The sequence below is a fragment of the Helianthus annuus genome, chromosome 16 (genome assembly GCF_002127325.2).
Source record: "Helianthus annuus cultivar XRQ/B chromosome 16, HanXRQr2.0-SUNRISE, whole genome shotgun sequence".
Classification (NCBI taxonomy): Eukaryota; Viridiplantae; Streptophyta; class Magnoliopsida; order Asterales; family Asteraceae; genus Helianthus; species Helianthus annuus.
Window position 1 is genome coordinate 132,535,725 of NC_035448.2, and position 71,765 is coordinate 132,607,489.

The window sequence follows — 71,765 nt, forward strand, 5'->3', positions numbered from 1 at the left end:
TTTTGATCTGGGCAAGTGGAACGGCCGTGCGACCTAATGCACGACCGTGCATCTCCGACAAATGTAGGCCATCCCAACAGTGAACGAGGGTGCGACTCGGCGTTCAAGCTTATCCCGGTGATGCACGGGCGTGGATTGCACCCCGTGCGGATCCGATGTCCAGCCAAACCCCGGAACTGCACCTCCAGTGCAGTCGTCCATGCAACATGATTCCGGAAGTGAACGGTCGTGCGTCCTAAGGAACGGTCGTGCGACCTCGAAGACCAGTCAACTCTGCTGATGTCACAAAAGTATGGTGCAACGTAATTTAAAAGTGAACAGTCGTGCACTTTATTGGCACGACCGTGCGATCGCAAAATGTTATAAAAAACAGACAGTAACTGTAGCATCCGCAAAAAAAAAAAAAAAATTGATCCTAGAAAATCTGACCCTTTTTTTTATCCAATTTAAAATTCCCAACAATGTTTTATTTTTATTACTTTTATATATATCCTAAAATGATGTTTCAGTTATCAAGAGATACCGGATGAGTTATTAATAAACTATTAATAAAATGTTTTATAAGAACGTAATATATTACTAATAATAACCATTATAGTGATAATAGTTCTTGGGATCATTTTATTTATCATCTACATATAAAAGTACATTATAAATCATGATTTTATGTATGGTAATTTTTATTTAACTAAGGCGTTAGTAATAGAAAGTATAATGTTACATGATGAACGATATGCAATATATTGTTGAAGGTTAAAAAAACGAACTCAATTAATTAGAGATCTAAGTTTTCGTAACAATTAATAATTAGAAATTTAAGTACTTTTAGTGGTTTAGAAAGAACTAAATCATTGTAAATTGAATGAATAACACAGTGCTGATATAATTTATTTATCAATTAGTGGTGATGTAAATTATTTAACAATTAGTAGTAAATTAAGTAACGTAAGTGGTGTAGTAAATGTGGTGAAAATTATGAGGGAGCGGAAACGGTCACCGGCCTCAACAGACGAAACCGTCGCCAAGTATTATGAAAGCTTCAATGTCCATGATTTGATATACCAATACCAATTAAATAGTCCTCAAACACTTGAACCGGCTAATGAACTCTGATATATCGCTACTTCATTCCTTCCACTCGTTAAATTATGTCTGTCTTTGTTAACTAATGTCACGCTATGCCACCAAGCAATCACTGCCAACGCCGTCTGTAATATCGAACCGGTGCCATAGACCACTTTCCACTCTTCGTTCTTGTCTCCGGACGCACGGCGTAAAACGACAACACCGCCTTGTATTTGATCTCTAATCTTGAAGCCAAGGTAAATCTTTAGTCCTTATCATGTATTTTTTTTAGCATTAGTGGATCCATCGAAGATCACCTGCAACTATGTTTTTACATAAGGAAGAAGATGACCATTTTTTTTTAAATATATATGACAACATGAATTTGTTGTGAGACACGTTTTCCTTTGCTTTGAAAATATGTGAAAGTAAGGTTGTCAAGTAAATAATCTCGATAACTTGGTGTAGTGAAGATTTAGGACTCTACAAATCTTCATATTTACAAAAGAATAATTCTTTAAATGTGCAAAGTTTGGTAAACTGGCGAACTTATATTTCAACATGATAGATTTGTTTTAGTTGTATAAATGATACAACTATAACTAATTTGTTTTAATTACACATTCACTTGATTCAAATCGAATTATTGAACATATAATTAACATGTAAACCTTAAGGTACACTCGACACTTGTTAAATCACCAACACCATTCGCAATGCGTATCGTTATATCAAAACTAGTCCTTACACGTGACATCTATATTGTAGCTATCGCGTTAGACACCCTTTGCTCTTGTTTGTGAACTTGTGGGAAATCTCTAACAACGCAAACTGTGAGTAAACTCTCTCCCCTTTTTATCACCAACTTTTAGGGGTGTATCAATGTGTCTCGCTCAATTATTTTAATCTAAATTCAAGTATGCAATATCTGATGTGTCGTATATGCATTTATTGGATGTTGTTGTTGTTGTTGTGTTGGTCATGATAGTCGATAGTCAATAGTCAATAGTCACTAGTCATTCATTCAGTGGATCCACGGCTGACCTTTCCTCATAACCTGGAGATGTCGGTATCGCCCCATTAGTCTTGGGCTGACCTTTCCTCTTAACTATGGGACGTTGGTATCGCCACAGTCACACCCTTTATGGGTGTGGGACGCAAGGAGTCGGTTTTGGTTTTGGTGTCGGTCTTGGTCTTAGTCATTACTCGGTTACCATTCTATGATCATATTACTTGTGCATTGCTTCCACATGATTAATTGCATGCTTAATTTTCAAATTAATATTTGGAATTAAAAAGGTAAACATATTACTTTTATTTCTAAATTTTAAAATGGTAAACATGTTTTACTTAACCAAAGTTTACTCGCCAGCTCTTGTAGCTGACCCAAAAATACTATTTTACACATGATACAGGTGTAGAGGATTGAAGACTGGACTGGACCAGGATCACATAGGAACTTTGCCTTAGTAATTAAGAAGACAAGTTTGATGTATTATTTGAATATTTGAAACTTATATGAAAAGTGTGACATTTAATCATGTATTGTTTAATTATGAAATTTTATTAGTGCCATAAGCTTTGGGCATTCATCATGCCCCGTACCATTCCGCTGCGGGTCGGGGTGTGACAGATTGGTATCAGAGCCAATGGTTATAGGGAATTAGGATAGGTTATTAGACCCTTAGACCTAGACTATAGCCTAATATGGTTTTTATGTGCTTTATGTGCTAAATTGTTGTCTTAGCTTATGTTGTTAAATTCCATAAGTTTAATAGTTCTTAATGTCACACACTAAATGTATGTGAGCACTTTTAAATCTTATATGCTAAATGTTATGTGCCTTGCATAATAATACGTGATTTAATTCTATGTTATAGTTTATCATTTCAATGCTACACTTCACACACTATGCAATATAAACATTAAGTTTCTAACTATTCCATTCATATCTTTATTCATACAAAGTCTAAGTCAATTCAATATTCAATTCATGTCAATTATACTTGATTCTATTTTTATTTCATTTTGATATTTCAAATTTCATTAAATTTTTCAATCTCGTCAAAGTGAGTTCTTGTGACGGGCATGTAGTAACTGGAAGGGTTAAGTACCGGTAGTCGGGACGTCCTGTCTAGGCTGGCAATCGTATAAATCCAATAAGGACCAGTTTGCCTACCTGGGGACTAACGATGAGAGTACCGATACCTATTAGGCCAAAGCATGTCACACCAAGCGTCAAGGAAACTAACAACACTTTGATAAGTCAACGTGTCTATGTTAACTCATTGACATCCGCCAATATCTTTTCACATCACGCCAACTTGAGTCATTTAATATTTCACTATTTCTCTTTGAGTTAAGTGTACGTTGACGGGTCGACATATGCGAACCATGCGAAGGCTCGGTAATTACGGGGGCCCAAGTGATTACGAAAGTGACGCATGGAAGGCATACCACGCCTTACGATGTGCCAAACCTACAAATTTTCAATATTTCATTTTTTTGTAATATTATTTTATCCTAAGTTTTATGTTTTTGAGAAGGTTTTTATTCCATTTTTCATTCGATTGTTAATCTTTAAATTCTCAATCTGTATGCAATAATTCTTATAGATGTCTTCTAAACGTCTTCGTATTGGAAAACGTGCTGGGAACTCCAGCCGACGCATGGCAGCCCATATCGCCGAAGAGATGGCCGCCGTTCTTCCCAACATCGTCGTACAAGTTCAACAAGCTCTCAATAACCCAGAGACCCACGATGGAGATAATAGCTTGAGGTGCACCTACAAACACTTCAAATCATGTGATCCCCCTACGTACGAAGGCACCACCGGTGCAACCGTTCTTTTCCGTTGGTATGAGGAGATGGAGAGTACGTTCCTTAATTGCGAATGTCCTGACAATCGCAAGGTTCGTTATGCTTCTGGCCGCTTATTAGGAAACACACTCACTTGATGGGATGCTGAAAAGAATACACGTGGTGCTGAAGCCGCAGTGGCTTTGACATGGGAACAACTTAAGGAACTAATGACTGAAAAGTTTTGTCCTCGGCACGAGATTAAGAAACTTGAGGATGAATTTTGGGTTTTGGAACAAGATAGTGGAGATAACGTGGCATACAATAAGCGGTTTCATGAGTTGAGTAAGATGTGCCCGTACTTATTCACACCACTCACCCGTCTCATAGAGCAGTACATTAAAGGTTTGCCGCCTGTTATAAAGGACACTGTGGAAGGTAGTAAACCTGAAACCCTAGAGGCAGCTATGCGACTCGCTGGTCAACTTATTGAGAACCGTATTAAATCAAAGCATCTGAACCGTAACGGGGTCAAGGGGTCAACTAGTGAAGCTCCTGCTGAGGAGCCGAAAGAGGCAAGAGAAACTAGGATTGAATCTCCCTCCCGTTCCAATAAAAAGAAGCACAGGGACAACGGGAAGAACTATGCAGTAACCACACCAAATAAGAAACCATATACTGGTTCATTTCCCAAGTGCAATTATTGTCAATACCACCACCCACCCAACTTCCCATGTCGACAATGCACTGGTTGTGGACGTTTTGGCCACTTAGTGGATGCATGTCGCAACCTCCAGAACCAAACCACCAACCAACCACGAAACCCACATAATGCACAAGTCCTGACTCAACCTTTCCCTCAGCCCAATCTGGTAATGGTTCCATATCAAGCTCAGAATGTAACTCAACCCTATTATCAACACAACTATCCTATGATGCCACATGCAAGGGCATGCTTTAACTGTGGGGATCCCACCCATTTTAGAAACAGCTGCCCTAGATTGGTTAACATCATTAATGCCCAAGCCCAGGCTAACCCGATTAACCAAGCAAACCAGGCAGCAGGGGGTAGAGCCTTCAACGTTAATGTGAATCAAGCTGGCGCTAACAACGACGCGGGAAACGTATAACTTAAGTCTGAATGGACAAAACCTTTTGACTTTTTCAATCTCAAGGCAATTAAAAAGTTTTGGTGTTATTATCGTTGTTTCCTTTTGTGCTCAGACAATTACGTTAACGTTATGTTGACTGAGGCATTTTATGCTAAAGTCATTTAATATCTTTATTGTTCCGTTGTTTTTTCATAATTTTGTTATCTTGTGTTATAATCAATTCATGTAGTCGCTATTCCGTTATTTATTATCATTACTATTTCATGTCAAACAGTTACCCGACCTAGCCCGCAAGGGACAAGGACGCGGTTACAACTTAACTTGCAAAAGTTAAGGACACATGCAATATTCTGTTAAGCTATGGTTGTTTATGTTTTTGGTTGTATTTGTTTAGTGCGTGAGTTGATAGTGTCGTCACATAGAACCAATCGTGAGTGGATAACGAAGCCGATGAAAATTTGATAAGGACATGGTGGATACGCTGCTGGTACTTCCTATATATAAGTGTTCTTATCAAACTATCAAAAGCCTCGTTAGACTGGTCATGGGAAGTTCTATGTAAGTGTTGTCTTGTCAATCATGATTCGAATAACGATGTGGACGAAAATTTGGTAGAGATCATGAGATAGTTTGTTTTGGTTTGGTTGTGTAATCCAATTCTATGACTTTGTGAGTTCAACCTTATCATTTGTGGGAATTTAAGGAGAAGTTTCTTTTCCAAAAATCCTAAGTTGTGACACAGAATGCAGATTAAGCATCATAAGCTTGCTAACTCCCTCATGTTCCCAGTTAACTACGGGACGTAATTTCTCTTAAGTCGCACTCTAATTCCAATACGCTATTCTTAGGTTTCACGATGTTATATCACTTACCCTTTTCGTTATGTATCTCTGGCACTGAAAATGATTCCTTACCTGGGTGTTTAACCCTTACCTGGAACGTTACCGCCTCAATCAGATCTAAACGTAACCACTATCGTATCGTAGTTTGGGTGTACCCTTAGTATCCTCACGAGTGGTGTTTAACATTCACTACCAGGCATATCTAAGAAATAATCTGATTCTAAGTGCATCGTGCCATTCTCAAATTTACTTGACACCTTTTTACGTCCATGAGAAACCTTATACATCGTCCTACACTAATAGTTAACTCATAATTTCGGGACAAAATTCCTAAAAGTAGGGGATACTGTAGCATCCGCAAAAAAAAAAAAAAAAAAAAAAAAAATTGATCCTAGAAAATCTGACCCTTTTTTTTATCCAATTTAAAATTCCCAACAATGTTTTATTTTTATTACTTTTATATATATCCTAAAATGATGTTTCAGTTATCAAGAGATACCGGATGAGTTATTAATAAACTATTAATAAAATGTTTTATAAGAACGTAATATATTACTAATAATAACCATTATAGTGATAATAGTTCTTGGGATCATTTTATTTATCATCTACATATAAAAGTACATTATAAATCATGATTTTATGTATGGTAATTTTTATTTAACTAAGGCGTTAGTAATAGAAAGTATAATGTTACATGATGAACGATATGCAATATATTGTTGAAGGTTAAAAAAACGAACTCAATTAATTAGAGATCTAAGTTTTCGTAACAATTAATAATTAGAAATTTAAGTACTTTTAGTGGTTTAGAAAGAACTAAATCATTGTAAATTGAATGAATAACACAGTGCTGATATAATTTATTTATCAATTAGTGGTGATGTAAATTATTTAACAATTAGTAGTAAATTAAGTAACGTAAGTGGTGTAGTAAATGTGGTGAAAATTATGAGGGAGCGGAAACGGTCACCGGCCTCAACAGACGAAACCGTCGCCAAGTATTATGAAAGCTTCAATGTCCATGATTTGATATACCAATACCAATTAAATAGTCCTCAAACACTTGAACCGGCTAATGAACTCTGATATATCGCTACTTCATTCCTTCCACTCGTTAAATTATGTCTGTCTTTGTTAACTAATGTCACGCTATGCCACCAAGCAATCACTGCCAACGCCGTCTGTAATATCGAACCGGTGCCATAGACCACTTTCCACTCTTCGTTCTTGTCTCCGGACGCACGGCGTAAAACGACAACACCGCCTTGTATTTGATCTCTAATCTTGAAGCCAAGGTAAATCTTTAGTCCTTATCATGTATTTTTTTTAGCATTAGTGGATCCATCGAAGATCACCTGCAACTATGTTTTTACATAAGGAAGAAGATGACCATTTTTTTTTAAATATATATGACAACATGAATTTGTTGTGAGACACGTTTTCCTTTGCTTTGAAAATATGTGAAAGTAAGGTTGTCAAGTAAATAATCTCGATAACTTGGTGTAGTGAAGATTTAGGACTCTACAAATCTTCATATTTACAAAAGAATAATTCTTTAAATGTGCAAAGTTTGGTAAACTGGCGAACTTATATTTCAACATGATAGATTTGTTTTAGTTGTATAAATGATACAACTATAACTAATTTGTTTTAATTACACATTCACTTGATTCAAATCGAATTATTGAACATATAATTAACATGTAAACCTTAAGGTACACTCGACACTTGTTAAATCACCAACACCATTCGCAATGCGTATCGTTATATCAAAACTAGTCCTTACACGTGACATCTATATTGTAGCTATCGCGTTAGACACCCTTTGCTCTTGTTTGTGAACTTGTGGGAAATCTCTAACAACGCAAACTGTGAGTAAACTCTCTCCCCTTTTTATCACCAACTTTTAGGGGTGTATCAATGTGTCTCGCTCAATTATTTTAATCTAAATTCAAGTATGCAATATCTGACGTGTCGTATATGCATTTATTGGATGTTGTTGTTGTTGTTGTTGTGTTGGTCATGATAGTCGATAGTCAATAGTCAATAGTCACTAGTCATTCATTCAGTGGATCCACGGCTGACCTTTCCTCATAACCTGGAGATGTCGGTATCGCCCCATTAGTCTTGGGCTGACCTTTCCTCTTAACTATGGGACGTTGGTATCGCCACAGTCACACCCTTTATGGGTGTGGGACGCAAGGAGTCGGTTTTGGTTTTGGTGTCGGTCTTGGTCTTAGTCATTACTCGGTTACCATTCTATGATCATATTACTTGTGCATTGCTTCCACATGATTAATTGCATGCTTAATTTTCAAATTAATATTTGGAATTAAAAAGGTAAACATATTACTTTTATTTCTAAATTTTAAAATGGTAAACCTGTTTTACTTAACCAAAGTTTACTCGCCAGCTCTTGTAGCTGACCCAAAAATACTATTTTACACATGATACAGGTGTAGAGGATTGAAGACTGGACTGGACCAGGATCACATAGGAACTTTGCCTTAGTAATTAAAAAGACAAGTTTGATGTATTATTTGAATATTTGAAACATATATGAAAAGTGTGACATTTAATCATGTATTGTTTAATTATGAAATTTTATTAGTGCCATAAGCTTTGGGCAATCATCATGCCCCGTACCATTCCGCTGCGGGTCGGGGTGTGACAGTAGCATTCTGTTCGTAACTCTGGAATTTTGGAGAGCAATTCAGGCGATTTTCAGGCTCCGGAGGCTTCTGCTTTCACCCAGATTCAAGCCACATTGTCTCGTTTAGCTCGATTATATCCGGATTCTCATTCTTATGCTTGTGTATGGTTTGAATTCTTAAGTCTTTCCATAATTTTGTTATGTTTCAAGCATTGAGATTGATTATTATGTATTAATGTAAGCTTTTGGGCAAAAACACTATATCCCTTGCTTCATTATAACCATTAGTATGTTGATTATGTTTGTAATGACACTTTGAAGCATTTTCTATGTTAATCTTTGATGATTAGTTTGCAACCTTGTTTATTGATGTTGATTTCTTGATTATAAGTAATTATGTTGGATGATTAGTATTTGGTTAGTTGAGATAGTTGAAAGATGAAGCTAAATTAATCATATGCTAGTAGACATTAAACTTGCTAAACTAGTTTAACTTGTTTAAATGTGTGCACCATGATACTAGAAATGGTTAGTGGTTTAATAAAATGTAACTATTGTTAATCAAGAAAGCTATGGCGGAATCATTTAGGTGGTTAAAGTGTGTTTATCGTTTTTGTCACACCCCAACCGATGGCGGAATCATCGGGGCGCGGCACTGAGCGAAACAGATTGTCCAGAAGTTTCCACAACAACTATTACTACAAATTCAGTTAAGTGATACGTCCCATACCGTATCCCAAATAAATAAACAAGTTATCATAGAATACAACTAAACAAATAGTACTGTTTCGACAACTCAGATTTAATTTATTACAAACCAAATGTTCAAAAGTACTGCCCAGAGTCATTAAGGCTCATCCGGACAAGATCTACAGACAACTAATGCCATAGATGCTTGATCGAACAACTCCAACGGCTCCATGGCTATAGTTTATTCGCTTCTAGAGACCCCTAGGTAGGCTACGACCTACAACTGCTAGATGGGCTCTAAAGCTTTATTATTGCCTCGCTTTCCTAGCAAGCTAACACCTTAAGCACCTGTCACATACGTTAAAATAAAGTCAATACATAAAATGTAAAGGTGAGCACACAAGTTTAGTAATAGCATATAGAGTTCGAATAGTTTACGCATAACCAGGCACATACATAGAGGAAAACGATGCATGTTAATTATCGACATGGGTCCATCGATACCAACGACTGCGGGTTGACCGTCCGAGACGGTTCGCAATACATGATTACCACCGTAATCCATGCAAGTATTTGTCCTTAACAACCCCCGTGTGAACGGGTGCTGAGTCCAAACTATAGTACTATGTTGCTAAGGCAGGTAGATAGCATTCCACGTGTAAACGTAATGAACAGCATTCATTTAGTCAAATAGCACATGCATTCGGTTAGCGTTCAAATAGTTTGTGTTTGATTGTGATTTGATAGGTAACGTATGTAACACCCAAAAGTGCTAAAAGCAAAAAGGGATCGAGTATACTCACAGTGATTGATTGTGGATTGAAGGGAGCGCTGAGAGTAAGATTAGCCTGAATAGTTCGATAGCATAACGATAAGTAACGCGGAAAAGTAAACAAGTAAGGATGGATCGAATGGGCTGGTCGATCGAACGGCAGGTTCGATCGGACGGCCTGTTCGATCGGCTGGTATATCCGATTGGACAGTCCTGTTCGATCGGCCGGTTGGCTCGATCGGCTGGACCATTCGAGTGGATTGTTTCTTCCTCTGGTGTGTTTGTGTTTGAGGAATTGAACTTTTGAAGTTTTCGTTGCAGCATTTGAGAACACTGAAGTGTTCCTACCTTTCAAGTCGGTCGATCGAGCGGTTCGCTCGATCGGCTAGCTCACTCGATCGGCTAGCTTACTCGATCGGCTAGGAACTCCAGGAGTGGTCCTCCACTGAATGTCACTCGATCGAACAGTCTGTTCGATCGGCTGACATTCCTTACTACGAACGAGTTGTGAAAACGATTAAGTGTTGTAGCATAGTATCTCATGATCCGAACAGTAATGTTTACCAATCGAGTGACCCATTCGATTGAACATACTTCGTCAATACTATACTTCAAAAGTTTGGATGGGTGGGATGCCATTTGTTAGCCGATCGGCTGGCCCGGTCGATCGGCTGGTGTGTCCGATCGGCTGGGCTGTTCGAACAGCCTAGCCGTTCGGCCAACATTTCTGACCTGGTCGGCCTTTCGTCTAACACTTGGCTGTTTGTTTATTTGTCATTCTTTCAAGGTATCTTGACAACGTGTTGAACTATGATAACCTCCGTTCCTACTTGTTTCCTTAGCTCGAACAGGAATCACCCAAGTCCGGCCGGTGGATGGTTCGGAATGTCGGTTTAGAGTTTAACCCGAAATCGGTGAACCTTGTTTATAGAACCCGAATCTTGAACCTTTAACTATTTGATTGATTAGTTAGCCGGTGCAAGCTCCGTTTCTATCGGTTTGAAAGCATTGAGTGTAAAAGAGTTGAAAGAAAGTTGGAAATCCTTCTTTCAATCCTTCACATCATGAAAATGTTTAGATCTTTGATGGATCTTAACTTGTTTATGTGGAAATCGGTTAGATCTAAGCTATTCATGGTTGAATGATGCCAAAGTTTGAAGTTCTTCAAGAACACCATGATGACATCACCCAAGAACACTTAGATCTTGGTGATTTCACGGTTAGAATTCAAGTTTTGAAAGATAGAAAGGTGTAGAATTAAGTAATGATCAAGAACGTACAAGGATTAGAGTGAAAACTTACCGGGATTGAGAGAAATCTGAGAAAAAGGTGAAGAAGATAGCTGGTTCGGTCAGAGCTTTCCAAAAATGGAAAGTATGATAATTACAGCCCTATTTATAGGCTTCCAAAAGAGGAAAGTGGCAGCCGATCGGCTGGGAGCTCCAATCGAGTGGGCTGCTCGATCGGCTGGCAAGATGCTAGCCGATCGGCTGGCCTGTTCGATCAGGATGCTTCCTGTTCGATCCGCCACGCACTTCGAGTATTTTGCGACGATTTTCGACGTTTCGATTTCGATGGACGATGAAACGGATATGATAGAGTTCCTAGTCAAATTACTTTTAATCCCAACCACTATATCTAACATACAATCTTCTATAAGTCACGTTTCGATGTCGGTTTCGATTGTGTTCGATTGCTTTTCGAGTTTCGATTTGATTTTCGATTGATTTGCTTGAATACCACACCAAACAATAAGTAAGCACGCACAAGTAACACATAAGGCACACACACACGTATAATAATACTACAATTCGCATAATTCGAGTCTCGAGTTCGATTGATTGTTAGATCGGTTTGATTACGGATTGGTTATCTTTATCGCATTGTTACTTCCTATCATTCACAGTCGTAGATCGGTTCGCATTAAAACACATTCGATTACTTCGGTTCTTGCTGATTACAACACTTACTCCACATAATACAACTAAAATACAAAATCGACTATCTACAGTCAAAGAAAGTCAAAGTTGACTTGGGCTTTGACTTTGACTTTGACATTCGAAAACACGGGGTGTTACAGTTTTAGCTTTCCGAATGATTGTCATGTTAGGATTCCAGAAAGGGATACTAATTTTCTTAAAAATGGAAAATTGACCGAATGTTTCTAGTGGCAAAACCGACATAGTTGACATGCTTTGGTTGTGTATAAAGCAAGGCTATGTACCTATTTTCTTATTTGGAGTCTATTATGTTGTTTTACATCTTTGTTTATACTTACTTTAGTTTTTAGAAAATCACACAACTTATGTTTTTACCGATAGTTTAGCGACAAAGGTCTAGTATTATTTCTCCGCCCATTTCCTTGGATCGATACTTGGTTCTTACCGATACTTTACTACATATATGATGGGGTACACTTGCCTCTTTCGTGTGTGTTTTGATATAAAAGTAATAATCACTTTTATAAATTAAAAACCAAATCGTGTGTAGATTCATTGTAAAAACATGTATATACGCGCACACGTCATGTAACCATTGATTATTTTCGCACTTTTGCACTTTTTAAGTGATTATCTTAGTTATTGTAGTAGGCCCCTCTTTTGAAGGCGACGTTCTCAACCCAGTAGTTTGAGTCAGCAAGGATACAATCCTAAAGGGTCGGATTATTGTAAGTTATTAATGCATAATGTGGTAGGCCCCTCTTTTGAAGGCGACGTTACCCTCGGCTAAGTAGTCTGAGTCAGCAAGGATACAGTCCTAAGTAGCCGGGTTAAAGTTTTAATAGTAGTTTAACTTATGAGGGGGTCAAAGAGTTTGGACCCCCTCCATCGAATACCGTTGGGCATTGAAGGAGTACCTACTAAATTTGACCCAGGTCCTTTGCAGGATCTATACACTGAACAATGGCAAGACTCTTACCAAACCGTTCCCTTAACCCCCGACCAGGTAGCCAACATACCTCCATATAGACCGTGGAGATATGAATGGTGAAAATCTTTTATTTTATATAGACAGTAAAATAATGCCAAGACACCACGGACAAACGATAAGGAAGAATCACCTTCAACATAAGCAACTAGTAATTAAAGTCATTAATACAAAACCAATTAAAAAGTGCAAAAGATTAAAAATAAAAAGTATTACACTAAACACTTGTCTTCACCAAGTGATGTAAGAGACTTAGGAAAACATGGCCTTTGATTGTCAAGAACTCTTACGATCAATCTTGGATCCCGAGACGACTCACACACTCTATGATGGACAATGGATGATGGTGTTGTGATGGTGGTGGGTGGTGGGTGAAGTGTGAGAGAGGTGGTGTGCCAAGGGATGAGTTGCAAGAGCTCCAAGCACTCCTATTTATAGGCTGAACAGAAGCTCGGGCACGGCCCCGTGTCCATTGGGCACGGCCCCGTGTCCATCCTCCTCTCTTTTTTCATTAAATGCAGTTTGTCTGCACACCCCCCCGTGTCCGCTGAGCATGACCCCGTGTACAGAAGCAAATCTGTACTATCAAGATTTGCCTGGATTTCGCGAATCTTATAGTTGACCATGGCCCCGTGTCCGATGAGCACGGCCCTATGGTGGGCGATGGAAGCTTCTACAACTTTGTCTTTTCTGCTGACACTTGGGCACGCCCCCGTGCTCACTGAGCACGGGGCGTGTTCAGTCTTCTGTCTTCTTATTTTGCTTGGGAAGATGCTGTCGGGAGGTCGGGCATGCCACGTTTGCTCCTTTTCTTGTATTTATGTTTGATTTAGCTGCCTTTTTGTTTCTTTTGTTCATTTGAGCTCATTTAATCCTGAAAATACAAAACGAAGACAAAATCACACTTTTTCCAACATTAGTACTAAAAAGGGTTAGTTTTATGCCACAATTGATGTAATTTATATGTTGCATTTTGTGCACATCAGGACTCGTTGACCCTCCGGCGTGAGAATAAGTCTCGGTTTTGGGAGAAAGAAAGTATGAATGTAGGGAGAGAGTAAGACGAGAGCAAAACGATCATACCTTAGATGTTTACCTCTATTTATAGTTTACCATAGGGTTTTTCCTAACTTAGGATGGGCTCCGATAAGTTAGGGATTTACATAATCTTCCCAAAAGAATGGAGATTTAGTTAGGTGATTTATCCATGCAGAACAGAACATTCTAGAATAAATGTTTATAATGAATAAAATAATAGGTGATGATCGGGTCGGTTTATCCAATCCGGGTCATACCTCGTCATACATGGAACCTTTCCAAGAGTGGGTTGGAAGCTTAAAGGTTGATTGTGGAAATAATCCACCTAAAACTATGAAGTTGATGGGGGAGTCTTATTGATATACCATTGGTAATGTCTATGGATACCTTGAGGCAGATTGCCAAATTTGACAGTAAACTAAGCAAGCAGTACAAGTATCTAGCAGAGGAAGACTTATATAGGAACCCCGTAAACGCCCAACTTGGCCAATGATGGTGCATGAGTTGTTTGAATGGGGTAAAGGAAACAAGATGTTGAGAAATGATTTGAAGCTGCCAGTGAGGTTAATGCTATTATTTTTGCAACAACTAGTGATGCCTAGAAGAGGAGACAAAGTCAACCTTTATTATCCTGAAATACCTGTGTTATATACTTTAATTACAGGAAGACCGATTATTTCTTATAGTTATTGGGTATACAAGTAAAATAACCGCTATCACAAACTTAAACACAACCATACCAGAAGAAAATGGAAAGGTTAAGCCTAGATACCTGGAGAATAGCACCGGGTGAAAAGGATGAGCCCGAGAGTGAGGACAAGGTAATGGGTAGAGTGATGAAGAAGATGAGGAAAAGGAAGGTGAAGTCAAGGTTGTTACAGGTACGAGTACAAGAGTGAATGTAGGACCTTGGAGGCCCATGGTTATGTAGGAACATGAGAGAGTACAAGATAATGAAGATATGGAAAAGACGATTCGGCAGACGCAGCCGATAAATTGGATTCAATGACTAACCTATGTAAAGGAGATGTTTTATCAGAATACTAGAAATACAGAGCTATAGTGAAGGAAGTTCTTTGGATGCTTATACTTTTTGAGGATTTATGGACACTATGAATTCCATCTTTGAGGACCCACATCCATGATACCATTGAACACGCATTGATCGGATGATCAGGTCAATGTGTTCTTCTCTGTCATATGCTTTTCTTATGTACTGTACTTATTTTTTTAGTGGAGGGGGGGGGGGTCATGTAGTATTTTGAACTATATGTTTTATCGCAATATCCCTAAATCTCCTAACTCTTATGATCACATATGGGCTCATCCATTTACTTTTCAGCTTGCCCATTAATAACTTCAAACGAGAATTGTACAATCATACCTTTTGGCTAACTTAAAATGTTTTCTTCCTCAACTTTGCATCATGTACTACTTTCATCCTATCCTTGCACGCAGATGCACAATTATACACTTCATTGCGTAATTCATCTGGTTCACATACTTGCAACTTCTTTTGCTTACCTGCATCATTATAATCCATGTTAACATTCTTAACTACCCACAATGCATAGTGAGCTATATCTATTGGTAAATGACACCCTTTACCATAAACTAATCTACGGGGTGTAGCGCCAATAGGCGCTTTAAAAGAAGTGTGATAAGCCCACAAGGGATCATCCAATTTAGTGGATCAGTCCTTGCGGCCAGATCAAACAATTTTCAACAAAATTTCTTTAAGTTTCCTATATGAATCTTCTACCTGCCCACTTGTCTATGGGTGGTATAGTGTTGCGATCCTATGGTTTATACCATACCGTTTGAGAAGTTTACCAAAATAACAGTTTCTAAAACATGATCACATGGGGAATATCAAACCTCGAATAAAGGTTTGCTTGAAAAAACTTACACCACGATATGGTCATTTGTTCTAGTGGCAATCGCTTCAACCCATTTAGACACATAATCGACAACCACAAGAATTTATAAATCACCAAAGGAAGTTGGAAATGGGCCTATGAAATCAATCCCCCACCCATCAAATCTGTTGACAACTAGGATTGGTTCCATTGACATCTCGTTTGATAAAAATCAATATTTTACCGAAGATGTTAAATCATTCAACTAAATCGAGTTTTTTTGGAAACTTATGGTGCCATTTCTAGGTGCACATGCCCATCAAGTACTTAGCATATGCGGAACCTGTTTTATTGTATCAATCAAGAGAAAATTAACTTTTACTTGTTTAAAAACTTCTTAGATTTCCTCTTGTTTAAGGGCCTCTTTTATTAATTTCTGCCTTTTTAACCGGATCGAATAAAGCTGATGGAAATGGAATCGGTTAAGGCCATATCCACAATTTTTTGGCACAGCAGTTTCATTTTATTTATAAGTAAAATGGACTTCTCTTGTGAAAATTGTGCGATACAAGAAACTCCTAGTATCTATTTTGATGAAAAATGGTGGTCGAACCATGCAGATGAGGTACTGGAGACGTGTACAACTTATGACTAAAGTTAATCTCATCATAATGCAAGTAGTTGACATGTGGATTTTTATTTTATAAATTACTGTGTTTATGACTAATATTTTCTTATTCATGTGTTCTGATTTTTATTTTTAAATACTATGTTTGTGACTGATATGTTCGTATTCATGTGTTTGTTATTATTTAATTGAGATCTGCAAGGCTCATGGCATATATAAACTAACCCAATGCTACGAATAAGAAAACTAACAAAGTACTATACAATATATCATGAGAGGATTAATAATTTATCTTAACTCAGTTGGAATCCTATCTGGTTATCTCCCGAACTTTTAGTTAATTCCTTTGTAAACTATATAAATTAAAAAAATTCCATCTCAAATAATAACTAATTATTAATTTTATATATACTTCAAAAATTTCTGGTGTTACATTTCAGTTTCACTATCAGGCCATAGACTTTTATAGATGTGGTGGACCGGGTATGTCGACCACTGATGGATAAGCTAGTGTTTATACTCATTTATGATATCCTAATATATTCGAGAAGTGAAGAAGACACTGAGAAGCACTTGAGGGAAGTCTTAAAGACCTTTTCAATGGAGAAGTTCTATGTAAACTATAGAGTTTTAAACTTTGGCTATGGGAGGTTCAGGTTTTAACATGTTGAAAGTGTTGAAGGGATTCAGAGTGGAGTAAAAATAAAATTAACAGGAGAATTCACAACTTAAAAGAATATTACCATGGAGTAAAAACTTGTTCGGGAGAGTCTAGGTCGTTCACATATGGATTTAAACAGTTGTTGCTAGATAATACACGTAGATTAGAATATTCTGTACACCGTATGTGAAAAAGATGTCCATATATCATAGAATGGACTATTGGTGGACATGCACAACAAATATATTGTTAAATAGAATGGATATTAACTAGCATATAGTTTGTTGCCAAAGTAATTACAACATCAAAGGAGGAGTTCTGATGCAATTTAGGTGCAGAGAGCATTCAATATAGATGGTGAGTGTACCAAATGGATAGTGTTTGAAATATTTATGATAGAATACTAATATTTGGTGGAACTTGATGCTCAACTAAAATTTGCTAGCTTATTCTCTATCCAAGTTATATTCATATTCTGATGTAAAAATGCAACTAACAAAAAATTATAATGCTAGAGGGAACCCGCGTGATGAGGCTGAGTGGTCAATTTTACTGCAATAATAAAATTTAAAAAGAGTTAAAATAAAAAATAAGATGAAGATGTCGGTTATTAGAAGGTTACATAGTTGCTATATTATAGGGAATGAGGTGATCGGTCTTTAGATTAGAATGTTAGAGAATTAAATTTCAAACTTTCACTTTATAACCAATATATCGTATTGGTCTTTAAGTTAGAATGAAAACTTTGTTCTTAATTATTTATAACAGAACATGTGTATACATCAAACATATGGTTTTCTCTAAAATATGTTATTCTAGTTTGCAGTGACACTAAAAATAATATAAACAACAATATTTTCCATTTAATATCATATACTATATTTAACGATGTGCCAATGAGGTAGTGGTGGAGTGGTTGGGGAAAGAATTAGTGTTTCTTGTGACCCAGGTTCGATTCTCACTCTTCTCATTATTTTCTGTGGCATCCGGGTGAAAAGTGAATACGGGTGGCGCCGGTTTGACTTGGATTGGAGATGGGGTTTTACCGATTATTCCACTATCGTGGCCTTGGCCGGGTGGAGGTCGGATTTCCGCGCAACTGGGGAGAGCCAAGGGGCTGACGGTGGTTGAGTAGTCGAACTTGGCCACAGCCATTGGCGAAGGATAAAAGGGGCGGGGAGGGGCGCCCGACCCCCGAACTTTTCGCTTAATAGTGTTATATATGTAGTTTTCGTATAGAATTTTTTGGGTATATATGTAGGTCCCTTTTCGCGGAGGATTACGAACCTAAACCTTGTTATACAAACCTACTAGCGAGTGCGGAATCCAAGCTAGCAAGCAAACCGAGTTAGTAGCAAGTAGAGAAACAAACACACAAAGATTCACCGATTAACACTAGTCGTATTAATGCAATGAGGGTTTCGGTTACAAGCTCAATGTTTACAGAAGTGTTCTATAAACTCTCTAAGTGTGTGAGTGAGTTCTGGGCAGAATGCTCTCTAAGCTTCTATCTCTCGGGTGTGTGGGAATGGCAGAACTCTCGAACTCTCAACACATGCATGGGTATATATACCCAGCTCAGCAGGTCTGCTCGAAGGATTCGACAGATGGTCCGAAGGATCATCTGTCGACCACATGTTACACGAAAGATCAGCGTGGACCTCGAAGGATCATCCTTCGAGGTCTAATGGTCGAACCATGGTCGAACCATATCTTTCGATCACCTCGAAGGATCAGGTGTATCCTTCGAGGCTATCCTTCGATCAGAACATCTTTCAACTGTTGTCCAAGTCAAACCGGAGGATGGTTGACTTGGTCAACTTACAATACAAATCAGGACATCGTTTATATCAGACCGAATACAGACAAAGTACAGACACAAGTGCACCAACAAACTCCCCCTTGGCTGTAGCTTTGTCTTTGATCTCTAAGCTTTGTCTTGTTCTTCTAAAAGTGTAGACTTGTCTGGAACTTCGACAGTCTTTGGTCTTCAGGTCTTCAAGACTCTGATGTCCTATCATGTCTTCAATGCCGGAGGATCTTCAAAGTCTTCACGTCTTGAAAGTAGAGAGTGTATCAACAAACTACCCGTATCATGTAGGAAGTGTGTTGACAAACTCCCCCTTAACATAAGCTCCCCCTTGAGTTATGCTCGTGAAAAGACTTTATCTTTATGAAGTGAGATCCTTGTGGTGTTGATGATGGCCAGCGGCAACTCGATCATCTTCATCTTTTGAGCGCCTTCTCGTCGTGTCTTCATTCCAAGGCTTGTCATCGACCATGTTCTCCTAGCCTTTAGAATCTGCACATGCAAGAAATCTAAACGCGTAATGAGAACAACTGCTTGGAATAGTATAAACAAATGACACACGAGTGACCATGTCAAAATCAAACACCGTCCGACAGTTTGAAAGTTTAATAAATTTATCAATTTTAAATTCTAACTTTCAAAATCTGCAAATTTTGACCGTTTATGAAGATTTAGTCAGTTCGGTTTTCAGTCAGGTTTCAGGTAACGAAGACTTGAGCTCCAACATCGTACGATCGAAAATAAAGCAGAAATAAAATCTTTTTGGCTTTTATAAAGTTTATATTAAAACACGCCTAAAATCTTTTTGGTATTTTTGAAATTAAAAGACAACAATTTAAAATCCTTTGAGTGTTATCAAACGACATCACCGCTAATGTCGTGCTGATATGCACCAAACGACGAAACTGTTTAAAAGAAATAATAAAAGTTAAACAGTAAATAAATAAATATATACAAACATTCTTTTTGCGAGTTTCGAGGGTAAGAGAATCATATCAGTGTACGGTCATGCCAAAACACTCTTGTTGTTCAGTTAGTTAACATTAAGATAAGCATCCTATAACAATTATCGGTATTGTTGTCCACTTAAGCTCAACTTATCAGATGTAATCATGGCGAGGGGATACGTTAAGGTATGATTTATACTTACCGACCGGTGTTCATCCACATCACGACACATTCCCGTATCAAGGTATGCACGAGTGTTCATCTTACCGGTGAGTATACCGATTATCATCTGTTTGACCGTATAAATTGTGAGATACTCACTTATTTTGATTTGAAAACAAGTCCTATGTGATATAATCACTTATTGATGAGGAACTTGATTTTCGTATGCATGAGGGCACAGGTGCAAGTCCGTGAACAGGTCAGTACTTCCGTACAGCAGAGAGACGAACTTGACACCCGGAAAAATGTGATATTTTATCACTTATTTGATTTGGACATGTGATTGTTTATCACTTATTGAGGTCGAATGCAATATGCAATATGTACACGTATGTATAGTATCATGGAAGATCTAGACTTGCGTCCCCGTTATTTTTCGGTAAAAGATACAACCATGATACCCAGATGATAAGCAGCATAAAGACCGAATATCTCAGAACCTCGGCAATCTATCAAACGAAATTTCGGTACTAAGACCATATGCCAATGAATGGTTCCCACCTGGTCTTCAGTCGATTAAGATTTATATCACCCTGCACACTTTAAAATGATTGTGAGCCTACCGATACATCTTATATAGAGCTGCTTATCGTTTTTCATTTAAGGTTTAAAGAGGTTTGGATAGACCACTGATGTACTATCATTTTCTCTTTTGCTCGCCAGGAAACTCATTTTTGTTTTTCTATTGTTTTTGTGTTTTTGAATTTTTCGATGTTTTTGGATTTTCCGATTTTTGGATTTACTCCCCCTAAAATCAACAAACTAAGATAAATATAAAAACACAAAGGTATTTACAAAAATGATTTTCCGATGTTGGTTTTACTCTTGCTTGACCTTAATGCCGTTTACCAATAATAAAAAGTCAAATCTTGATTTGTCAAATGCTTTGGTAAATAAGTCGGCACGTTGGTCATCGGTGTGGACCTTAACAACATCGATTAGCCTTTTCTCAAAGCAATCACGTATGAAGTGATATTTGATTTCGATGTGTTTGGTCTTTGAATGCTGCACAGGATTTCTAGTGATATCTAAAGCAGCAGAATTATCAACGTAAATAGGAGTAGTTAGGAATTCAAAACCGTAGTCCCGCATCTGTTGTTGGATCCAAAGAACTTGGGAGCAACAACTTGAGGCAGCAATGTATTCAGCTTCGCATGTTGATGTAGCTACACACGTCTGCTTCTTGCACTGCCATGTGACTAGGCGATTTCCTAAAAACTGACATCCAGCCGTTGTGGACTTGCCGTCGATTTTACATCCGCCAAAATCAGAATCACTGAAGGCTACCAATTCAAAGTTATTATCCCTAGGGTACCACAGACCGGTGTCAGGGTACGCCTTCAAATAACGAAAAATCCTTTTAACAGCAGCAAGATGTGAGGCCTTCGGGTTAACTTGATATCTAGCAAGCAGGCACGTTGGGTACATTATGTCTGGCCTTGATGCTGTGAGGTACATGAGAGATCCGATCATGGCGCGATAGATAGAAGGGCTAACAGCTTCTCCCTTCAAGTCTGGAGTAATTCCGTGATTAGTTGGCAATGGGGTACCAATGGGCGTTGCATCAGACATCTGGAACCGGCTCAAGATGTCACCAACATATTTAGTCTGATGGATGAATATCCCAGACTCCGTTTGTTGTACTTGTAGGCCCAAGAAGAAGGTCATTTCCCCCATAGCACTCATCTCGAATTTATCCTGCATAATGCGCTCGAATTCCCTACACAAGACATCATTAGTAGAACCAAAAATAATGTCATCAACGTATACCTGTACTAGAAGAAGATCTCCATCTTGTTCCTTGATGAAAAGAGTACAGTCGATAAGACCTCTACGAAAACCGTTCTCCAGCAGATAGTGAGATAAGGTTGCATACCAAGCTCGTGGTGCTTGATGAAGACCATAAAGAGCTTTGTTGAGCCACCAAACCCGATCGGGATGAATAGGATCTTCAAAACCTGGAGGCTGTTCGACGTACACCTCTTCTTCAACCACACCATGTAAAAATGCACTTTTCACGTCCATCTGATAAACCTTGAATCCTTTGAAGGACGCATAGGCTAGAAAGATTCGAATTGCTTCGAGACGTGCCACTGGTGCATAGACTTCGTTGTAGTCGATCCCTTCAATCTGACGAAAACCCTGAACGACTAAACGAGCTTTGTTTCGGATAACAACTCCGCGGTCATCCTTTTTGCATTTGAAAACCCAACGGGTACCAATCTTCTTGTATCCAGCAGGTTTCTCTACAAGTTTCCAGACACCCAGCTTCTGGAATTGTTGCAGTTCTTCCTGCATTGCTTCAACCCAGGCATTATCCTTCAAAGCTTCTTTCCACGTCCTTGGTTCTTCTTGTGAGACATAACACGCGAAGGACCAGTCGTTTTGTTGCCCGGATTCTCGAATAGCTGCATACAAGCCTGCATTGTTGTTGTTTCGCAACATGTTTCTTGTTTGTACGCCACTTTGCACATTTCCAATGATGTTTTGTTGAGGATGGGTATTATGAATCCTTGTTTCTGGATTGTCTGGAACTGGAACATTTATACCCAGGTTGTTAAGATTAAGATCAACAACCAATTCAAGACCCGGAATTGACGAAGAGGATGATGCAGTAGTCTCAGCTGTTCTATGTGTTTCCACTGGAGGAGTACCCTCTGAAGTACCATGAACTGCTGTTGTAGGAGCTTCTTGATCTGCATCTAGAAATTCATCATCCTCTGAAGATTCGTTCAATTCGTTAGCATCATGAAAATCCTCATTGTTGAGAGTATTGTTGTTCACCGAAGAGGATGGTTCTTGATTCACAAGAATTGGACGAACCACCGGTGAAACTGTTGCATTGTCACTCTCGAAAAACATCCTAGCCGCAGCATTTTCTTCAACGGCTTCAACATTGATCGAATTGAAGAAGTCATCATACTCAAACATCCAAGGTTGACCCGGATTTTTGACTGGCAAGGTGTGCCTTTGTACTCTGACCTCAGACCATTCCTCGACCCTTTTAGTCTCTAGATTCCAGACTCGTAAGTTAGGGGTGGCATACCCAAGAAAGTATCCATCAATTGCTCTTGCCCCAAACTTTCCATTAGGATCGATGATTGTGCATGGAGCTCCAAACGGTTCTAGATAAGACAAATCTGGTTTCCGTTTCTGAAGAAGCTCAAAGCAGGTCTTGTTGTGTCTTTTGACTGTAAGGACTCTGTTCAATGTGTAACATGCAGAGGCCACAGCTTCAGTCCAGAATGGAATGGGTAGCTGCGACTCTACCAACATTGTCCTAGCAGTCTCGATCAATGTGCGGTTCTTACGTTCAGCGACACCATTCTGTTGAGGAGTATAAGCTGCACTAAACTCATGAAGAATACCCTTTGAAGTGCAAAACTCCGCCATGGAATGATTCTTAAATTCAGTACCATTGTCGCTACGTATCCGCCTAACCTTCAACTTATACAAATTCTCAATCTGAATGATCAAGTTTTTGATAATGCCAAAGGTTTCACTCTTGTGTGCCATGAACGCAACCCAAGAAAATCTTGAATAATCATCAGTAACCACGAGGCAGTATTGATCACCCCGAATACTCTTGTGTTTGACAGGACCGAACAAATCCATGTGCAAACGTTCAAGAGGAACTGCCACTGTGTTGATCTTCTTTGTAGGATGCTTCTTCTTTGTTTGCTTTCCTTTCTGGCACGAAACACAGATATCTTGAAGATGGAAATTTTTGAGGGGAACACCATTCACCAATTCATTTGAAACCAAATGATTCATTTTTCGTAAGTGAATGTGACCCATTCGTCTGTGCCAAGAGATAGTGTCTTTTTCTGTGGCTTTTGAAACGAAACAAGTTGCTTGTGCAGACGTAGTAATAGCCTGGCTCATGTCAAGGACGTACAAATCATTTATCCTTGGAGCCGACAAGAGAATCCATTCTTTTGGAATTTTGAAGCCGGGTTTCAGCACATAACATCCATTAGCATCAAAGTGTACTGAAAATTTCTTGTCACAAATTTGAGAAACACTAAGAAGATTGTGATCAAGTTGTTGCACAAAATTGATCTTGTCAAAGCTGACAATCCCGTTAGATATCATTCCTTCACCCGTTATATATCCACCTTTATCTCCAGCAAAAGCAACATAACCTCCTCTAATAGATTTAACGTCGTAGAGAAGCCTCATGTCGCCGGTCATGTGCCTGGATGCCCCACTATCAACAATCCAATGACTACTGATAGTTCCTCCTGAAGCACCCTGCACATGAACTCAAATGAATTAGTTGGAGATGGGGACCCAAGCCATTGTGGTCTTGGGTCTTCCATTTTCATCAATGACAATAACTTCTTGTCTTTGATGGTTGGTGAATTGTGATGGTCCCCCTGATTCAACAACCGTTTTTGGTTTCCAAGTCTGTTTGGTTTCACCAGTGTTTTTCTTTAAAATTTTAACTTCTTGATGATTTGAAGTTTTAGAATTTTCTGGTTTTACAACAACAGATTGTTTATGAACCACATCGGTTTTAATCGCTTTTTCAATTTTCTTGACCTGTTGCCGTTTCTGTTTCTTTTCCCTTTCTTTTACAAGTCGGGGATCTTGTTTTGTGGAAACAGATGGCTTACGGTCAGTCTTACCACGGGGATCATCAACCTTTCCTTTCTGCTTATGAAGATATGGGCAGTTTCTAATAATGTGCCCAATGGTTCCACACTCAAAACATGATCTTCGTTCTACAAACCCCGAAGAATCATGTGATCGTCTAGCCGATGATGTTGAACTTTGTGAACCCGAGGTACTAGGTTTTGAACTACTTGGTTCATTTCTTTTCTCGACAAAAGCTTTCTTGACAAAATCTAAGTTAGATTGATTTTCAAACTTCTCAATTTTGTCTGTTCCCGTCGATTTCACAAAGTTAACATTCTTCTTCTTCTTTTGGTTCGGCTTCTTTTGCACTGGAGCCGGTGCTTTACCTTTGGGTTTGGTGTGATTTTGCTGTGTTGGCACTGTTGGCAATTTCTTGTTGCCAAATTGCTTTCGAACTTCAGCCTTTGGGATTGGAGGACACTGGGTGACTGTAACTTTAGGTCCTGCCTTTCCCAAGAACTTACTCGTCGAATTTTCAAAGACTTTGCAGATTAAGGATTGATTAACATTCTTAATGGGAAAATCTTTGTCTGAGTAAATTTTATCATCACCAACTAGAGTGTACAGCAAATTCACACTCTCCGACTCCTTCTCAGACGAGGACTCAGTTGCAACAGTCTTAGCGGGTTTGACAGGGGGATCACATAGAATGTGATTCTCAAGAGGTATGTCCTCGTTTTTGGCTACCGCATCAGACTTTGCTGGGACAGTATCGTCAGATTCATCATCAGACGAATCAGCATCCTCAATCACAACTGGAGGATCTTGATTCTGTTCAGCACTCACAAATGCATCTGCTGACACATCTGAATCTAAGGATACTTCCTTTTGGTATCCGAGTCCTGCAGCAAACTCCTTAACATCTAGAGGCACAGTAGGTTCAAAGAAAACCCTGTCCTCTTCATCAGGCATGGCATCATAATTATGTCTCACTGGTGGTGGACACTTCTTGTAGCCAATGCATGTGACATCTCTCTTTTCCTTCTGAACGTCAATGATGTGATCTAACACATAGCTAGAACTCAAATAACTGTCTAGCTTGAGTTGGATCGCATCACTTTCGGTTTTCACACAAGCCATCTCTTTTTGCATACTCTCAAGGCGAGATATATACAAATTAATATCAGTTTGTTTTCTTGAAACCATTTTAGTCAGTTCAGTTTTATCCTTCTTTAATGTTTCAATTACTGACTTAAATTCTTTTTCATGGTTTTCATAAAACATGTTGGCTTCTGTGCATTTAGAGAGATCCACAGTCAACTTCTGATTGTGGAGAAAGGTCACATCATATTTTTCTTGCAAAGCGTCATGCTTACTTTGCAAGTCACTCAAATTCACATTCACAGTAGTATGTTTGTCTTGCAAGTCAAACAAACTAGCTTGTAAAGCATCATGTTTGCCTTGCAACTCAGACATACTTTTCTCAAGATCAGCACATCTAGCATGCAACCTAGCACATTCATCACAATTAACAGCAGTGGGTTCATCGACACATACCTGACTTGATGAACCGTCGACATTAGCCATAAAGGCTGAATGGAGAGAAGACGAAGAGTAAGCAGCTTGATCCATCAGAATAGATCTTCTTTGAGTTTCTGCTACAGCTTCCCCCAAGAGTTCATCAATGTCAATATCATCCGAAACATTAGATGTCTCACCCACATGATCATCACCAGAGTTGGATGATTCTTCATCAACACTCCTGCTGTATCCAGAGGAGTCTTCATCTTCAGACGATTCATCACCACTGGCAGAAGATTCTCCACCATTGGTGTGAACCAGCTCCTTCACAATCTGAGCAAAACATGCTGTTCCATCAGGAGCATCACCACCCAACTGGATTGACCAGTCACAACCTTCATCCACCTGAACTGCAAGTGCTCGGTTGGTTTGGTTGTTGACAGGCACCAATGTACGATCATTGTTTCTGTTCTGCTGGTTGCCTTGGTTTCTGAAGGGGTTTTGATTCCCGTGCTGGGCTGGCTTTGTGCACTCCCTTTTGAAGTGACCCCGTTCACCACAGTTGAAGCACTTTACAGCTTGTTTATCGAACCCATACTTGGTGTCTCGCTTGCTTTCCAAGCTGGTTCTGCCGGTACTTTCCATCCAATCCTTTGCTCTTCTCACTGCACTCGCAAAGGCCCACTTGATGTCCATCAAGTCCATCTCTTCCTTATCAATCTGCCTGTAATCTTCTTGTGTCAGATTAATGTTTCCAATCTGACCTTCTATCAACCCACAGTACGCGCTCACTACAGTGTTAAGCAGCTCCATGTGTTCCTTAGCTACTTCTACACTGATTTTAGAGAAGCTTGACGTGTCGAGCTGAACGGTACTAGACTTTGATTGTTGACCTGCAGATGATGTTCCTCCATAACACGCATATTGTGGTTGTTGAGCAGGAGGAGGAGGAGGTGGTTGGATTGGATTTCCATACAGATCTGTGGTTGGAGGCGGCTTTACAGGAACTTGCACTAGATTGCCATACATATCCGTGCTTGTGACAAACGCCGTTTGAAGTGGAGCATGTGAACCGGCTTTTGCAGATGAAGAAGTGGAGGTGCCATAATACATCTCTGGATTCTGTGGCACTGCAACTCTCTTTGCCTTCAACGTTTCTTCCTGATCCTTGTTCTCCAGAAGCTGCACGAAATCGTTGATATTTGTAGTTCTCAACGTTCCATTGTACTTCAAGATTTCCAGGAAGTTATTCCATTGAGGAGGCAATGCATCAGCAAACTTCTTTACCACCTCTGTTGGAGTCGTTGTGACTTCAAAGTTTGTCAGCTCAGTAAGCAGGTGATAGAAACGGCTTGTCATATCTCCCAAGGACTCCTTATCCATACATGTGAAGCCATCAAATTCTTTCTTCAGTAGATCTCGTCGTAGTTGACGTGTGGCTTCATTACCTACTCCTCTTGTCTTCAATGCATCCCACAACTTCTTCGTAGTCTTGAAACTGACGAACTGATGATAAATATCCTTGCTCAGTGCTTGAGTGAGGATAGCGTATGCTTTCTTTTCTAAGTCATACGTCTTCTTTTGTTCATCAGGAAGATCGGCAAATGTAGCTGTCGAAGAAGCAGCAACCTCGATAGTTTGATCGAATTCCGTAATGAACCGTAACCACAACTCTGTATTTTGACCAAGAATATATGTATGGAAACGATCAACCCATCCCGGATATTCATGAAGATGCATCAACTTTGGAGGCCTGTTTAAACTTCCGGTTTCACTTTCGCTTAGTAGAAGACTTTGAATACTCGGAGTTTGATTTGAAACAAACGCCCATTGACCAGTTGGAGTGGCATTTGCTTGTGAGGATGTAGAAACTGGAGATTCGGCCCATGATGGAGATTGACTGGTATTCATGTATTTTCCACTGTCTGGAGCCGGACTTCCCCACCAACTCGGATTCATGATAGATGAGCAAAATAAATGCTAAGTAAGGATGATCCGAAAGATGACACAACCGAAAGATCCTGGTCGAAAGATCTGAAATCACAGAAACTTGTTAGCAATAAACTGACCACAGTCGAAAGATCGATTTATTGTTCGAAGGATCAACAGTATTCGAAAGATTACTGTTGACTCTCGAACAATGATTTCGAAAGATTCAAGAGCTCGAAGGATTCCCTTTTGAAAGATCCTTATCTTTCGAGTTAACTCTTTATCTTTCGAATAACAGATCTCGAAAGATTCACCAATACGAAGGATCCTAATCTTTCGGACACTAATCTTTCGAAATGATTCCTCTGTCGAAGGATATGTTTCAGACTTCGAAGGATGGGTCGAAGGATATAAATCTTTCGAGCCCTCCTTGATCGAAAGATATCGAAGGATGATCTTTCGATGTCGAAAGATATCTTTCGAGAGCTCTGACACAATCTGATCTGATGTGAAAGGTTGGTGAAAAGGTGACAGGTTGGTAAGGTCAACTTTCGGCAAAGGGGTATGGTCAGACGTACTTTCCCACCAACTTTGAAAAGATTGCCCAAAAAGGAAAACCTTATCTTCACACTAGTCACCGGAAAACTTGATCGGAACTTGACCGGAAATACCAAGTTACTTAAAAACAATTTTTCAAGTTACCCAACCCAAACTTGAACACTCCCGAAGGTTTAGAAACCGTTTTTCAGTTTAAACAAGCAAGAAAAACCACCAAAAACGGGTGCTAAACCAAGTGTTCAAACACACCAAACACTTGAACAAACCCGGTTTTAAACAAGGTAAAGAGCGAGGCTCTGATACCACTTGTAGGTCCCTTTTCGCGGAGGATTACGAACCTAAACCTTGTTATACAAACCTACTAGCGAGTGCGGAATCCAAGCTAGCAAGCAAACCGAGTTAGTAGCAAGTAGAGAAACAAACACACAAAGATTCACCGATTAACACTAGTCGTATTAATGCAATGAGGGTTTCGGTTACAAGCTCAATGTTTACAGAAGTGTTCTATAAACTCTCTAAGTGTGTGAGTGAGTTCTGGGCAGAATGCTCTCTAAGCTTCTATCTCTCGGGTGTGTGGGAATGGCAGAACTCTCGAACTCTCAACACATGCATGGGTATATATACCCAGCTCAGCAGGTCTGCTCGAAGGATTCGACAGATGGTCCGAAGGATCATCTGTCGACCACATGTTACACGAAAGATCAGCGTGGACCTCGAAGGATCATCCTTCGAGGTCTAATGGTCGAACCATGGTCGAACCATATCTTTCGATCACCTCGAAGGATCAGGTGTATCCTTCGAGGCTATCCTTCGATCAGAACATCTTTCAACTGTTGTCCAAGTCAAACCGGAGGATGGTTGACTTGGTCAACTTACAATACAAATCAGGACATCGTTTATATCAGACCGAATACAGACAAAGTACAGACACAAGTGCACCAACAATATACGTTTTCGACCCCCCGGTTCTATAGAATTTTTTTGGTATATAAGTTTTCGACCTCCCGGTCATTCGGGTCAAGCTTCGCCACTGGCCACAGCGCCCGGTCTCACGATGGTTGGCACGTCATTCCTTTGTGTTAAAAAAATTAATTTATATCTTCAACTTGCAGTATTTTAAACCTTCATACAAACAACAATTGTAATTCTGGCATAATATTATAATATTAACTGGCGATTTCTATAAATGTCCACTTTTTTTTTTTTTTTGAAAATCAAACTTCATTAGAAACCAAACACGCTTGAACCCCCAAGCAGGGGAACAAGATGGCCAAAAACTTAAATCATGTCACAGTTACACCATTCTTCCCAAGTACATGTTCTATTTCTATTCCTATTTTTATACCACAAGTATCCATATGTCTTAACATCCGCAACGACCTCGTCAATCTTTGTGATCTTATTATTGAAAATACGATCATTTCTAGCCTTCCAGATTCTCCAACAACCAATAATCAACAAACCTTGCACCATATCCTTTTTCGCCGTGTTGAGTCGCATGTTCTTGTATATATTCATAAGGTCTTTTAAATCACAAACATATAGAAACGGAAGCCTGCACCACTTCGCAATAGCCTGCCAAACTCTAGTCGAAAAAATACAGCTTGTAAATAAGTGTTCTGCAGTCTCGTCACTGTCATCACAAAAAATACAGAAGTTATTTTGTTATTTTCCACTTGTATGTTTCTCTTGATCAAAGCTGTTTTAGTCGGTAATCTTTCAAGCATCGCACTCCACATAAAGATGTTGCACTTCTGAGGTAACCAAATACACCAATCAAATAAAGCCGCTGTGATAGCCACATCGGTTGAGGACATCCACGCTTTAATACTAGCCACTAAAAACTTTGATTCGGTACCATGCCACAACCATGAGTCTTTCTTATCAGAAAGCTTCACAGTCGTAAGCATATATGTCCACTTAGTGATGATTTTCTGTGACTTGTAAAAAGGTCATCAAAATTGAAATTTTAGAAGAAAACTAAATTTAGGTTTGAAGTCAATGTTAGTCCAAGGAGTAGATATCATTCAATATGGCAATATTAATATCCACCAAGCCAACGTGATGAAATCATTATAAAACTTATTATTAATTTTTTTTAAAGGTATAAAACTTATTATTAATGCTTACTTTATCTGAATTAAACAATCTAGTTGAATAAATCCTAATTATACTTCATGCAAATATATGGAGATTATTGTGATAAGAAGACAATCATATAGGCGATCTAGGACAAACCAAACCATATCATAAATTGTATTCACTAAAGTTAAATATACTTTGTCATGTAAGTCATTAAGGATCGAATATATTATATACACACATGTATGCATAATAAAGGTAGTAGCTGGAGATGAGGATGGGTTGGTTTGATAAAATAACTTCAATATGCAGTGAAATTTGAAGTAGTTAAAATCCTTATATCATTTACCTCATCTCTCTTCACACATACTAAATTATACAAAGAGTGTATGTGTGTGTGATGGAAAGTTTGAACACCAAGATTGCATTAACTCCTCTCACTCTCTCTAGAAAGAAATAAAAACTTCAATTCTCCATAAATGCACTTGCATCCTCTCAATACTCTTCGCATTAACTCCTCTCTCTCATGCTCCAACTTCTTCAATTCTCCCACCTGTTCCTCTCTCTATCTCTCTCTACTTAAATTCTGTTCACAAGAAAGGTATATCATCAATCAAACTCTCGTCTGAAAACCGCTCTTTACTCCCTCAAAAGTGGTTTTCCGTTGACCCTTTACACTCTTTTACACTGGACTCTTCAAAAGAAAGAAAAAAAACCAGTAAGTTTGTTGTATATATGTACCCATTCTTGTTAATATTATCATGTTACTAGTGGCCTTTCAACTTCAATGGAAAACGCATCTTTTTTCTTGTCACTTTTTTCTTTAATTAACGTTTGAGATGAATGACTTTAACAAGATTTTCTCTTATTTGGTCTTTGAATTACGTAAAAAGGAAGAGAGATGGTTTGGTGTTTTGACAATGTCTTTATTTGCTAAAGTGTCCAAAAGTGTTTGATTTTGTCAATACTAAACCTTTTTCACTCGTCATATAAGTCATTTAGTTCAGAAAACCTAAATTCACAAGGAACTATAGAAAGTGAGGAGAGAGAAAGTGTTATTAGGGTTGTGAATGTGCAGAAACATGTGTCTTCTTGTATATGATCATATAAATGTTTTTTTTTAATCTTTTGGTCAAGTAATGATTTGAGCTTTAAAACGCTATTAGTGAAGGTTTGAATCTTGTTTAATGATCCAATATATTTGTTCTTCATACATTTTAGTTTCATCCATGAAGTTCTGGCTCATTATAACATGTCTATATTTATTATAATTATTAAAAGTGGTATAAGTTCGAGATCTGAGGAACTTGGTTGACATGATTTCTTTACATCCTTCTATTAATTTCAAGCAGATCCTTTTCGATAAATTAAAAGAGAAACTAAATTATTTTCTAGACAGAGACTGGCTTCAACTTTTTATGCTTTCAAGTTGACTTTTTTTCTCACAGAAAACCATAGATCTGTTAACCTCCAACACATTCATTCGAGTCTTCACTTGTTTATGCATATTCTCAAGGTCCATTAACTCCATTTCTAGTGCTATATGTTTATTTTGTTATTTTCTTTTTCATTTTTTTCTTTAATTACTTGGATTTTTTGCTAATTGATGCCGGATTGGTAACCACTACTTTGTTGTTTATATAATTCTTTAGGAAACATCAAGTTAAACCTTTTAGAAAGAGGTGAAGAAAGATGTTTCAGCCAAACATGTTTGATAGCCATCATAGTTTTGATATGAGCCATAAAACCCCAGAAGATGACCTTGATATGCTTAGAGATGACGACTATGAGAGCAAATCCGGAACCGATATCATGGAAGCTCCCTCTGGCGATGATCAAGATCCGAATCAACGCCCCAACAAAAAGAAACGATATCATCGCCACACGCAACATCAAATCCAAGAAATGGAATCGTATGTTCCTTGCTTGCCATGATCTATATATCCTTTTTTGTGACATTATTTATTTTTGGTTCTCTTCTCTAAGGGTTCATTTAGTGCATGATAGTTAAAATTGATTGATTATTTTATTCTTGTTAGGTTCTTCAAAGAATGCCCACATCCGGATGATAAGCAAAGAAAGGAACTTGGCAGAAGATTATCATTGGAACCATTGCAAGTCAAATTTTGGTTTCAAAATAAGCGCACTCAAATGAAGGTGATTAATTTTACATTTTACAACTATATTTCCAGTAAAAGATGGCTTTTCTTAAGGAAATTTTAGTTTTATGCAAGCATATTGTACAACATACTAAACTCAGCTTTATGCTAAAGTTGTTTTTTATTGTTTTCTTGCTTAGGCTCAACACGAACGCCATGAGAATACACAACTGAGGAATGAAAATGAAAAGCTTCGATCCGAAAATATACGTTACAAAGAAGCCCTTGCCAATGCCACTTGTCCAAACTGTGGTGGTCCTGCTGCTATTGGAGAGATGTCTTTTGATGAACAACAATTGAGAATAGAAAATGCAAGGCTACGTGAAGAGGTAAGTTGAATTCAATATCCTTTATATATTTTTGTTAGTATAGTATATTCAACATGTCTAAGAAATTGTTGATTTATTTGTTGTTTTCCAAAAGATTGATAGGATATCTGGAATCGCTGCAAAGTATGTTGGCAAGCCAATGTTGAATTATCCGAATATGTCGCCTCATGGACCAACTCGATCACTTGATCAAGGTGTTACTAGTTTTAGTCCACAACAAGGGATGGTAGGAGAGATGTTTGGGGCAAATGACCTTCTCCGGTCCGTGTCAGGACCAACCGAGGCAGACAAGCCAATCATAATAGAGCTGGCGGTTGCAGCAATGGAGGAGCTAATCAGAATGGCTCAGGTTAATGAACCCTTGTGGATTCCAAGCTCGGAAAACTCATCCGAGACCTTGAGTGAAGATGAGTACTTGAGGATGTTTCCTCGTGGGATGGGTCCAAAACAGTTGGGATTAAAATCTGAGGCTTCAAGAGAATCCGCAGTTGTCATCATGAATCATATCACTCTAGTTGAACTTCTAATGGATGTGGTATATGTCTACAGAATATCCCTTTTCTTTTTTGTGCAACAAATACAATATTTGGTCATGGTTTATACAAACACAAAAGACTAATAAATTTGTCTCACACTTTTTAGTGTATATATAAATTAGCTTAAACTTACATCTGGATGAAGGTTATTGAAACATCACACTTGTAAAGTTTTCACATACGTACCATGATTTAAGTGTTTTTGTTTCAGAATGTGAAGACATGTACATTTATGAATGAAGATTGGAAAAAGAATGGCTTAAAACATGAAGTTTTTACACTTGAACACGTTTTTAATTTTTTGTACACTTTGAGTGTCAAGTTTTATTTAGAGTCTTCATGTACAACGCATGTTAAAATTCTTCAAACACATACCTTGTTAAAAAATGTTCAAATTTTTAAGTGTGTAAATTTGATCTAAAAAGTAATTTGTAGGATCTATTGATTTGCTGTATTGATTATGATCTGATTACTTGAACCCCACAATGGCTTTTCAGAATCAATGGTCAAATGTGTTTTCTGGCATTGTTTCAAGAGCAATGACCTTGGAAGTTCTTTCAACCGGTGTTGCTGGCAATTACAATGGTGCTCTTCAAGTGGTAAGCTAGGAGTTGTACACCATAACTATAAATCTAGTTTTGTATGATCATGTATAAGTTTAACATATCGATATATAATATATCAGATGTCAGCTGAGTTTCAAGTTCCTTCACCACTGGTTCCAACCCGAGAAAACTACTTTGTTAGGTATTGTAAACAACATGCTGATGGTACTTGGGCTGTAGTTGATGTGTCTTTGGACAATTTGCGCCCTTCTTCAGTTTCAAGATCTAGAAGAAGGCCCTCTGGTTGTTTAATTCAAGAACAACCCAATGGATATTCCAAGGTAGAAAACCTGAAAGAGATTTACACCTTCGTAAGATTTCTTAAATCAGAAAATTGTATTCAATCATGCATGTTTTTCGGTTTTGTAGGTAACATGGGTTGAACATGTTGAATTTGATGATAGAGCTGTTCACAATATCTATAAGTTACTGGTGAACTCTGGTCTGGCGTTTGGGGCAAAGCGATGGGTGGCAACTTTAGATAGGCAATGTGAACGGCTTGCAAGCGTAATGGCTAACAATATTCCTTCAGGAGATGTTGGAGGTAAGTATTAACAAAGTAATAGTTAGGATTTCTACCTTAATAGTAGTCTGATTAACACATATAATACGAATATATTTGATAAATACATGATTATTTAACAAAGGGTTTGTTTCATTTCACAGTAATAACCACTCCAGAAGGGAGAAAGAGTATGTTGAAGCTGGCTGAGAGAATGGTTCTGAGCTTTTGCAGCGGTGTTGGAGCTTCAACCGCACACACATGGACAACTTTGTCTGGGAGTGGGGCTGATGATGTTCGCGTTATGACTCGAAAGAGTATGGATGACCCAGGCAGACCTCCTGGTATAGTACTGAGTGCTGCAACTTCATTCTGGATACCTGTTCAACCAAAGCGAGTTTTTGAGTTTCTTCGTGATGAGAACTCAAGGAGTGAGGTAACTGTCACAACATGCAAATCTATACACGTTTATGTTCTTCATGCTTTCGGAAATATGTAAACGTTTGTGACTATCACTCACCTTTAAAAACATGTGAAACGTGTTTGCATATATTGGCGAGAAATAATATAACAAGTTATTGTCTATAATTGTAGGAAATGATATTACTACTACTAGGTCAGAAGAAAGATAATGTTGATCAATTTGTGACATTCAATTTATTTCACATTTGGTCGATAAATTCTATAGTTTAATGTGTTTATATATGTAAAGAAAACTATGTACTCTTAGCTAATTTGTTATAGTGAACTCTTAAACACAAGTTTAATAATTTTATGTTTATATCCAGTGGGACATTCTTTCAAATGGTGGACTAGTTCAAGAAATGGCACACATTGCCAATGGCCCTGACCCAGGAAACTGTGTCTCCCTTCTGCGTGTTAACGTAAGTTTTAAATTTGTATAGTTTTGGGACTATGAACAAATTGATTGATCTTTGACTTGAAAACATTGTAGAGTGCAAATTCTAGCCAAAGCAACATGCTGATATTACAAGAGAGTTCAAGTGATTCTACAGGATCCTATGTTATATATGCTCCAGTAGATATCCAAGCAATGAATGTGGTCCTAAGTGGAGGTGACCCAGATTATGTTGCCTTGTTACCATCTGGTTTCGCTATACTTCCAGACGGGCCGGTACAATATCAAGGCGGAATTCCGGAAGTAGGAACTGGTGGATCATTACTGACTGTGGCATTCCAAATTTTAGTTGATTCAGTTCCTACAGCCAAATTATCATTGGGTTCGGTAGCAACAGTTAATAGTCTTATCAAGTGCACAGTTGAAAGGATCAAAGCTGCCGTAGGTTCTCCATGACGGACTAGGTAAGTTTCGGGAACATCTAGCTACTGTTGAAGGTTATCTTGTACATTGTTCTAATAACGTTGCGTGTGTGCATTGCAGAGTGCTTAAGGGAAGAGGGAATGCAACATCTAGGCAAGGCAATGTTTACTCACCTTCTGAAACAAAGTGGAAGAAGTCAAGAACGCACCTAATAACGGCCCTTGAAGTTTGATGACTTTGTTTTAATCTTGAAGCAAATGAGTCAATAAAGCATGGTCAACGTCCTTCAAGGGTTGTAGGTTCGGGTATTGACTTTGCTATATTAAAGGAAGAGGGAGTAAATTAAGATCTTGTCATAATTATAATTCCCAAAACTTTCTTTTGTTTTAAGGTTTATTTTGTTAGAATTTATTGTTGTGTTTTGTAGTATTTGGTTTCTAGTCTCCAGGACCTTAATCCTAACAAAACAATTTCTATTTCAGTTTTACTTCTATCTCATCTCATTGTTTTTGCGTCAAATGCTTATATCCATTCATTTCTTTGCAAGCTACATATATATCCTGATCTCTAAAACATACAACACACTCGGGATCAAGCTTATAAAAGCCATTGCTGTAGCATAAACACAAAATTTGCAAGGTGTCACTAAAATTACACATGCATAATTTGTAATGAGATTTATATACCCACATATAATATAAAAAATTTAAAACTGAAGTACAAAAGATTATCAAATCTTTCATAATTTGTGATATCAAAGATGTCCAAGTTTATGGGGTTATGGCCTATTAATTAAATACCAGATGTACTCCTAGATTGTGGCTTAAAATTTCATGCGTTACAATGTTTCATACCCTGAAAAAGGCACATGCAATTATGACCCATTTAGATTATTTAGGCTGAAATGCTGGCCAAATGTTTGACACAAGTGGACACAAGTGTTTGTTGGCCCAGGATGCAGTAGAAGAACAGGCGAAACCAATTTGGAGACTCACCGTTTCGTGACTGTATTATTAATATAACTTTACACGCTTGAAACATTACATTAACCCACTACTAAATCTAGGATTAACCCAACTCGAATAAAATTAAGAAAAACAAAATAAACCTAACCTGATGAATAAATCAGTTCAAAAGTAATTTAAAATCTAACAAATCTCTTTAATTCCTTCATATTATCTTCTTTTCTTTTGAACTTTATCTTCTAGTGAATCGGATTACTCCTCTTTCTTTGATCCGGTTGTAATTATAACCGTGTGTTGTTATGTGGACTAAAATAGGGCTAATTGCAATATGAAAGAAACTGTCCAAATTTGTGTGATCTATCTAGAAGCTAGCTATAACTAGGGTGTGGCACACCCATGTCAACAAATTCGGTTGTTGAACATAATAAATTAGCTTCGTGGACCCAATGCTATCGATCAAGGCCATAGATACATGTGTTCTGGAAAGTGTGGTCTTGCTTTTCTACTTTCTTAACATTATTGGGTGTTTATTATCATTCAGATTTTTATAGCATCTTTAATTTTAACAATAATCGAGCTCGAATGAACTTCTAATTGGAACTCAATTTTTAAAGGATTGAATTGTATTTTCATAAGTATGTTAGGTTGCTACAACTATTTGCGTTATGAAAATCCTTTTCTTAAAGTAGTTGGCCTAAATTAAACATGTATGGAATGTCGTCTACGAAACCTTGCCCCTTTTCACTCCTGTTGATGTATGTCACTTATAAACTACTTTCATCCACATTACTTAGTGTTAAATATCCTGGCTAAGCAGATCTCCATTTGATCTGACAATGACCAATTGGTATCAGATTGTGAGATAAATTGGAAAAGGAAAATAAAAAATGAAAATAGAGACCGGGTTACATATAAATAATGAAAATAAAACCAGTTATCCAGCATCTAGAATTACACAATTGATACACACAATACAATGGATAGATCAGGCAATTGACAATGACAGGATAATATCCAATTTGGTATGGGAAAAAGGTGATAATAATCATTTTAGCAAAGTTAGATTATCCACCCGAAAGAACTTTTGGACTGAACCATAGGACTTTATGTTTAAATGAATATAGGTACTAAATTTGTGTGAAGAGATGTCTAGAACTAGACGAGTTGGCCAGCATCATACCAAAAAATTAACTCGAAAGAAAGGGAAGAGAGAACTTGAAAGAGAGATAACTGAGACAAACTTATTCATGTTAAGAGGTAAACCAATGGGTGCACTGTGGTTTTTCCATCCACCCACAAAGGGAAAACTGATGTGTCCAAAGATGACTATCTGTGTATTCAAGTTTTCTAAACTAAGGTATACACTAACATAACAAACCATGTCGGGATGCGTAGTATGTGATCTTGAAGTTTCACAATGCGCTATGAAGTGTATGAAATGTAGCTAAGGTGAATGAGATATTGATGCTAAAAGTGGTGTGTTTGAAATGAAAAATGGGTAAGGAGACAAAACGTTGTTAGAAACTAGGTGAAAGTTGTGCACTTAGAAGGGTAATAAATAAACCTAGGAGGCTTTTAAGTAAGAAGCTAAAATGTTTGATAATATTGTTTTCGTTGAGTTTTACCCACACAACTACACGTGCAAGGGGGTATACCAATTATTCTTGTGCATGCCCGCAGCCTACACACAAAAATGCTGGACCAAAACTATTTTGGCTCACACAACTGGGTTTTGCTTGAACCAATTTCTTACTTTTGAGTTGAATGAAGATATTCAAAATGCAATGTATAATTTATGTCAAATCACTTTTTTATGGCTACTTAGGGGAGGCGGGGTGGTGCAATTGTTCGTGCGTGATAAACTTTTCCACGCGTGGAAAATGAAAACAGACCACCGCCACCCTACAAAATCAACGAGTGATACATGGATTCCGTGATATATTTCACGCGTGATGGGCATTCTGTGATAATTGGATGTGAGGGGGTGTGAGGGTTTATTTTTGGGTGTTGTGAGTGATGGGCATTGTCACTAAAAAAGGTTGTGAGTGATGGAATAATGGTTGATGACATGGCAAAATTTAATTGGATGTTGTGAGTGATGAGTGATCACCACCCCCTCCCCCCTTAGAGTAAAGGATAATAATGTAGATACGCTAACAAAATCCTTAAGCACAAACTTCGTTACAAGTTGTCAAGGAAAATAAGACTAAAGGTTGTGCATTAACAAGTTATTAGAAAGGAAACCTAGCCAAGATGACCGGAGATCCAAGATCTAGGATCGATAGGACAACCTACTTGTATAAATTGAGCGAGGTCAGCATGAGGTATCTTAACTATATAAGGGATGATGTAATATACCTCCTAGTCAATGAAGACTAATTAAGCATACTACTATTCTAATGATTTTATGGAATCACCTATGAGAGAGAAGCGAACCACCTCACAGAAAGTTATGGGAGCATAATTCCTAAGGGACTTTATAGAACCGGGCCAAAGTTCATGACCATCTAGGATACAATCATGTGGAGTTTACTAGGCAAGTAAGATTGTTTGAATTGTATTATCATATACAAAAATGATAGTTCATTTCAAGGGCATACCCCATATCTACTAATAGTTAAGAGACTAAACATATTTCACAAGGGATGGTTGAAAGGAAGATTCAACCATTGAACCCACATCTAGCCTATCATATGTATCAATCCATCTTCATTCATGTGGAGTTGAAAATTTTAGTGAAATGGTGGTTTAACACTTTGATAATTATCAATTAGCGAGTCTGATTTCTCCTTGAAGAGAATTTTACAAGGAGTTAACAAGTGTCTAAAATGGAACTAAGGTTCAAAATAATGTGTTTCAAATGCAAAGGTGGTTAGAAAGTGGGTGGAAATTTATACCAAATTCAAAATTTCACTTCTGAGTGGAACGCCAGCTCTTGTCTTTGTCTGAGCTAAACCAAGTATATATATCCTGCTTTTGTCTTGTTTGAGTTAAATAAGGTATCCTATTCTTGTCTTGTCTAAGCTGAAATAAGTATCCAACTCTTGTTCATCCATTGCCAAAGTTGTACAAATTCATAAGTGTTCACCTAATTAGTGTTCTAAGTTGTTGTTGCCATAAATGTGAAAAATGTTATGATATGTTTAATTTTGAATTGCATATTTAATAGAAAAAATGAGAAAAGAACAAGATGATGGTTCTCCTATTCAAATAACTCCACATTTTAGATAGTCCATTGGGTCAACAGTAGTTGAAGATAAGTGATATTGGGAAAACTTTATCAATCCCTTGGTTGGGATTGAGGAATGAATTGGTATAAAACCTTGTGTATGTTATCAAGGATATAGCCAGGTTTGAGGATAAGCATGAATGGCCAAGAAGTGGTGGACAACGACCGCTTTCGACAAAGAGTTCATATAAAATTGGAAACTAGCGGCATTTGGTAATCCAACTGTTTCTGTTTCTAACTGGAATATTGATCTTAGCTTACTTATGGAATTATGGCAAGCCAAACACCTTGTGTCCCTAGACCAAGAGGCCATCGACCACAATTAAAGACTCGTGGTTTCTTTTGAGAAGAATAAATATTTCAAATTACATGTGTACAGTTTGTGACAAATTGATTGATTTCATTGAATAAGAAGAATAAAAATTTCAAATTACATTTGTACTGTTTCTGACAAAATTAATTGATTTCATTGAATATAAAGGTATCTAATAAGTTGTATTACTAAGGCCAGAAACATGAAGAAACAGAAAAAAGAAATAGAAAAGATTGTGAAAAGAAAACTTCAAAGTAAACCAAGTCCTTTGTATTACGGATTCCTTTAAAACATATTCACTATTTGTTTCCGCGGTACAGAGATCGGAGCACTATACTATGGTGAAGTTTTAGCGAAAGTCTAGCTTCAAGACACCTTATATGTTTCTGCATTCTCCACATAATTTCTGCATTCTCCACATAATGCGTGAAGCATAGAACGCTATTTTTATGAAAGACATTCTAATTACGTTAATCGTTTTTTACTTCTCAAAGAACTTCGACTAGTCATACAACTAAACAGTGTGGACTCACAATCCTTTAAAAAGAATTGAATCAAGTAACATGACGTGATACATAATCATACTTCTGAATCATGTGTAGGATTACAAGTTTCACTACAACAAATTAGCATAATTAGTTGTCAAATGCCTAAAAGCGTGTACTTTTCATTAATTATATATGCATGAAATTAACTTTTGGCCTGAGATGAAGAAAATTGTTACGTATAATATGTATAATATATAAATTACATGGTTGGTCTTTGTGGTATACCCAATTGATCTTCGTTCATAATACACGAGGACGCTTACTTGTACAAGGTCAAAAGATGAACTAGAAGATACTTAGGAAGGATTGTTTAAGGTCTATCCAAGTGGTCCGGTCTAGGTCAAAATTTGTTGGAAGTAAAGACATGTGTTCTTGTGGCCTCTGCATTCTTAAATTAACTATGATTAGTAGGGTATTAAATTGGTCGTGTTTGTGGGTTTGCGGTTTCAACCCGACCCGGGGCCGAAAATTTTAAACGAACCCGAACCCGAAAATCTTATCATACAAATGAAGCCGATCACGACCCGAATATTTGTGGGTTGACCTGAACACGACCTGTTCGACCCCGAATTTTTTATTTTTTAATTTTTTTTGCAAATTAATATATTAAAGTTAATATTTAATATGGCATAAAATACACACAATATTTAATTGAGGACATAAAACATATTATAAAAATATAAAATATAGCACAAATGACTTAAACGGGTCAAATCGCCAACCTGAACGCGTTGACCCGAACCTGACCCGTTTAGCTAAACGAGTTCGCGGATTCAACCTGAAACTGACCCGAACCCACAACCCAAACCTACGAATTTGATGGTAGATTGATTCGTGCCGTGTTAGAAATTCACAGCCCTAATGATTAGGTAAAATATATTAGCTAGCAATTGTTATACATATTTGTTGCAAGTATTTTTATTATAATTTAGGAGTTACGACTAGATTAGGTTTCTTTTGTAGTTATCGTTGTTGTACCCCATAAATAATCGATAATTAATTATCATTGGGTTTTCATTGTCCTTGCACGATATCAAAGCCTTAGGGCTATTGTCTTCTTTTTTTCTCTCCTTCGTATCCCACTTTGTCGCTTTTCCACCAGATCTTGGTTGGTTATCGGCCTTAGCTCTTCCCAATCGTCTCCCTTGTTTTACTTATGATTAGGTACAATATGTTAATTTGAGTCCAATCATATCTCCATTTGAGTCTAACTTTTTAACACTTGTGTTTTTTATTTTGGACTCAAGTGGTTAAAACCACTAAAACACAGGGACTCAAAAAGTAACTTACTCATAATAAAATAAGAACTATAGATAAAATAGATAGAGATAACTAGTGTAACTTATCTATCAACATGATAAACTCTAAGACACATATATAAATAGTACATATTTGCTAATGGAGTGCCTCTAAATAGGTTGCAGAGGTTTATACTAACGTTTAAGACCAACTATCGATGATGGATCCAAATTTCGAGTACAAAAAAGGGTCAGTACTAAACTGCTATTCAAACTTCAAGTCCTGAACTTTCAGTACTATTCCATGTATAGCTATGCTGTTAAACAATCTAACTGTTTATAAAACTATGCAAACAAGTGGCATGTTGAAGGTGGATACTATTTTATCGTATCATATCTGCCTCCATTAAACTTACAAACCTAAAAGGATATGAGAGTTTAAATGATCATGGTACGTACAAATTACTTCAGTTTGCAGTGTCAATCAATAGATTGTAAGATTACAAACACAGGTGAGGTACTAAAGATATTCACCTAGAGCGCAACAAGGGGAAATCAGTGTACCTTAATTGTATTTGTTCTATGCGGATTTAGCATTTAGAAGGGCTTGTGATGGATGGTAGAAACGCATTGATGACTCTTAATTTGCAGGGACTAAAACTATCCGTACTGCTTCGTCTGCTGCTGCCCTGTGCTGCTGCACACACACATATATATATATATATATATATATATATATCTTGTTTTCACCTTCTCTGTAAGCCTGATCCTGTCCCTTGTATACTCTTCTTATTCTTCGTCAGACAAGTATATAAATTGTTAAATGGAGGAGGATGGTAGTTGGATACTGCTTTTATTATATTGATGAGAAAATTGAAGAAAGGTGGTTAGGGTTCTTAACTGTTTAATTGACTTGGGTGGTTAGAGTTCTTTAATTCTATGAATTGAGTAAATACTGACCAGGAAAACTGATAGAAATAGATTTCCAAACATATATATATGACAGTTTGAGGGTGAATTTATTTCATAGATATTTAAAACCGAGTAACATTGATCTATGCTTACTCTTTTTTGGGAGCGGAATAATATATAAACCATGAAACAAGCTGCTAGCAAACATAGCATACAACGGGAAATTTGTAACATTTAAGTTACACTAGTGAGACTATTATAATGTGAACATGTTTATAAGAGTGCTAACATAACTTTCAATTTAAAAACTAGAAACTAATTGTAAGTAGCGTGTCTATAGGTATTTACTTTCAAAATCAAGTCCATATAACTTCTTCTATATGATTGTACTTAATCTCACATAACACATGAGGGCTACCGCAACCAAAAGTATCACAAATAACACTCTTTTAATGGACTTGCGTACGATAGATTGTTCATATATAGTTTCTTCATTGATTACTTTTACCACCAAAATTTGCAACGTGTATCACCAACAATATCTTTAAGCGATACGTATGTCATGCACCTGAGACGGATTTTTGATAGTCGTATTTTGTGACATTTTTGAGACCATAGCACATTTCGCCAAATATTTTTATCATTTTGTACGGGTCTATCACAAATTTCATTTGCAACAAACATGTTAGCGATGGACTTGTGTTGGGATGCTTGCCAGTCGCATTTCTATTTACAATTGTATCCAAACAATCATATATATAATCAAGCAATAATTTCTACAATATGATCAATCAAATTTGATTGTTATTGACCAAGTTTTTATTGTGATTAATTATGGTTACTATCATTGACATATATGATAAATCAATGTGTGATTCTATTTCACCAACTTTTGCTTGTGTTTGACGAAGTATAAATATGTTTGACCAAGATTGACTATGTCGTACTAATATTTGGATGGTAGAGATAGCCTCATGATCGATGCCTCTTAAGAATGTAGAGGTCCTTAAGGTCGCATCATCGTTGCACAACTTTTTTCTTGGTCACGATGATATGTAATATTTTCTATAAGCTGCTTGAAGATCACTACAAGAAAATTGGACTTTTACCAATAAAAAGTTCCGTTGGTAAACTGTCTGTCAACGAGAATTCATCGGTGAAGCTCTATCGGGAATTTAAACTTATGATAGCTCTGTTGGTGGATTCCCAATAGCATATTATATCTACCGCCTTTGTTCACCGTGCGCTCTTTAAACTTTAAATTTCAATATTTCGAACAAGGACACCTAATACACCCACTGATGGAACACCAATGTTTGTAGAAACTTTCCGAAGTTTCCGACGGGTCAGTGGACTTGTTAAAATAATATATATATATATATATATATATATATATATATATATATATATATATATATATATATATATATATATATATATATATATATATATATATAAATGTGTATTGACAGTATCCGCCATTGATTTGTTGGTACTTTACCGACGAGTTAATCACCATCGGTGAAAGGCCATTTCGCTTGTAGTGGTTATATATTTTTTTCATTTGTAAAGTGGGATGAAATTGAGTGTGGAGACTGGAGACTCATTACATAATTTGTAAAGCTAGAAGAATAAATTAATATTTTTATGTATATGTATTGAAATTAAATCATAGAATTGTTGAACTAAAAGTATGTACAATTAATATGTATATGCATTGAAATTAAATCATACAATTGTTGAACTAAATCTATGTACAATTAATTATTGTGTGGAATAAAGCTCCATAAGAGAAAGTTGTTATACAAATAATACTTTTATGAATTAAAAGGACTAGATATACGTGGAACTTTATTCCATAACCAATTGACAACGGCTGTAGTAATCCATAGACATTTATTTTCTTTTGTTTTTCAATTTGGAATGGTGATACACAAGGTAAAGCATGAACTATTTAATTTCTTGTACCTTAGTACAATTATTGAATACCAACCATATTAATTTGAAGAATTATGATATACCGAATTTAATACCGACTGTAACCATACAGAAAATGTCATGGTTCCACATACTTAAATATGGTCCTACAATATAATTAATTTAAGATAAAAGAGGTGGAATCTAGTACCAGTAATTTAAAAAATTTCTTACTGTACCAAGCTGTAATCTCAGATTTGTAATTGTTTCAATTTCAGGCCTATGAATGAACAACTACAGACAGTATAGGGGTAACATGCTCATGAGTACGTGTTCGTGATTAATCAGTAGTAGAGACAGTATAGGGGTAACATGCTCATGATCATGAGTACGTGTTCGTGATTAATAAGAATAGATTCATGTTCTGACCTGTGTATCTAACAAGAGCCTAAACAAGAATGATTACGATGAAGATAAATTTGAAGAGGTTACAGAATCTGAACCATAGACGAGCAAAATAAGATCAAAACAATTTCACGACTCTAGACCTTAGGGTATGAAAACTAAAAAAACTATGACTTACGTAACATTGCCAACGGCTGCGGTATGTCTATACTTACCTACAGATTGAAGATCTAATCCCTTCACATCCTAAGTACCAGAGGTTTCTATGTAATTAGTAATTAGTTAAGTTTGTGCTGAATTTAGATTAGTTAGATTGTATAAGGACAATGAGTGACAAGATGGAAACTTTATGACCTGCATGTAAAAGGATGCGACGTATCAAAAAGACACGCCGATCAGATTAGGCACCAACATCAGAAGACACATCGATTAAGAAGCAAGAGTCACGATGGTTCATCAAAGAGACGCGGCGCTTGGATATGTATAATTAGGTTTAGGATTCTCAATTGTAAATATTCACAATCATTCTGATAATAAAAGTTCCAATTATTTTACTTCTTGTTGGCTGAAACTATTGGCACATCCAAAGTGCCTGTTGGCACACTTTAGGTTGTATATAAGCTACGTATAGGGTTGCATGAAAATTAGTGTTTAACTGATATATAGGCCTATATGCGGCGTATATAAAGGGTTTTTTTTAAAGTGTTTTTATACATTATTTATTATTTTAGCAAAGTTCTACAATAAGTACTTTAACAAATAAATAAATAAAAAAATTGTTAAGTATCGTATCATATAGTATATGTCTCGTATAGGTTTCGTATAGCCCTCGTATATACCTATGGATGTATCAGATCCTATAGTATTGTATAGTATAGTTCGGTATCGTATCATATAGTGTAGCATAAGTTTCGTATAGGTTCCCTATAGGTCATGTATAAGCTTATACGAGACCTATATTATACTATACGATAAAATACTTAACAATGTTTTTTTTTACATTTTAAGAAAATTACTTATTATAAAAGTTTACGAAAACAATAAATATTGAATAAAAATGTTTGTAAAAAAATATACACTTTATATACGCTGCGTATAGGCCTATACGCGACATATATAAATGGTCAAAAAGGCAAAATTTGCCATTGGTTTAGGGTAAAAAAGAAAAAAAACCACCATTTATATACGCTACGTATAAGCCTATACGTGGCGTATATAAAGGGTCAAAAAGTGAACACAGGCATTAGACATTATTTTACTAGCATCCTATAATCAACGGGTGTCTCTGACTCCATAATTAGAGGCTTCATCTCCAAAGGAAAGCTCAATGAGAACCTCAGTCATTTTAGTCACTAGTTTTTCATATGGGTCACAAGATCCCTTAAAAAGGTTTTGGATGAATCCCAATACTAAAGCTTAGAAAAGTTTTATAGAAATCTGCAAAATGTAGTTTTAAGTTAGATATTTAGGTTGCCAAATAGCGGTGTGTAATAACTTAATGTAAATAAAATCCCCATCTATATCTTTATCTTACACACACATGATACATTGGTAGCTTTTGCATTGTTACATGTAAAGTTTATATATAAAGAGCGAAAGAGGGAGAATTATGGTTGGTCATAAAAAACTAATGATCCTGTAATATAATGGCTTCAAACCCAATGTTTTAAAAACCGGTAAATACCGGCTGGTTATACCGGTATTACCGTTTTCGAATGTAAGTCCGGTCCGAAACACCCCGGTAAGTAGGAGAAACGGCATAGACTTTGTACCACCGGTAAAATCCGGTATAACGGTTTTAACCGTTATACCGGTACCGTCTTAGGTCTGTTTTTGGGTTAGGATTTTACTTTTTATCGTCCTATATCCATGTTTACTCTTAGCTTTAACCTAAGAACTTTTAATATTTTATCTCCATCGATCAAAATTCAACACTTGCTTCATCAATCCATCATTCGTGACTTGTTCTAGACTTCCATCACCCCATCGTTCGTTCTAGATTTCCATTTTAATCCAATTTTGGATTATTTTTTGAGTTAATATTGTAATTTATGAAATTATACAATTAAATAGTCAATCCGGTTGAACCGCCCGGCACAACCCGGTTCAACCGGTTAAACCATTTTTGTGCCTAATCCGGTATGATAAAAAAACCGAATTTTAAAACATTACCCATTACCACAATCAGGGGTGAACCCATATAGAGTGGGTCGAGGTCGCCGTACCCCAATGTTTTTGAAAAAAATAATAGATTTTGTATATTAAATTGTATAAGAACCCCATAATTACAATTATGTGGACACATAGAAAGGAAAGGAAAGCTAGTGTAGTGGTAAATTCCCCTTTCTATCAACAATAGGTCATGTTTTCAATCCTTGTATAGCTTGTTTTTCCTATTTTTTTAAATCTAGTTCAAACCTCGCTCTGACTTGACCCGAGTGAGGACCGACACAAAAATTTTAACGTTTTGTTATGAAAATTTTGAACACCGAAAAAAATGGACCCTATTAGATAAAATTCATAGGTCAAAAAGGTCTAGTAGATATGATAATTGTTGATCGTATATCTGATTCTATAAATAAAGGCTCCATATCCAAATAAAAGCTCAATGAGATCCTCTCGTTTTGGTAGAGAGCTTCTTCATTTGGGTCACAAGATACCCTTAACATAGTTGTGTATGAACCCCAATACTAAAGCTAAAAAAACGTTGTAGTGATTAATTAGCATCAAATAGTTTTAAGTTGGATAACTAGATTATCAAATAATGACATGAAATAACCTAATGCAAATGAAATCCTAATCTACGTCTTACAAAGGAAGTATATCTTTATCTTTGTCCATGACAAAAAAAAAAAAAAAAAAAAAAAAAAAAAAAAAAAAACAATATGTTGGGTTCCTTGCCAATCTAATTATGGTCCAATTCAAAATTATTTTATAAATGTTTTTCCATACTCATACATGCATGTTTAGTTATAGAAACACATAAGGTATCCATATAATTAGGGATAAAACGAACTCACGTTATGATTAATGATGGGAAAAAAAGGCCCGGCGGGTATACCCGAAACCCGAAGTATCTGGGACGGGTATACCTGAAGCCCGACATATATGGGATAAGTTTTAAAAATTTTGTGGGTATTGGACAGGTATGATATTAGATGATACCCAGCCTGATTACCCGTTAACACATATCCGTTTACCCGAACCATATACCGGGACTTTTTTATATTTTACTACTTTATTCATGCGATTTCAATAAGAGTTCTTCATAAATTTCAACATTCTTAATAATTATAACATCTCACATGTCTATGTTCAAATTCTAATACATTATAGAATTTGCTGGTACTATATTCCTTTGAAGCTTCTACACCAACTCTAGCGAAGAAGAGATCCATTTGCAAAACTACTAAATTTATATATAATAAAATCAAAACTTACATCTAGAATTTTAAATTAATTTTAAATTAATTTTAAATTAAAATTAGAATTAGAATAGATTAGAATGGTAACATCATTAAGAGATGAGCAAATGGTATCGGGTATAGGTACCGGTCTCAAATTTACCAAGCCGGTGTATTTTCGGTACCAGTTCTGCACAGGTATTCACCGGTTTTTACCTTCAAATACCGGTGCCGTACCAGTACCGACCGGTACCGAACCGTACCATACTAGGTATATTCGATACCGGTGTAGGTCCCTCGGAGGATGAGGTCAAACCTTAACCTTGTTATGTGAAACACACTAGCGAGTGCGGAATCCAAGCTAGAGTGCAAACCGAGTAGAAACAAGCATAAACACAAGACACACAAAGTTCACCGATTAACACCACTTGTATTAATACGTATGAAAGTTTCGGTTACAAGCACAATGTTTACAAATCTGTTTTGTAAACTCTCTAACAGTGTGTGTGTGTTCTTGACAGAATGCTCTCTATCTCTCGAGTGTCTATCTTTCTGTCTGTGTGCATCTCTACAAGTGAACACACTGCATGGGTATTTATACCCAAACACAGCAAGTCTGTCCGAAGGATCATGTTGACTGCTCGACAGATGATCTATCGAGCATTCAGCTATCGAAGGATACACATATACCTCGAAGGATGGCATATCCTTCGAGGTTCATCTGCATCTATCGAAAGGTTAACTTTCGAGCATATCGAAGGATCTAAATCATCCTTCGATGTCTCATCCTTCGAGACAGACAAATTTCAACCATATACAAACTGTTTGTCCAAGTTAAACCGGAGGATGGTTGACTTGGTCAAACTTACATGACTAACAAGGACATCGTTTACATCGTGACCGAATACAGACAAAGTACAGACACAAGTGCACCAACAAACTCCCCCTTGGCTGTAGCTTTGTCTCGATCTTGATCATCTTTGATCTTCGTGTCTTCAAGACTCTGATGTCCTTTTAAGTCTTCAATGTCGGAGTTCACGTCTTGAAAGTAGAAAGTGTATCAACAAACTCCCCGTTTCATGTAGGAAGTGTGTTGACAAACTCCCCCTTAACATAAGCTCCCCCTTGAGTTATGCTCGTGAATGACTTGATCTTTACAGCTTGAGATCCTTGTGGTGTTGATGATGGTCAGCGGCAACTCGATCATCTTCATCTTTTGAGTGCCTTCACGTCGTGTCTTCATTCCGAAGCTTGTCATCGACCATGTTCTCCTTGCCTTTAGAATCTGCACATGCAAGAAATCTAAACGCGTAATGAGAACAACTGCTTGGAATATAGTTAGCATAAACAAGTGACACACGAATGACCATGTCACAATCAAACACCGTCCGACAGTTTGAAAGTTTTACAAATTTATCAATTTTAGTTTCCAACTTTCAAAACTTGCAAATTTCGACCGTTTATGAAGATTTAGTCATTTTGGTTTTCCTTCAGGTTTCAGGTAACGAAGACTCGAGCTCCAACATCGTACGATCGAAAATAAAATAGAAATAAAATCTTTTTGGCTTTTATAAAGTTTATATTAAAACTCACCTAAAATCTTTTTGGTATTTTTGAATTTTTCAAATGTAAAGACTGAAAGCAGTAAATATATATATATATATATATATATATATATATATATATATATATATATATATATATACAGACATTCTTTTTGCGAGTTTCGAGGGTAAGAGAATCATATCAGTGTACGGTCATGCCAAAACGCTCTTGTTGTTCAATTAGTTAACATTAAGATAAGCATCCTATAACAATTATCGGTATTGTTGTCCACTTAAGCTCAACTTATCAGATGTAATCATGGCGAGGGGATACGTTAAGGTATGATTTATACTTACCGACCGGTGTTCATCCACATCACGACACATTCCCGTATCAAGGTATGCACGAGGGTTCATCTTACCGGTGAGTATACCGATTATCATCTGTTTGACCGTATATGATGTGAGATTCTCACTTATTTTGATTTGAAAACAAGTCCTATGTGATAGAATCACTTATTTATGAGGAACTTGATTTTCATATGCATGAGGGCACAGGAGCAAGTCCGTGAACAGGTCAGTACTTCCGTACAGCAGAGAGACGAACTTGACTCCCGGATAAATGTGATATTTTATCACTTATTTGATATGGACATGTGATTGTTTATCACTTATTGAGGTCAAATGCAGTATGAATATGTACACGTATGTATAGTATCATGGAAGATCTAGACTTGCGTCCCCGTTATTTTTCGGTAAAAGATACAACCATGATACCCAGATGATAAGCAGCATAAAGACCGAATATCTCAGAACCTCGGCAATCTATCAAACGAAATTTCGGTACTAAGACCATATGCCAATGAATAGTTCCCACCTGGTCTTCAGTCGATTTAAGATTTATATCACCCTGCACACTTTAAAATGATTGTGAGCCTACCGATACATCTTATATAGAACTGCTTATCGTTTTTCATTTAAGGTTTAAAGAGGTTTGGATAGACCACTGATGTACTATCATTTTCTCTTTTGCTCCCCAGGAAACTCATTTTTGTTTTTCTATTGTTTTTGTGTTTTTGAAATTTTTCGATGTTTTTGGATTTTCAGATTTTGGATTTACTCCCCCTAAAATCAATAAACTAAGATAAATTTAAAGATATTTACAAAAATGATTTTCCGATGTTGGTTTTACTCTTGCTTGACCTTAATGCCGTTTACCAATAATAAAAAGTCAAATCTTGATTTGTCAAAAGCTTTGGTAAATAAGTCGGCACGTTGGTCATCGGTGTGGACCTTAACAACATCGATTAGCCTTTTCTCAAAGCAATCACGTATGAAGTGATATTTGATTTCGATGTGTTTGGTCTTTGAGTGCTGCACAGGATTTCTAGTGATCTGTAATGCAGCAGAATTATCAACGTAAATAGGAGTAGTTAGGAATTCAAAACCGTAGTCGCGTAATTGTTGTTGGATCCAAAGAACTTGGGAGCAACAACTTGAGGCAGCAATGTATTCAGCTTCGCATGTTGATGTAGCGACACAAGTCTGCTTCTTGCACTGCCATGTGACTAGGCGATTTCCTAAAAACTGACATCCAACCGTTGTGGATTTGCCGTCGATTTTGCATCCGCCAAAATCAGAATCACTGAAAGCGACCAATTCAAAGTTATTATCCCTAGGGTACTATAGACGGATGTCAGGGCAACCCTTCAAATAACGAAAAAATCCTTTTTACAGCTGCAAGATGTGAGGCCTTCGGGTTGACTTGATATCTGGCAAGCAGGCACGTTGGGTACATTATGTCTGGCCTTGATGCTGTGAGGTACATAAGAGATCCGATCATTGCGCGGTAGTATGAAGGACTAACAGCTTCACCCTTCAAGTCTGGAGTAATTCCGTGATTTTGTGGCAGTGGGGTACCAATGGGCGTTGCATCAGACATCTGGAACCGGCTCAAGATGTCACCAACATATTTAGTCTGATGGATGAATATCCCAGACTCAGTTTGTTGCACTTGTAGGCCCAAAAAGAAGGTCATTTCCCCCATACCACTCATCTCGAATTTATCCTGCATTATGCGCTCGAAATTCCTACACAAGACATCATTAGTAGAACCAAAAATAATATCATCAACGTATACCTGTACCAGAAGAAGATCTCCATCTTGTTCTTTGATAAAAAGAGTACAGTCGATAAGACCTCTTCGAAAACCGTTCTCCAGCAGATAGTTAGATAAGGTTGCATACCAAGCTCGTGGTGCTTGATGAAGACCATAGAGAGCTTTGTTGAGCAACCAAACCCGATCGGGATGGATAGGATCTTCAAAACCTGGAGGCTGTTCGACATATACCTCTTCTTCAACCACACCATGTAAGAATGCGCTTTTGACGTCCATCTGGTAAACCTTGAATCCTTTGAATGAGGCATAAGCCAGAAAGATCCGAATAGCTTCCAGACGTGCAACAGGTGCATAGACTTCGTTGTAGTCGATTCCTTCTATCTGACGAAAACCTTGAATGACTAAACGTGCTTTGTTCCGGATAACAACTCCGCGGTCATCCTTTTTGCATTTGAAAACCCAACGGGTACCAATCTTCTTATAACCAGCAGGTTTCTCTACGAGTTTCCAGACACCAAGCTTCTGGAATTGTTGCAGTTCTTCCTGCATTGCTTCAACCCAAGAGTTATCTTTCATGGCTTCTTTCCAAGTTCTTGGTTCTTCCTGTGAGACATAACACGCGAAAGACCAATCGTTTTGTTGCCCGGATTCTCTAATAGCTGCATACAGGCCTGCATTGTTGTTGTTTCGCAACATGTTTCTTGTTTGAATGCCACTTTGCACATTTCCGATGATGTTTTGTTGAGGATGGGTATTATGAATCCTTGTTTCTGGATTATCTGGAACTGGAATATTTATACCCAGGTTGTTGAGATTGAGATCAACAACTAAATCAATGCCCGGAATTGACGAAGAGGATGATGCAGTAGCTTCAGCTGTTCTATGGGTATCCACTGGAGGAGTACCGTCTGAAGTACCATGAACTGCTGTTGTTGGAGCTTCCTGATCTGCATCTAGAAATTCATCATCCTCTGAAGATTCGTTCAATTCGGCAGCATCGTGAAAATCCTCATTGTCGAGAGTATTATTGTTCACCGAAGATGGTTCTTGATTGACAAGAATTGGACGAACCACCGGTGAAACTGTTGCATTGTCACTCTCGAAAAACATTCTTGCCGCAGCACTTTCTTCAACGGCTTCAACATTGATCGAATTGAAAAAGTCATCGTACTCAAACATCCACGGTTGACCAGGACATTTGACTGGCAAAGTGTGCCTTTGTACTCTGACCTCAGACCATTCCTCGACCCTTTTAGTCTCTAGATTCCAGACTCGTAAGTTAGGGGTGGCATACCCAAGAAAGTATCCATCAATTGCTTTTGCCCCAAACTTTCCATTAGGATCGATGATTGTACATGGAGCTCCAAACGGTTCAAGATAAGACAAATCTGGTTTCCGTTTTTGAAGAAGCTCAAAGCAGGTCTTGTTGTGCCTTTTGACTGTAAGGACTCGGTTCAATGTGTAACATGCAGAGGCCACAGCTTCAGTCCAGAATGGAATGGGCAACTGCGACTCTACCAACATTGTCCTAGCAGTCTCGATCAATGTGCGGTTCTTACGTTCAGCGACGCCATTCTGTTGAGGAGTATAAGCTGCACTAAACTCATGAAGAATACCCTTTGAAGTGCAAAACTCCGCCATGGCATGATTTTTAAATTCAGTACCATTGTCGCTACGTATCCGCCTAACCTTCAACTTATACAAATTCTCAATCTGAATGATCAAGTTTTTGATAATGCCAAAGGTTTCACTCTTGTGTGCCATGAACGCCACCCAAGAAAATCTTGAATAATCATCAGTTATCACGAGGCAGTATTGATCACCCCGAATACTCTTGTGCTTGACAGGACCGAACAAATCCATGTGCAAACGCTCAAGAGGAACTGCCACCGTGTTGATCTTCTTAGTAGGGTGCTTCTTCTTTGTTTGCTTTCCTTTCTGGCATGAAACACAGACGTCTTGAAGATGGAAATTTTTGAGGGGAACACCATTCACCAATTCATTTGAAACCAAATGATTCATTTTGCGTAAGTGAATGTGACCCATTCGTCTGTGCCAAGAGATAGAATCTTTTTCTGTGGCTTTGGAAACGAAACAAGTTGCTTGTGCAGACGTAGTAATAGCCTGGCTCATATCAAGGACGTACAAATCATTTATCCTTGGAGCTGACAAGAGAATCCATTCTTTTGGAATTTTGAAGCCGGGTTTCAGCACATAACATCTATTAGCATCAAAGTGTACTGAAAATTGCTTGTCACAAATTTGAGAAACACTAAGAAGATTGTGATCAAGTTGTTGCACAAAGTTGATCTTGTCAAAGCTGACAATCCCGTTGGATATCATTCTTTCACCCGTAATATAGCCTCCCTTATCTCCAGCAAAAGCAACATAACCTCCTCTAATAGTTTTGACGTCGTAGAGAAGCTTCATGTCGCCTGTCATGTGCCTGGATGCCCCACTATCAACAATCCAATGACTACTGATAGTTCCTCCTGGAACACCCTGCACATGAACTCAAATGATTAGTTGGAGATGGGGACCCAAGCCATTATGGTCTTGGGTCTTCCATTTTCATCAATAACAATAACTTCTTGTCTTTGATGATTGGTGAATTGTGATGGTCCCCCTGATTCAGTAACAGTTTTTGGTTTCCAGGTCTGTTTTGTTTTACCAGAGTTGTTCTTTAAAATTTTAACTTCATGATTGTCTGAAGTTTTTGAATTTTCTGGTTTTACAGAAACAGCTGTTTTGTTAACCACATCGGTTTTAATCGCCTTTTCAATTTTCTTGACCCGTTGGCGTCTCTGTTTCATTTCCCTTTCTTTTACAAGGCGGGGATCTTGCTTTGCAGAAACAGGTCGCTTACTGTCAGTTTGGTCACGGGGAACATCAACTTTTTCTTTTTGTTTATGAAGATATGGACAATTTCGAATTATATGTCCAATTGTTCCATACTCAAAACATGATCTTCGTTCAACAAACCCCGAAGTATCATGTGATCGTTTAGCCGATGATGTTGAACTTTGTGAACCCGAGGTACTAGGCTTTGAACTGGTTTGTTCATTTCTTTTCAGAACAGTAGCTTTCTTGACAAAATCTAAGTTAGATTTATTTTCAAACGTTTCAATTTTGTCCGTTCCCGTCGATTTCACAAAGTTTACATTCTTGTTTTTCTTCCGATTCGGCTTCTTTTGAGATTGAGCCGGTGATTTTGCTTTTGGCTTGGTGTAATTTTGCTGTTTCTGCACTGTTGGTAATTTCTTGTTGCCAAATTGTTTTCGAATTTCGTCCTTTGGAATAGGAGGACACTGTGTAACTGTAACACGTGGTCCTGTCTTTCCCAAAAACTTACTAGTCGAATTCTCAAAGACTTTACTGATTAAGGATTGATTAACGTTCTTAATAGGAAAATCCTTGTCTGAATAAATCTTATCATCACCAACAAGAGTGTACAGCAAGTTCACACTCTCCGACTCTGTTGTAGACGAGGACTCCATTGCAACAGTCTTAGCGGGTTTTGCAGGAGGATCACATAGAATGTGATTCTCGAGAGGTATGTCCTCATTTTTGACTACCGCATCAGACTTTGCTGGGACAGCATCATCAGATTCATCATCAGAAGAATCAGCATCCTCAGTAATGACTGGAAGATCCTGATTCAGTTCAGCAGAAGACACACATGTATCTGCTGATACATCCGAATCTGATGATACTTCCTTTGTATATCCGAGCCCTGCTGCAAACTCTTTCACATCTAGAGGCACAGATGGTTCAAAGAACACTCTGTCCTCCTCATCCGGCATGGCATCATAATTATGTCTCACTGGTGGTGGACAATTCTTATAGCCTATGCACGTGACGTCCCTTTTCTCCTTTTGGACATCAATGATGTGATCCAACACATAGCTAGAACTCAAATAACTATCTAACTTGAGCTGGATTGCCTCACTTTCCGTTTTTACACAAGCCATCTCTTTTTGCATTGTCTCAAGGCGAGATATATACAAATTAATGTCAGTTTGTTTTCTGGAAACCATTTTAGTTAACTTGGTTTTATCTTTCTTTAACTTTTCGATTACCGATTTAAACTCCTTTTCATGATTTTCATAAAACATATTAGCTTCTGTACATTTGGAAAGGTCCACAGTCAATTTCTGATTGTGAATAAAGGTCACATCATACTTTTCTTGCAAAGCTTCATGCTTACTTTGCAAGTCACACAAATTCTCATTTACTGTAGTATGTTTGTCTTGCAAGTCAAACAAACTAGCTTGTAAAGCATCATGTTTGCCTTGCAACTCAGACATACTTTTCTCTACATCAGCACACCTAGCACGCAACTTATCACATTCATCACAATTTACAACGGTGGGTTCATCGACACATACCTGACTTGATGAACCGTCGACATTAGCCATAAAGGCTGAATGGAGAGAAGACGAAGAATAAGCAACTTGATCCACCAAGATAGATCTTCTTTGTGTTCCTGCTTCAGCTTCCTCCAAAAGTTCATCAATATCTGCATCGATTGCGGCATTTGATGTCTCACCCATATGATCATCACCTGAACTGGATGATTCTTCATCAACACTCCTGCTGTACCCAGAAGAGTCTTCATCTTCAGAAGATTCACCACCACTGGCAGAAGATTCTCCACCACTGGTGTGAACTAGATCCTTCACAACTTGAGCAAAACATGTTGTTCCATCTGGAGCATCACCACTCAACTGGATTGACCAGTCACAACCTTCATCCACTTGAACCACAAGTGCCCGGTTGGCTTGGTTGTTGACAGGCACTAATGTACGCTCATTGTTTCTGTTCTGGTTCTGCTGGTTGCCTTGGTTTCTGAAGGGGTTCTGGTTCCCGTGCTGTGCTGGCTTTGTACATTCCCTTTTAAAGTGACCCCGTTCACCACAGTTGAAGCATTTTACTGCCTGTTTATCGAACCCATACTTGGTGTCTTTCTTGCTTTCCAAGCTGGTTCTGCCAGTACTTTCCATCCAATCCTTTGCCCTTCTCACAGCACTAGCAAAGGCCCACTTGATATCCATCAAGTCCATCTCTTCTTTGTCAATCTGCCGATAATCTTCTTGTGTCAGATTAATGTTGCCAATCTGACCTTCTATTAACCCACAGTACGCGCTCACTACAGTGTTGAGCAGCTCCATGTGTTCCTTAGCTACTTCTACACTGACTTTAGAGAAGCTTGAAGTGTCGAGCTGTACTGTACTTGGCTTTGATTGCTGACCAGCAGATGATGTTCCTCCATAACATGCGTGTTGTTGTTGAGCAGGAGGAGGAGGAGGTGGTTGTATTGGATTTCCATACATGTCTGTGGTGGGAGGTGGCTTAACAGGAACTTGCACTGGATTGCCATACATATCCGTGCTTGTGACAAACGCCGTTTGTAGTGGAGCATGTGGACCGGTTCTTGCAGACGAAGAACTGGAAGTTCCATAATACATTTCCGGATTCTGTGGCAATGGAACTCTTTTTGCCTTTAATGTCTCCTCCTGATCCTTGTTTTCCAAAAGCTGCACGAAGTCGTTGATATTTGTAGTTCTCAACACTCCGTTATACTTCAGGATTTCCAAGAAGCTACTCCATTGGGGAGGCAAAGCATCAGCAAACTTCTTCACTACCTCTGCTGTAGTTGTCGCTACTCCAAAATTGTTCAGCTCTGTAAGCAAGTGGTAAAACCGGCTTGTCATGTCTCCCAAAGACTCCTTATCCATGCACGTGAAACAGTCGAATTCTTTCTTGAGCAGATCATGACGCAATTGACGTGTTGCTTCATTCCCTACTCCTCTGGTTTTCAACCCGTCCCACAACTTCTTAGTTGTCTTGAAACTGACAAATTGGTGATAGATATCCTTGCTTAACGCCTGAGTGAGATTGGCGTATGCTTTCTTTTCTAGATCATACGTTTTCTTTTGATCTTCAGGAAGATCTGCAAACGTAGCAGTATCTGAAGCAGCAACCTCTATAGCTTGATCAAAATCTATAGTGAAACGTATCCACAGTTCGGTATTTTGCCCAAGTACGTATGTACGAAATCTATCAACCCAGCCCGGATATTCATTTAAGTGCATCAACTTTGGAGGTCGATTCAAACTTCCGGTTTCGCTTTCGCTCAATAAGATACTTTGAATGCTCGGAGTTTGATTCGATACTAATGCCCATTGACTTGATGTTATGGCATTTGCTTGCGAGGATGTCGACACCGGAGACTCGGCCCATGAAGGAGATAAACTTGTACTCGTGTACTTTCCACTGTCTGGAGCCGGTGTACCCCACCATGAGGGAGTGGAACCTGTACTTGTGTATTTTCCACTATCTGGTGCCGGGGTTCCCCACCAACTCGGATTCATGTTTGAACAGAAAAATGAATTCTTATATAACTATCTTCGAAAGATAACAGCAGCCGAAGAATTCCTGATCAAAAGACAAGCTAACACAAACTTGTTAAGTTAAAACAGACAAGAGTTGAAAGATCAACACCTTGTTCGAAGGATCAACACTTGTTCGAAGGATCAACAGTGTTCGAAAGATCACTGTTGAATTTCGAACAATTGATTTCGAAAGATTCACAATCACAATTGAAGGATCCTTATCTTTCGAACAGAGATTTCGAAAGATTCACAAGTGAAAGATCCTTATCTTTCGAATATATATCCTTCGAATAGATTCCCTGGATTGAAGGATAAGTCTTTGACTTCGAAGGATGAGTCGAAAGATGATTATCTATCGAAACTTCCTTGATCGAAAGATGATCGTTCGATATCGAAAGATATCCTTCGATCTATTCTGACACAACTGACACAACGTTGACAGGTTGGTGAAAAGGTGATGGGTTGGTAGTCAACTTTCGGCAGATGGGTATGATCAGACCATGCTTTCTACCAACTCAAACTTTTCAAATAAGATATTACCCAAAATGGAAAGCCTTATCCAGAAACCGGTCACCGGAATTATGACCGGAATTTGCCCGGAAATCACCAAAATTCTTAAAAAGCAAGTTTTAAGTTACCCAACCCGTTCTTTAACACACCCGGTTGGTTTAGAACACGTTTTTATGTTTATAAATGCAAGAAAACCACCAAAAACGGGTACTAAACCAAGTGTCCAAACACACCAAGAACTTGAACAAACCCGGTTTTTAACAAGGAAAAGAGCCTTGGCTCTGATACCACTTGTAGGTCCCTCGGAGGATGAGGTCAAACCTTAACCTTGTTATGTGAAACACACTAGCGAGTGCGGAATCCAAGCTAGAGTGCAAACCGAGTAGAAACAAGCATAAACACAAGACACACAAAGTTCACCGATTAACACCACTTGTATTAATACGTATGAAAGTTTCGGTTACAAGCACAATGTTTACAAATCTGTTTTGTAAACTCTCTAACAGTGTGTGTGTGTTCTTGACAGAATGCTCTCTATCTCTCGAGTGTCTATCTTTCTGTCTGTGTGCATCTCTACAAGTGAACACACTGCATGGGTATTTATACCCAAACACAGCAAGTCTGTCCGAAGGATCATGTTGACTGCTCGACAGATGATCTATCGAGCATTCAACTATCGAAGGATACACATATACCTCGAAGGATGGCATATCCTTAGAGGTTCATCTGCATCTATCGAAAGGTTAACTTTCGAGCATATCGAAGGATCTAAATCATCCTTCGATGTCTCATCCTTCGAGACAGACAAATTTCAACCATATACAAACTGTTTGTCCAAGTCAAACCGGAGGATGGTTGACTTGGTCAAACTTACATGACTAACAAGGACATCGTTTACATCGTGACCGAATACAGACAAAGTACAGACACAAGTGCACCAACAACCGGTACCCACGTTTAGAGATTTCGGTAACGGTATTTTCGGTACGGTATTTTCGGTACGGTTGGTATCGAGCTCATCAAATCCTGTAACAACGTAGCAATGCAAGTAATTGCACCGTTTATATTACTTTTCATATACACAGTAAGTAAACTGTATTTTGTTTGAATTAGGTTTTATATACACAACAACTTATTTTGCTTTCTTTTTTGTCTTTTTCTGTAATGAATGAATTATAGCATGTAAAATTAACTTGGATGTTTAGATTATTGATGAGCAAATCGTATCAAATCCTGTAATCAAACTGGTTCGTATCGGTACCAAATTTACTATACCAAATCATTCTCGATACCAATTTGGTACCCACCTTTTGGCGTTTTCAAAATCGTTACTTTCGGTTCGACACCGGTCTAGCACCATACCTGTATTTTTGATTTTTAGCTTCAAATACCATACCGTATTGTACCGAGCATTTTCGGTGCTGGTACCTAATTTCGATGATTTTCCGGGTCGGTACTTTCGGTGCCGTTACCGGTACCGAGCTCATCCATATTTTAACGTGATAGCACCGTAATAACTGAGCTCCTCCATATTTTAACGTGATAGCACCGTAATAACTGAATTGAAAACAATCGAATTTCCAACGTGTAGGACGTGTGGGTCCTATACTTACCACGTCATTTTATTTATGTTTTGATATTCGGTATCTGCTTGCTGTTGCTGACACGCGTTTTGCTGTCATTGGGTCCCCGCCGCAACGCACGGGTGGAAAATAACTAGTTTTAAAAAACTATAACAGTCATCTTAACAAATAATGATTCAGACCATGGAGTATGGGGGTCGTCCCCTCCCCGTCTCGGTTCGTCCCTCACGTCGCACACCGCCCCCTTGGGGCTCGTCACGTCGCACACGGCTACAGGAAGACGGAAGGGACGAGCTTGGTGGTTGACTGAGTTTTCATTTGGTGGGCCCTCTCTCTCTCTCCTTTATTAATATATTGGTTTTTTTATTAGGTTGGGTAGTCCTCCACACCCTCGGGTAGTCCTCAAAGGGATGGTCCTCCACCCTTGGTAAGGTGACGCCTACGTCACGGGTAGTCTCTTTGAAGACTAACCAAACCATACCCAATGGTCTCATGGATCCTACTATTTTGAGATCACTGTTGAACTACAAAACTTAATTATCCAATAACTTTTACATCACTAAATGTAACTTCCATCTGAAACAAATCATAGACCCTTGATCCTACCATATTAACATCTTACTCTACAAACCTACGACGCACACTACGTTGAAACAAATAGCTGATATAAATAAGAATTATAGAATAACTAAAATAGTAAAAAAGAAATTCACTTGGAAATTCCATCCGGTATCTTTTAACAACTAACAGGTATAACCGATACCCTCGAGCATGCCTGATACCCAACGGGTAATAGGCCAGGTATAGGACATGATTTTACAAACGAGTATGGGACTAGGATTACCAATACCCGTTCCGAACCTGACCCATCGCCATCCCTAGTTATGATTAACTGTTCAAATGACATAAAATGAACATAGGTTAAGCTTAATTATCAATTGTTATGAAATGTGCTAATTGCATCATGGATGGATTTTCGTACACATACGTGCCCACTAATCAATAGAAACCCGTAGGCTGATGTCACTGAAAATTAATCTCGATTGTATTACTTACATGAGGTGTAAACAAATACCAAGGAAGTTGTCTATTTAGTATAATCATTAACTAGTATAGCCATGGATATTGTGAATAGATCTATTTAGTCTGACAAACTCTTCATGGTTGGTCGCGCTAACCTATCTTGAATGATAAATGAATGCATGATATCCATAACGTATTTGGTGTTTGTGGTAAACACTGGTTTAGGGAAAAATAATGTTAAGGTTTGGTCATACTACTCATGGCAATTACCACATTGTTTAGTCTTGCTAACTTAACAATAAGATCACTCAGGAAAGGTATATCCGGTGTATGAAATGATTAAAAACTAATAGAGACCATTAAGGTTATGGTTTAAGAAACTGATCAGAAATAGATAGAATCCATTAAGGTTATGGTTGACAAAATGATCAGAAATAGATAGAAACCATTAAGGTTATGATTGATGAAATGATTAAAAACTAATAGAAACCATTAAGGTTATGGTTAACGAAATGATTGAATGATAAAAATCATTAAGGTTATGGTTGACGAAGTGATAAAAACCAGTAAGATTGTGATTGACATAGTTTATATAGATATAGGTATCATGTCTTTCAATGGTTTGCATGTTGATTTGTTCGAAGATATATGTGTTATCTAGTTTCAAGAATACATTAAATGACTGGTTTTAATGATACGTTAACCTTATCTTTCAAAAGACGAGTATGTTGAATTTACAAAGATGCGTCTATTATACTTTTTTTAATAATGATCTTTTTAAACATATAAGGAAAATGATTTCCATCATGTCAAATAAACTTGTGAACTCACCAACTTTAGGTTGACATTTTTAAGCATGTTTTCCAGGTAATGTTTACTATCGCATAGGTGGAAATAAGGTGAAATATCAAGAACCCTAGAAGACGAGATCTTGCCATGTTCAAGATAGGCTTTAGATTGAACAACTACCTAGAAGGTGCATAGTTGACTTGGCATTCAACATTCCACAAGCCTTAGTATATATATATATATATATATATATATATATATATATATAGGGAGCCGCTAGAATGAAAACCACCCCGAGTTGTAAGAACCGCGAGAACTACACCCCACGGGTGGGCGTTCACCATGATTTTTTTTTACAACTAGATGTGTGTATTATAAACACAGCCGTAAAAAAAAATTTTTAACGCCGCGGCTGAGGGGGTAGTTTTTTACACCACAAGTTTGGTGAAAAAAAAAGAAAAAAGAAAAAAAATTAAAAACACCAAACTTGTGGTGTAAAAAGCTACCCCCTCGGCCGCGGCGTTTAAAATTTTTTTTTACGGCTGTGTTTATAATACACACATCTAGTTGTAAAAAAAAATCATGGTGAACGCCCACTCGTGGGGTGTAGTTCTCGCGGTTCTTACAACTCGAGGTGGTTCTCATTCTAGCAGCCCCCTATATATATATATATATATATATGTATATATATATATATATATATATATATATATGTATATATATATATGTATATATATATATATATATGTATATATATATATATATATATGTATATATTTGGCTGCATAAGTAATGATACCAAGAAGTCGCGTCCAACTATGATATTTGCGGGTGTGACATTATGCTTAGTTAGAGTGCATGTTGTTTATAAACATACACTAAACATATCATATTATAACGGATAAACACACATAGACACACACACACACACACATATATATATATATATAGAGAGAGAGGAAGGTTAACATACAAAAGCCCTTATCATACTTCACGTACGCGACAATGGTAACTGTCAGATCAGGGCTATAATCACGCATGGAACAGATAATAATGCATAGGAACAGATAATCACGCATGGGATGTGATAATCACGCATAGGATCAGAAATCACGCACGTTAAGTTGATAAAAAATGTAATCACGCAGCATGTTATCTTTTTGGTTGCGTACGTTAATGTACGTTAAGCCGTGAAGTATATTATACTTTCTATATATATATATATATATATGTATGTATGTATATAATTAATCCAAATATAAACACATAGACTACATATGAATACTTCAACATGATATATGTAATTTGAAAAAGTTATGGACAATGTAAAGTTTAAAGGATACAAAAATGTGATAAGTGTTGTGTATTCCAACATTATAAGGAAATCAAAAGTCATAGGTGAAGTTCGAGCACCATTCCACATGGCTAAACTTGTCATATTAAAATCAATACACACAATCACCATACACATACACATACAAATATGTACAATTTAAATAGATAGAAATGCATACATATACAAATACATATGCATATATACATATAAGTAGATACACACATACATATACATACATGCATACTCACAAAATAAAAATTAAGTAGGGTTATATATACACACACACTTTTCACATAAGGTAAGGAAATGGTGATGGCGTGGTGGTGGTGTGATGGTTTCGGTGTAGTTGGTCGTAATGGTGTCAGCATCGGTGTGGTCGCTAGCGAGGTAGTTGGTAACGGTAGTATGGTAGCAGCATTGTGGTGGGTGGTGACGTTGTGGTCGCGGTGTGGTAGTTGGGTGAAAGGTTAAAATGAAGACATCAACCAGCATGGGTTCTAATAGTAGCCTTATCTTGTCTATCAAATTCTTATAAGGGAAGTCCATCAAAAAATTAAAATCAGTACTTAGTACATAATACTGAAAGGTTTGTGAGGGGTTTCCCATTGTTTGCTATTGGCTACCAATGAGCCTAGTTAGGCGTTTTTATTTTGGTTTTCATAAACACTTGGATTATTCTGCCAACAGACTTCCACGTCCTATCGTTTGCTATTGATTGGCCACCGACGAGCCTAGTGTTTCTCATTTGGTATTCCAACACAAAGTTATATTACGCCATGAGCACTTATTTTATTATTAGGTGATCACCGATAGATTTTGTCGGGATTTCCCATTATTTGCTATTAATTGGCCACCAACGATCCAAGTCATGTGTTTCTCATTTGTTTACCAACATACAATTATGTTATGTCATGAAAACTTGGATTATCCAAAGGAGTTATATTGTGTTTTTGTATGTAAGACTATGAGACATTTATCAGTAATCAAACTTGAAAATAGGATAGGATGTGTTGTTAAACCTAAAATTGGGGGGGGTGGGGGCTGTTATGTTTTTGTATGTAAGACTTACCGACACATTCTTAAGTTGTTAAACCATCGGTAACTATATTAATATTTGTGTGTGTCTTTATACATGTTATGGAGATAATAACTATACACAGAGACCACACACACATACATATACACAAACTCACATAAGCACACGTCAAATTAATAGGTAAACCACGTACATACGAAAACGAGCTCAGATTTCAAAATCACATACAATATCATCTATGACAAATTACACAAGCTTATATTAATTATGGGTAAACCATTTACATAAAATTTCATATGTGATAAATTACAAATTAAATCAAGTACACAAACTTGTATTAAGAGGTACGATGTACATATGGACCGACACACCAACATCACACTTTGTTTGTTAATGAAGTAAATTGGTGAGTCATTGTACCTTGTTAAGACATGTGATTTGCGAGGTGTTAGTGGGTAACATTAGGCAAAGAAGAATAATGCATTCACTTGCTGCGTTGTTCAACTTTGTTTTTAGGCGATCTACCCTACATTGATAGGTGAACCACTCACAAAAACGAGTATCCCAAGACCACCATGACAGTTCATCTTCATTTCCCAAGGTGACTTACTATGTATAAACGACGATATCACATACATATAAGCAAAATCTTCATTCGAAGGCCACATATGCCAACATTTCAATTAGTCACCACCTAACCTACATCGAGGAAGGAAATGATAACGGAAAAAAACCAAAATTAGTCACCACCTAACCTACAAAAGGAGGCTTGGGTAGGGGAAGGAAATGATAACGGAAAAAAACCAAAATTACAGATGGGTACAAGGTTGGCCACTATAAAATTTAACAACTATTTTTCTTTGCTATTTAGCAATGAAATAATATTGCTATAAATAGAGCACATTAGTGACATCATTTCTGGCTAATATACACTGAAATTTTTTACACGAAAATTCTAAATCATTTCTGGAAAGTTGACTATTTACACGGGACTTTTTTTTGGAAATTGTACAGTTTACTATTACATGACAATTGATCTGGAATCAAAGCTAAAACGTTTGACAAACATAAATATTAGTCTCTTATCACTAACCTATAATTGAGGAATACCGTAGTAGTGTATGGAAACTGACTATACACATGATAAGACACATTTGTAGTATAAAATGTAATTTAATGCATAAAAAAGTTATTTATATTAATCGATAAGACTAAGAAATGTAGTTTAGTATAATGTGACTTATGATAACTTAATGTAACTTGGTATAACCTAAAACAACTCACTAACACATGACAAGGCTCATTAGTATACTAATTATCATACATGCGTCATTAACAATGAAATGACTTGTTAAAACTAAATAAAACATGACAAGGACCGTTAGGGCTCATTAACTATTACTAAGTCATTAAATTTATTTTACAATTAATTTAATGAAGTTTCAATGCATGCAACTTTTTGTCACAAAACATAAACATGTCATTTTCAAAACGATAAGTCAATTTCACCCTTTTTGGGACACCCGTGCGTTATCGGAATTTTCTTGTAAAGACTATCTCGGGCCATCCAATTAGGATGTCTTGTAAAGGGATAAGGTGGTGTCTCACGATTCTTTAGAGTCTTGTATGAACATCACACATTGTAAAGTACTACGACTTATAACTTAACCTTGTAAGAAAGGCATATGCCATTTACAAGGAAGAGTTGGCGCAAATGGATTATACATGTCAAATTGACAAACATAATCCAATGATCCCACAAAGATCTAAAAGTTTGATAGTTATTTAGGTAATATTTACCTACCTAAATAATTTTACCTTGTGGACTAAGCTTGGCCATTCCTAAAATCGAAAGTAAAATGTGGATTTAAGTAACTAAGGATTTTAATTTTTGTAACTAAATAAAAGGTAATTAATTATTAAAGAACTAGTTTATAAACCCGCGTACTACACGGATTTGAAGATAAAAATAATGCAATGTTATAATGTGTAATCCAATTTACATAAATGAATAATTCTTATTAAATCAAACAATGTAAAATCAAGATACACATTACATTTATAAATTTCTAAACACTTCTTTATACACGATATTTGTAGTTTTGTTTGTAATTTAACTATCCTCAGCAAGTATCAATATCTTAAGGTCATCTCTACTTTTTACTCTGGACAATGCCGCATATTATTGGTCATGCGTAAAAACTGTTTTTTAGAAACAAATCAACCTTACATAGCAACTGTTCCTTAAAGAATTATTAAACTTTTAAATTAATAAATATGAAATAGCTAAAGATATAGTTATTATTATTATGCACTATAATATTTATGCACATGAAATATAAATATATATTATTAGTGAATTGAATAAGAAAACGTCACGTGGTATTAATATGACTCTTTTATTAGAATTAGAATTCATATTAAATTTAAAAATCTTAAAGATCGAATTAACATGTATTTTAAAAGCTCAATTACATTAGGAATTGCCAGGTGACATTTTATGGAATGTTTGTCGAAGCCGCTTAGTGCCCCGCCCTCCCTTATTTATGTATATATATTCTTAATTAATCTTTTTATTAATTGGGTAAACTAATTCAGTATTATATATATTCTTATAAAATGTAAAAATTATTATTATTTTGATAGTTTTATTTATCCTTAGTGATTACTATACTTTATATCATTATAATTTTTATTTTTGTCTTTTTAATTATTATTTTTCCAATTAAAACAACTCTATTGTCCTTAAAGAAATATTAAACTTTTAAATTACTAAATATTAAATAGCTAAACAAACCTTATGACACATGCAAAGTAATTATTGTTATTATTATGCATTAAAATATTTATGCATATGAAATATAAATATCTATTATTAGTGAATTGAATGAGAAAATGCCATGTGGCTTTAATTGGATTTTTGAATGAGAAAATGCCATATGGCATTAATATGACTCTTTTATTAGAATTAGATTAAATGCTGAAAATACTAATAGTTAGACTTTTGTTTTCCAGATATATAGCTCTATGGGAAACGTTAACCGTCCATCATTGCGATCTATACCTATGAAGGATATACAAAATGATACAAATTTCCTTGAATAGTGTCATACTTTTGGAAACGTTTCAGAACACTAGAGGAGAAAGTATATTCCTAAAGGTCTTATACCTTCAAAACCATCTGGCACAACTTCATCAAACAATCGTGATGCTTTTCAAAGACTTTGTAGTGATTCAATTGAAGTGGCAAATATGGTGATAAAGTTTATTGAACAAATGTTTTAGAAGATGATATCTTTCAGAATTTCATGACATTCTAATGTCATTGAAATGTATATCTCAACATCAAATGTTCCAAGTAAATGTTGAGATCAAGAGATCATCCTACACTTGCCAAATGGTTGATAGAACGTCTTTTATATTCGTTTTTGGATGAAAATAACTTATTAAATATACATGATTGCCATCTGTAAATCCTATGCTTTAACAAAAGATAATAGTATTAGCTAATTTGTAGGAATTTCAGTTGCATAACAACTAGAACTTGAACACTTTCATTACATGTTTTCAACAAATACATAATTAATAATTCAAGATCTTTCTCAATGTCTAATAATCTATCTAACCATCCTAAAGTATGCACAAGATCAAGTGGTAGCCCACAGTAACATTACAAATTATCTAAGTAACTAAACAAGATATACATTTTGAAAATCTTACGACCACTCTAGCTTGTTACAAAATGGCACATAAATAAGTACTAAGCAAAATTACAATATATTACAACTACAAAATCTGCTATGTAGGTGATCAATATTTGAGTCATGTTGTAAAACAATGGTCTATTATGTCACACCCCGATTTCCACGTGTCTCACCGGTGGGCCCGGTGGGGGATTACCGTGACGATGTTGGCAACAATATAGTCAAACCACACAATTATATAATGCACAGCGGAAGCATAAGATAAATATATAAATTTCAACCTCTGATCGTAATATCAAAATGTATTACAGGGGTTGAATATATCCACAGTGGATCGTAAGTAAACATAAAGTTTTGTTCCATCAGATACTGCAATCAAGCTTGCGAGGCTTATCCCGACGCTAGGGAGCTAATACCAGCCAATTTACGTTTAGGTACCTGCACTTAATCTTTTTGGGGAAAATACGTCAGTTTACACTGGTAAATACATTCAACTGACACTTTTGGAAATGTTTATTAAAATTGATTTGAATGCACAAGGCACAAACTCTTTTATAACTTGGGAAAATTCATAATGATCTTGTGAACGTTTTACATGTTCTTTTATGCGTTCAGTAGCCCGGGTCGTGCCGGGTTAAAGATTTATAGACACACCACGTTTGCGTAAAACCGTAGTATAAAAACCAACGGCTACGTCTTTTAATTTTAATGTCGACACTTTATACCGGGTGTACGCCTACACCGGGATGTCGATGGTCGTGGCCATTTCGTAAAATGATGCCAAGGATATCCGGGACAACGGTCATTAAACCCCCCAAAGGCTTATAAGCAACAAAACTGTTTAAATGAGCCGATCATATTTAATCAATTAACCACCTAAGCGATGGAATTATATAATGCTCAATCAAGCGGTATTAATATACCGTAACCCAAGCCCATATAGGGGAAATAAGTTAAAGTATTTACCTTTGCAAGTATAAATCCTTAATTTAGATCAAGTCACCGATAGCTTTTACTGGGGCTCCTAATCTGGAACGAAGGTTTTAATTAACCTCTTAGAATCCTAACGGTCCTTGTATTAGCCGTAGCTTAAACCGGTTGATTCCGATATATAGATATGGTTAATTCGCACGAAAAGGCGAAAACCGAGAATGGAGTATGATTTGGACCCAACAAGTTCAGTGACTTGTTTTATATGGGTTTATAGTTCATACTCTGGATTTTGGGGTTCAAATAATATAATTTGACCCATATCGGCTATTGCACGAAAACTAGTTCCATGGGCCGTACCGTGTGCGCAAATAGGCGAAACGGTTAACCATAAGTGTCCTACGCTTATTTCCTAAGTCAATATGCCTTAAAAGTATTTTGGTATCAGTAGGATACCTTCCGTAATGCCCGTAACGAGTTTAAGTTAATATTATGCCCCGTAGGGGCTTTTCGGTCATTTTAAAGACTTTAAAAGGGCTTTTCGAGTTCTACAGGAAATCTGAGTTTCCCGAACAGCTTATAAAGCTTAAAATACTTTATTTATTATTTAAAACCAGTAGCAACTGGAATCGGGTCAAAAGACCTTGTAGAACTCCCGTTTTGGCCAAAAAGGGCATATTCGGTATTTACCGAACCGTAGCCATAACCGCAGGTTATGAGCAAGGTAAAAATTATTAAAAATCTTTAAAATTCCCAAAATATTATTTTACCACAGTGGGTAAAAGTTTTGGTGACGAAAACTTGGGTTAGATGGGCGTTATGCTAATTGCGCCGTTAATTACAAAACTTTCTTAAAAGTGCGCCTTTTAGCATAACTCTCATTCTAGGCCTCGGATTGACGTGAAACTTTAAGGACATGCTTATAATTTAACAAGCAAGGTTTTGGTCCGTTCACGTGTCCGAAATACTCGTTTTAATTTTAAAAGGCCGTTACGGTCAACTTTTAGGCGAATGACGGAAATACGTAAAAGACTCGGATAACTCATGAACCGACCACAGAGGCGTATACCAACATGTGACCTGGTCCTAAGAGAGTCCTAAGGTATATTTATACCTCACTAAAACGGGTCAGAACTGAAGTCAAAGCAAAAGTCAAACTTATGCGACTTTCGGCTCCGAACCGGTTCAATATAGTAAATGATCGATTCAAACGAGCGCAAACAGGTTTATATACTTATTATCATGTTTTATGATTGTCAAAACAGGTTCCATAACATATACATTACAGATTATGCATAAATCGCTAAAATAGCTTTCTGTTGACTTTTTAACCGCACGTTTGACTCGACATTTGACATAGTTAGAATGGTGATCAGGGGGAACCATTTTAGAGGTTTATTACCCACGTAAATACCAACTCATAACCACTTTTGATTCGTCATAAGACTGAACCATTACTGATTTATTGTAAAGTCAAACCGTAGTTACGACGGTTTGGTTTTTTAGCTAAATACTAAGCAAATGTGGAACCACAAAGGTTGAATTACTTACAGAAGCTTAAGAGAAGACTTAAGAACACAGGGGAATGCTTTAGAGCTCTTGGAATGATCAGATGAGTGAGTTTTGAATGTGATGAATGTTGTGAGCACAATGGTGCTATTTATAGCCAAGAACAAGGCCTAAAATCATTACACAACATGCTACTACTGATCATGATGATGGGTAGGTGTCCCCTGAGTGATATGGGTCAA

The 71,765-nt window shown here is 37.2% G+C and overlaps 1 protein-coding gene and 1 long non-coding RNA gene across 3 annotated transcripts; one reads left to right on the plus strand and one right to left on the minus strand.

Annotated features, from left to right (window-relative positions):
• The first annotated feature begins 31,117 nt into the window (after nt 1-31,117).
• Nucleotides 31,118-36,612, plus strand: LOC110918223 (homeobox-leucine zipper protein PROTODERMAL FACTOR 2). 2 transcript variants are annotated; one of them, XM_022162561.2, is made up of 12 exons: nt 31,118-31,419; nt 32,354-32,614; nt 32,741-32,858; nt 33,001-33,189; nt 33,284-33,724; nt 34,223-34,324; nt 34,411-34,611; nt 34,700-34,874; nt 34,997-35,268; nt 35,621-35,716; nt 35,788-36,155; nt 36,235-36,612. In XM_022162561.2, exons 2-11 carry the CDS (start codon nt 32,394-32,396, stop codon nt 36,145-36,147), a joined length of 2,175 nt encoding a protein of 724 aa, XP_022018253.1. In that variant the 5' UTR covers nt 31,118-31,419; nt 32,354-32,393; the 3' UTR covers nt 36,148-36,155; nt 36,235-36,612. The 2 variants fall into 2 exon arrangements, with proteins under 2 accessions (XP_022018253.1, XP_022018255.1); XM_022162563.2 differs by lacking the exon at nt 31,118-31,419 and adding an exon at nt 32,199-32,217.
• LOC110918224 lies at nt 34,144-43,248 on the minus strand. The gene is made up of 2 exons (XR_002581158.2): nt 42,972-43,248; nt 34,144-35,212 (listed from the first exon to the last, which is right to left on the minus strand). It is a non-coding gene; the product is annotated as an uncharacterized LOC110918224 (long non-coding RNA).
• Nucleotides 43,249-71,765: the final 28,517 nt, after the last annotated feature.

What these genes read in the sequence shown, in the direction of transcription:
- LOC110918223 (XM_022162561.2), top strand. Translation starts at nt 32,394, where the DNA reads ATGTTTCAGCCAAACATGTTTGATAGCCATCATAGTTTTGATATGAGC. An exon ending in ACAATGGTGCTCTTCAAGTG is followed by an intron (nt 34,325 to 34,410) that starts GTAAGCTAGGAG and finishes ATAATATATCAG; the next exon opens with ATGTCAGCTGAGTTTCAAGT. An exon ending in TCTCCCTTCTGCGTGTTAAC is followed by an intron (nt 35,717 to 35,787) that starts GTAAGTTTTAAA and finishes AAAACATTGTAG; the next exon opens with AGTGCAAATTCTAGCCAAAG.